Source organism: Ailuropoda melanoleuca, chromosome 7 (assembly GCF_002007445.2).
Source record: "Ailuropoda melanoleuca isolate Jingjing chromosome 7, ASM200744v2, whole genome shotgun sequence".
NCBI lineage: Eukaryota > Metazoa > Chordata > Mammalia > Carnivora > Ursidae > Ailuropoda > Ailuropoda melanoleuca.
The window spans coordinates 125,473,865-125,545,953 of NC_048224.1; the positions used below are offsets into that span (position 1 = coordinate 125,473,865).

At 38.6% G+C, this 72,089-nt stretch overlaps 2 protein-coding genes across 6 annotated transcripts; one reads left to right on the top strand and one right to left on the bottom strand.

The window, feature by feature from the left end:
- Positions 1-8,724: 8,724 nt before the first annotated feature.
- Positions 8,725-23,335, bottom strand: TGDS (TDP-glucose 4,6-dehydratase). 4 transcript variants are annotated; one of them, XM_034665373.1, is made up of 12 exons: positions 23,106-23,335; positions 20,841-20,907; positions 19,769-19,837; positions 18,534-18,624; positions 17,012-17,154; positions 15,788-15,886; positions 14,889-14,948; positions 13,637-13,680; positions 12,839-13,004; positions 11,180-11,238; positions 10,437-10,534; positions 8,725-9,268 (listed from the first exon to the last, which is right to left on the bottom strand). In XM_034665373.1, exons 1-12 carry the CDS (start codon positions 23,189-23,191, stop codon positions 9,165-9,167), a joined length of 1,086 nt encoding a protein of 361 aa, XP_034521264.1. In that variant the 5' UTR covers positions 23,192-23,335; the 3' UTR covers positions 8,725-9,164. The 4 variants fall into 4 exon arrangements, with proteins under 4 accessions (XP_034521264.1, XP_034521266.1, XP_034521267.1 ...); XM_019799051.2 differs by having other exon boundaries at positions 8,728-9,253; XM_034665375.1 differs by lacking the exon at positions 15,788-15,886.
- A 3,081-nt stretch (positions 23,336-26,416) lies between these two features.
- GPR180 (G protein-coupled receptor 180) lies at positions 26,417-55,786 on the top strand. Of its 2 annotated transcripts, XM_002918643.4 has the most exons (9): positions 26,417-26,650; positions 29,207-29,365; positions 36,975-37,175; positions 43,950-44,130; positions 44,272-44,321; positions 46,950-47,107; positions 49,902-50,093; positions 52,213-52,290; positions 53,492-55,786. In XM_002918643.4, exons 1-9 carry the CDS (start codon positions 26,506-26,508, stop codon positions 53,648-53,650), a joined length of 1,323 nt encoding a protein of 440 aa, XP_002918689.1. In that variant the 5' UTR covers positions 26,417-26,505; the 3' UTR covers positions 53,651-55,786. The 2 variants fall into 2 exon arrangements, with proteins under 2 accessions (XP_002918689.1, XP_034521268.1); XM_034665377.1 differs by lacking the exons at positions 43,950-44,130; positions 44,272-44,321.
- The last annotated feature ends 16,303 nt before the right edge of the window (positions 55,787-72,089 follow it).

Below are 72,089 nucleotides of genomic sequence, written 5' to 3' on the forward strand. Positions count from 1 at the left end.
TTTTATTATCCAGATGCTCTCTTCTCCCCCACATGCCACCAAAATGATTAGAAAGTTTGCTGACACATTGCCAAAACAGACACTTTTTAGTCTTTGCCTTACTGAACTTCAGCTGGTCCCCTGCTTGTCATTGAATGTTGACCCCTTTGCTTTCTCTTCCACTCCTCTTCTTTTTTTTTTTTAATCAATCCTTCTAAGTGTTCTCCTTGTCCCCTTTGCCTACAACTTAGACCTTGGTGTTTCTCATGGCTTGTCTGTGAATCAGTGTTGCCCACCTGGCCATTCTGTGTGCCCTCCTTGGGAAGATTTAATCCACTCTCAGGGTTTTAATGGCCATTTAACTCCTAAGTATGTATCTGTAGATCTTGAACCCTGTCCCCCAATTTGAGCTCTAGATTCATCTGTTGGCCTGTTTGTTAGGTATCTCCTCTTGGGCGCCCCTTGGATCTCTACAGCTCAATGTCTCCCCCAAATATAATTTACCAATCTCTTACCAATTCAACATCCAAAACCTTAACATACCACCCAAGTCAAGAAAGTGCACCTTCCCTGCATAATCAATCACATTTTTTTTTGATCTAAAGAGTTGTCCCGTCTGTCTCGATGCCACCTGTTCGCAGCGCTGTGCTTTCAGCCGTATCATCACCAGCCTGATTTATTGCAACAGTTTCATCACTCGGATCCCTGCAGGAGCTCAATCTTGCCAGAATCTCAAATTCATCTTCCATACTGTTGCCAGAATAAGCTATCAAAAACGTAATTCTGCAGTCAATAAAAATGGCAAAAGATCTCATAACATGTAAAAACATTCATGATATATTGCTTAGTGGGGGAAAAAAAGCAGACTCCAAAACAGTATGTCTCCATTATGATCCCATATTGGTTTTTTTTAAAAATGTGTATATATGCTCCAAGAAATGGAGAATATACATCTAAATATTAGCAGGGTTTATCTGCCAGTGGTAGATCAAGGGTAATTTTCTTTTTTTCTTGATTTAGTTTTCCAAGCTTTCTGCAATGAGCACACATTATTTTTCAAATCAGGAAAAAGTTTAGTCCCACAAATCTAACAATGTCAATTTCTTCCTTAAAATCTTGAGTGAGCTTTCTGCCGGCAGGGTGAGGTCCAAGCACTTTTTCGGGGCACACAAGGCCGTCAAGGACCTGGCCCTGGCCCCTGCATTCCCCTCTAGCTTTACTTCCCCTCTCACGTTGGAAAGCAGTGGTTCTCAAACATGGGGGTGCCCCAGCCAGAGTTTCTGATTCTGTAAGTCTGGGGTGGGGCCCAGGAACTGGCATTTCTAACAAGTGCTAGAGATGCTGCTGGTCTGGGGGATACATTATCAAACAATTATTATTGTGGCAAAATACACAAGATAAAGTTTACTTAATGACTTTTAAGTGTATAATCAATGGCATGAAATGCATTCACAAGGTTGAGTAGCCATTTCGCCATGACTATCATACACTGTCCGAACTTCTTCACCTTCCAGACAGAAACTCCGAGGAATCAAACAATTACATCCTCATCTCCCCTTCCCCTAGCTCCTTGTAAACCTCTATTTTACTTTCTGTGTCTGTGAATTTGTCTATTTGTAGGTAGGTCGTATTAAGTGGAATTCAACCATTCCTTCGTTTGTGTATACCGCACTTTACTCACCCACTCATCTGGAGATGTCCGTTTGGGTTGTTTCCACCTTCTGGCTACTGTGAATAACGCTATGAATGTTGGTGTGCAAGGATCTGTTTGAGCCCTTGCTTTCCGCTCTTTCAGGCATATACCTGATGAGGTTTGGGGAATATAGGTGGGGTTCAGCGGGGTGGAGTCCGGAGCCAACGACCAAGAAAGAATTCTTGAGGCGTCTTTGGTGCAAAATTGGTGGTTTATTAAAGCACGGGGACAGGACCCGTGGGCAGAAAGAGCTGCTGCCCTGGGTTGTGAGGGGTGGCTGGTTATATACCATGGGGTTGGTGGAGGTAAGGAGAAAGGGAGGTTGAGAAAATACTTTCATATGTTAAAGAAGATTCACAAGATACTGGAGGCCTTGTCATTGTCAAGTTAAGGTTGTTTTTCCCTCTAGCAAGGCGTTAACATTAAGATGGTTGGGAACTTCCTGGAGGCTGCGGATTATAAGGACATTTAATTGTATCTACATTCCCTTCTGGAAGCTAGGTTATTGGTAGAAATGCTTCGTTCTTGTAAACTGCTAAGACATTTGCAAACTGAGGGAGACTTAAGCCTTGCAAGATTGTGGTATCTATAGGTTAACTATTTCTTTGTCCTTTAGGGCAGCCAGGAGTGCCTGAGGAATGTCACATACATCCCATGGTGGGGGGGGGGTTGCGGGGTGTCAGTTTCTGCTTTGTCCTCAGTTTGCCTTCTGTTCCCTCATCGATACCTAGAAGTGGAATTGCTGGGTCTTATGGTAACTCTATGTCTAACATTTTGAGGACGAGGACTTGCCAGACTGTTTTCCACAGCGGCTGCCCCCTGTTACATTCCCACCAGCAACACACCAGGGTTCCCATTTCTCTGCATCCACACCAACATTTATTTATTTATTTATTTATAACATTTATTATTTATTTATTATTGTCTGATTTTTACAATTATAGCCATCCTAAAAGGTATGAAGTGGTATCGCGTTACAGTTTTGATGTCCCTAATGGACCGGAGACATGTCTCGAGAAAGTCCTCGCTAGAGTACGCCTGATGACCTCTGTTCCAGGCACACACAATACCGATCATCGTTTGGTGCTTCCATGGGGCTGGTCCTTCTGCCTGGGATCCTCCTCCGTTTGCTCTACTGACTGGCTCATCCTTTAAGACACAACACAACTCCAATGCCATCTGCAGGAAGTTTTCTCAGAACCTCTAGGTTGGGCTGGCGGGCCTCACCAAAGGCCCCCGCGCACCAGGGGCCATGGAAGGTGGGCACAGGGGATGGGAGGGGGTAAGGCACTGGCCTAAAAGCAAGCGGTTTGGTGGGAAGTCTGTGCAGGGAGCTGATAAGCCCCAAGCCCCCTTCCCCCTGGCAGACAGCCCAGCAGGGGCTATGGCCATCCCACCCCTGAATTTCCCTTCAGGATGGAGTTTGCCCTCCAGCGGCCAAGAGTGCGGTCAGCGGACAGCCTCTGTGTGCAGAGCCGCCAGGATCCTCCTCACTTCTCTCAGAGCCGCCGCCAGCCCACGACGGAGCACAGCGGGGCACCTGGCATTTCTGCCTTGTTCGAGACTTCTCTGCCAAGCCGTCTTTGCTCTGGAGCTCCCTGTGGAGTTGGCTGGCTTTGGGGCAGATCTGCCTCGCGGGCTGAGGCTCTCCCTGCCCACCCTTCCCCTCCCCTTCTTTTCCCAGCTGTCTGACCCGCACTGCAGCCCGAGGATCCCTCCCGCCCAGAAAAGCAGCCTCCCTGGCGCATCTTTCATAAGCATTACCCTTCCTCACAATAAACCGTGTGCATCCCTACCTCTGTCTCAGTCACCACTCCCCAGAGGATCCAACTGACTCAGACGGTCCGAGAGTTGGTGCAACAAAGCAGGTGGTAAGTTAGGCTTGGGGACAGATCACTCTGCCTGGCTGGTGAGGAGAATGCCATCCTGCGTGGGGCACGGGGCGCACGTCGTCCCTCGCACAAGGTGGCAACCCAAATGTCAAAACTTGCAATCATTCAGGCATTTGAAAAGTTCAGGGAACAGGTCATATGAGGACAATGGAATTTCCTGGTAACATTGTTACTGAGTCACAGGGATGCCCCACAGCGGGTAAAGAAAAGCCGAGGGCAGTTAACGAACAAGGGACAATGAAGTGTGGGGGGCCTTATTTCTTAAAATAGGAGAACAGAAGAAAACCTAAGACCGAACTCAGAACTTAGTAGTTAAAAAACCTCAAAGAGTCAAAATCTTTACGGGTATGCACCCAGATATCCCTATCCCAACTGTCAGGGGCCCAGGCTTTTCCAAACAGCCTGCCCCCCTCCTCTAGCAGAGATAGTCGATCAAACACAAAATCACAGGGCCCCTGAGCCCACAGGGCTCAGCCGGTTGAGCGTCCAACTCTTGATTTTGGCCCAGGGTTGTGGGATGGGAGCCCCACATCTGGCTCTGGGCTCAGCTCGGAGTCTGCTTGTCCCTCTCCCTCCTCCTGCTTGCTCTCTCTTTCTCCCAAATAAACACAGTCCTTAAAAAAAAATCACAACTTGGAGGAGCCTGGGAAGATGAGTGCCACCCTGAAAGTTTGCAAGGACGTGGGGCTGGGGCCCCATCGAGTCTCCCATTTAATTCAGTTCACCCAGCTGGCTGGATTCCGGAGAGCGGCTGCGGGCAGCTGCCCACTCAGTCAAGCAGTGGCTCCCGTGGTAGCTGCCGTGCCCATGTGGCATCTCTGTTGCTAGAGCAGATTACAAAGTCCCTGGAACATGGCATCCGGCCATGGGTCTGCTGAATGTGCTCTTTTCTATCTCAATCAAAAAAGAAAATCAGAAACCGGGTGAGTTTCCGGTTTTGCCCTGGGGGCTATGTTACTGGTTGTGCTCTCTGGAGAGACTTGGGTCTTCCCAGCATCCTGCAGGATGTCCCATTGATCTATTCAACTGAGGGCATCGTTTGGATCAGGCAGAATTAGCAGGGGGATTAGCACACAGCTGGCTTTGGTAATTCACATGCAGCCTAGAAGGTGGAAGAGAAACCTCATGAAGATTCAGGACTTGCCCTTTCAGTAAGTTCTTAGGAGTCCCACGGTGAAAATCCAATTGCTGCCCCTTGCACCGCCTTCCACAGAGAAGGAAGCGCAGAGGCTGGTGGGTCTCTTTGGATTCTGGAGGCAACACCTTACCCATGTAGGAATAATGCTCCAGCCCATAAACTGAGTGACACAGAGGCTGTCTGGAGCAGGGAAAGGGCCCTACAGCAGGGCAAAGCTGGAGGGCAAGCCTCCCTGCCCCTCAGGCCCTGTGCTCTGGTGGGCCCTGTGGTAGTGGGGATGTCAGTCGTAGACAGAGATGCAGCCTAGATTGCACAGGGAGCCCCAGCGGGAGAATCACAATGCAAGTACCTAGGGTTCTGGGGGGGAATCTTTCCAATGACAGTGGAGAATTTTATGATTTTAGAAAACAGCTCCCGGGGCGCCTGGGTGGCTCAGTCGTTAAGCCTCTGCCTTTGGCTCAGGGTGTGATCCAGGCGTTCTGGGATCAGGCCCCACATCAGGCTCCCACTGGGAGCCCTGCTTCTTCCTCTCCCACTCCCCCAGCTTGTGTTCCCTCTCTTGCTGGCTGTCTCTCTCTGTCAAATAAATAAACAAAATCTTTAAAAAAAAAAAAGAAAGAAAGAAAGAAAAGAAAAGAAAACAGCTCCTGGCAGGTTACTGGGCCCTTGTGGAGACAGAATGCTTGACTAGAGGACACCAAGTAACCATGTTTCTAGAACCGTCCATGACTTGCTGGGTTCTTTTGGACTCACTGTTATGGACTGAATTGATTCCCCCCCCCCCATTCATGTATTGGAGTCCTAACCTCTATACCTCAGAATGTGACGGCATTTGGAATAGGTTTTTAAAGAGAAAATTAAATTAAAATGAGGTCTGGAGGGAGGAGGGTTGGGGCTAATCCAATCCAACCCTAATCACACTGGGGTGAGCAGTGTCCTTCTAAGAAGAGTGAATTTAGACACAGACATGAGCATCACAGAGAGATGACCACATGAAGACAGGGAGACGGCAGCTATCAGTAAGCCAAGGACAGAGGCTCCAAAAGGAACCAACCCTGCCAACAACTTGATCTCAGACACCCAGCCTCCAGAAGTATGAGGAAAAAAAATTTCTGTTGTTTAATCCCTCTGTGGTATTTTGTTTCGGCAGCCCTGAGAAACTCATGAACCCAACTAGCCATGAAGTCAGGTGGGCCCAGTAGCAATCCATGGTAAGATGAAAATGGAGCACCAGGATTCAGACTGAGTGGAATCAGAGGGCCCCAGTGAGCTGCAGGAACAGGTAGGCTAGACTCGCATGTCACCACCTTGGTTCTACCTCTCTCAGCTTATACCTGTGGCCGTGTGGAAGGGCCTGTACAACCTACTGAAAGGGGAGAAAAAACCCAATGTTATAGACTAGTTGGCTTGTAGCCTTTAAAAAAATGGGCAAAGGAGAAATCTGTCAAAGGATGGAGCTTTGAGCAGTGCCCCTGCTCCTGCACTTCGTATAGAAGTGACCGGAGGTGAGAAATACATGAACACATAGACAGCGGTGAATGGCCCGGTTAGCCACTTTGGGGACTTGGAAGGAGAAGGACTGGAGATAAGGAGCAGGCTTGGAGGTGTGTGAGGGCCGCATGGGGGTTGCTGGGGAGTATGAAGATCCACGCATCACGTGGTCATGCCCACTAGAAAGCAACCACTGTGGAAGAGGCACTGAACTATCCGGTAGACAAAACGTGCTGGTTACTTGACTTTAACTAGCCTTCACTATCAACTACCCGGGAACTGGCCCAGTGGGCATCTGAATGGACTCACCATTGATGTAGAGATGGGGCCCCCAGCACGGACTCTCACCAAGGCCAATCCAGCTGCTGCCTCTTCCGCACACCCAACGTGCTGGCAACAGACAAAGCTGAGCCCCCAATATGACCAGTTATTTGGTGGCAAGTTCACTCCATCGAGCCCTTTCCAGCTGGAAAGGGCCAGTGGCTTATTCTCAAGATACGTTTTCCATATGGATTTGCCCTTTCTGCCTGCAGAGCCTTAGCCAGCCCCATCATCCAGCCCAATCTTGCTTCTTCTTTTATCATCATAGGTGTTCACTTTGAGCATCTGTTTCCTGCGTATTCCCTTCAGATTGGCTCATTCACTTAGTAATAGGCAGTTAAGCTTCCTCTGGGTCCTTTCCCGGCTTGACAGTTCATATAGTTTGGATGCACCAATTTATTTACCCATTCACCTGCTGAAGGACATCTTGGCTGCTCCCAAGTTTGGACAACTATGAATAAAGTTAATATCTGCAGGTTTTTGTGTGGACATAAGTTTCAAATCCTTTGGGTAAATGCCAAGGGGTACAATTGCTGGATCACATGGTAAGGGTATGTTTAGTTTTATAAGAAAACTGCCAAACTGCCTTCCAAAGTGGCTGTACCCTTTTGCATTCCCACCAGCAATGGATGAGAGTTCCCGTTGCTCCACATTCTGAGCATCTGGTGTTGTCAGTGTTCCAGATTCTGGCCATTTTAATAGGTATCTAAGTTTTGTTTTAATTTGTACTTCTCTGATGACATATGATGTATAACATTCATTTTTTTTTTACACTTTTGGCATAAAGTTTTTTTTTTAACTGATTTTTCATTATATGTTCCTAATGCTTGTCAAAGTCATCTCCTGAGACTAGATAAATGATAAAGGTTAAGCTATACTCAGTACATCGAAGTTGGAAATAAAAGTGTACACAAAAGTATGTGCAAAAACAAATGACACAGAAAAAGTGTTTTTGTCATCCACCCTCAATGACCAAACTTCACCAAAGACCATTTGCTCTCAGTTGGTCCCATTTTCTGCCTATAACTTCCTAGCCTCTCCAAGCTCTCACCTTCACGCCCTTGTGCCCGTCCCCTTCTCCATTTCCTCTAGCTACCGGCCACCCCCAAGAAGCACTTTCTCTCCTACACAGCTAGGGCCAGTGGGCATCACTTCGCTCGCTCTCACTTTCAGCCCTCCGCTCCCTCTGCCCCTCCTGACCCCGACTATCCCCACCTATGGATCAATCTATTTTTACCTATCTCAGAATTCTGAACTACAATGTTCAACTTCGGTTTGTGTTCACTCCTGTTTGGCAAATCCTCTTAACTGACTTTGGATCTGCTTATTCTTTTCTCTATCTCCACCTCCTCAAGGCCCTGACTCCACTCTTATCCCCTTCCTTTGACCACTTCCGAGTTAATGGCCTTGCTACCCACTCCACAGAGGAAACAAGCCATCACTCATGCACTGAAGCCAGAAAGCTGGGCATAGTCTTGGACTCCTTTCCCTTTCTCAATGCAATATCCGGTCAGTTGCTTTTTCGAGTCATCTTAAAGTCCTTAAGAGACAGAGGAATTAAAAATATTTAATCAAGTAGTATAAAATTTTTTCTACAGCAAAATAAAAACATATCTTACTAAAAATAAAGCCACATTCTACATTAAATACATTGATACTTTTATAAATAAAATCATTTTAAACAGTAAATACATGATAAAATTTCTCCTATGCAGTTACTTATGTATAAGTTCAACAACTGATTTTGAAAATATAAAAACTACATCCTTTTAAAAAACATTTAACTTAATTTTACAAAATTATCAAAAGTTAAGAAGTGCTAAATATGCTTCCATTGTTCCCATTTTAAAATAATTATAGCACATCAGATCTTTAAAAAAAGATGAATGACAGTATACGGCTCATACTATATTGCCTAAAAATGAAAACTTGAGACTTTCTGGGCAGGAGGAGAGGCTGGGAAGCTGAGTTCAGTGCCAGCCAAGGCTGTCATCTGTGCAGGGCTGTTCCCCATCCTGGTTCTCAGAACCATGAGAATCCTCCTTCCTGGCCCCCTCCCATGGAGAGGTCTTTCTAGGCCTACTGGTTCCTAATGAATCTTAATATTTATTTATTTATTTATTTATTTATTTTTTTAAAGAATTTATTTATTTATTTATTTGACAGAGATAGAGACAGCCAGCGAGAGAGGGAACANAGTCTTTCTAGGCCTACTGGTTCCTAACTTGAATCTTAATATTTATTTATTTATTTATTATTTTTTTTTTTTAAAGAATTTATTTATTTATTTATTTGACAGAGATAGAGACAGCCAGCGAGAGAGGGAACACAAGCAGGGGGAGTGGGAGAGGAAGAAGCAGGCTCATAGCAGAGGAGCCTGATGTGGGGCTCGGATCCCGTAACGCCGGGATCACGCCCTGAGCCGAAGGCAGACGCTTAACCGCTGTGCCACCCAGGCGCCCCTGAATCTTAATATTTAAATCCTATGGCAATACTGAAACTATTCTAAAGATTGAGGCATTCTGCATTTGAATTTTATGCAAAAAGTCACAAATCTAATTCCATCTGAAGAGGACACTTCATCTGGTCACTTGATTTCATATCGCTTGTCGAGGTAGGATAATTTTCTTCTTTTCTCTGAAAATTGTCCTTATTGTACAAATGGTGGTTGTATTGGAAAGGGTTCTAATGCCTTTTCTGCATTCTTCCAGTTGTGAAAATTCTCTCTGTACCAGTCAACTGACAGGAAAAAACCAAAAGACAAAAATAAAAAAATAAAACACTGAACACCAGTGTACCAACATTTACTGAGTTCCTGCTAAGTAAGAAAAATCCTGCCCATCAGCTGCTCAGCTGATTTTACTTAGATTTTTAATTTAAGTAAGAATCACTCTTGCCAAAGGGATGCCTCATGAAGAAAACAATTTGATTCTGAACTAACCAATGTTATTAATCACAAGATGTTTCGATACCTGAACACTTAGATTTAAAAAAAACCATTCTTGTTTTCTTCTTAACTTCAGAAGTCCTTCAATACTGAATTTGCCAGTATTAAGTGTTTAAGACACTCTGATTTTAAGAAATCCGGGGAGAGAGATAAGTCATTTGCACTGGTTTTAAAGTTACAGGAAAAAATGCAATGTTTTGTTCATGTAAATGCAACAACACTGCATTACAGGCATAATGAGGTGGTGTGGTCTTCCTTCTGGTCATATGTAAAATTAGTTTATGAGCCTATACTATCAGCAAAGTTTTTTTAGTTAAAGAATGATAAATTACCTTTAAAATTTGCTATTAAAAATTCAACACAAGGACTCTGTGTCAAGCTCTAAATGAACACTTCTTTTCTACATGTGAGTTCATCTTTTCTCATGAATACATTTTTACACTGAACTTTAACATATATATACATAGATTTTGTACGCACTCATTTTAATGGCTATTTCTCCACATACTAAATTTTGTTTGTTTCAATATAAAAAGACTTAAGACACTCAAAGACTGCAACTGTCAATAGCTCATCAAATCCAAGATGCCACTGACCTTAAAACAGACCGTTATTTTACATATTACCAACGGAGTAAGAAAGATGCAATAATAAGACACTTGTGACGTTAAAACTCACACCTGTAAAGGATGTGAAAAAAGTGAAAAGTCTGCATCTGAGAATCAATGAACTAGGTTTCTGACAAACGCTGATAAGACACAGGAAGCCTAAGCAGAAGTCAGTGTGTGAAATTCAAGATGCTTAGGAGATGTGTTACTGTCGCTAGAAATAGATGAAATGTAACAATTTGTAAAGTGAAAATGCTTCATCACGACATTCTACTGAATTTATAGTGTTCTAAAAGTAAATTATGTTCCCTTTCAATTTTTCTGAATCTCCTCCCCCCGGCCCTGAAAAGATCAATGCATAACATACTTGTTTTCTTTATTCCTTCTTTCCAAGGCACTTTGGGTCTCCATCCTAAACCATGTATTTTTTCTGACTTCATTGGATATCTCATGTCATTAGTAGGTCTTGGAAAACAAAACAGATTTCAAATGACATTGTGGATATATATATATATATATACACAAATTAAATACTAAGAGATCTCATGTGTGTCCATGAATCTTTACCATAATTCAAATTTTTTCTTAAAAAATTCTCCGATGACACAATTATAGAAAATTTGTAAAATAAAGTACACATTTAAAAACATATCATCTGTAATCCCAGATGCCTAACCCTCTCCGTGGCTCATCCTTTTCTGCTTTCAGCCACGACCTGGGTATGAATGCAGTGCCTCATACCTAACCGTCTGATGAATGAATAAATAAATTCACATAAATGTATTAGGGATCTTGTGTTCCACATCCTGGGTTAGGCACTTAATATACATTATGATAAAATCTTAAAATACCTCTGTTAATGAGACATTAGTATCCCTACTTCTCACTGGAGAAAACCTCAGACTTGGAAAAGGTCAGGAACTTTCTTTAAGTGACACAGCTAGTAAGCAATAATGTTACACTTTATTCTTTCGACACATGATTAGGAAAAAATATTTTAGCGAAAAACTCAAGAGCAATAATAGTTTCTGGTTAAGTCCACATATTTTAGAATTATAAAAGTATCTGAGATTTCACAACCTTTCCCCAACCTTTTAACTTGTTACTCACCTATCATTAACATAATCCACCCAGTTTTCCATTTCGGACTCTGAACTGGTCTCTTTGATCTGTCAAAATGGAGGAGGCTTTTGAGTCAAAATGATAGAATAAGACCAGAAAATAACAAAGGTATTCAATAGCTGAGTAAAAAGACAAGAAAAACAACTCCTTCAGGGAGCCTGGGTGATGCACTCGATTAACTCTTGATTTCAGCTCAGGTCATGATCTTAGGGTCATGAGATTGAGTCCCACGGAGTCTGCTTGAAGATTCTCTCCCCACTCCCTTTACCCCTCCTCTCGTTTGTGCGCACACTCTCTTTCTTTAAAATAAATAAATAAATCTTTAAAAAAGAAGAAAAAAAGAAAACTAACCCCTTCAAAGTGGGGGGAGACAGCTAAAACGAAGAGCATTTTATTAACTTTCCGTACTTTATAACCCACATTCTATCGGAAGCTCACGAAGAATGCACATGGCATAAACGAAGGGAGAAAATGAATTTTTTTCACTCTTGGTTACTATTCAGTGTGATGCTGTATTTATAATAAGTAGTATATATTTGGTCTTTATCCATGTTCCTAAAACCCTTGGAATTTCCTAAGTGATGAGAGATAAGAGTGTCTTTTGCTACTCAAAACAAGCCCCTTTCAAGCACACCAGAGTTTGCGTTAATGAGAGAATTTTGGAATGCCCCTAAGGAAGGGGGCTGGTTGCCAAGGGAACCAACCCTGTCCTTAGAGGGCTGGAGGTTGAATTCATAGCCAGTGGTCAATGATTTAACCAATCATGCCTACTTAATGAAGTCTCCATAAAAAAACAAAACAACAGGGTTTAGAGAACATCTGAGGTGCTAAAAACATGGCGGTGCTGGGAGGGTGGTGGGCCCAGAGAGTACGTGGTCAATCCACGCCCCTTTCTCATACCTTGCCCCAGGCATCTCCGCCATCTGGCTGTTCCTGAGTTCTATCCTTTGCAATGAGCCAGTCATCTAGAAAATAAAACTGTTTTTCTGACTTCTGTGAGTCGCTCCGGCTAAGTACCTCTGCTGTATTGCAAGTTGGTCAGAAGCACAGGGGACAACCGGGTTTGTGGCTGGCACGTGAAGCAGGCGACAGTCTTATAGGACTGAGCCCTTAGCCTATGGGGTCTGAACCCATCTCCAGGCAGATAATGTCAGAATTGAGTTAAATGATAGGCCACCCAACTCGCCTCTCAGAATTTCTTGGTATGGAAAACCCACATGTTTGGAATACAGAGTATTCTGAGAGCTGTGCAAAGGAAAAATATTTCCCTACACCAAGTCTCCCTTTCTACTGAATCCTGAGACAGAGAACTGATGTTCACTAATACATATATACACTCCTAACTATAATTACTTACATATCATCAATCCCTAAGACTAGCACACACAGTTTTGTATTTCTGACATTGAAGTATTTATTATACTAAATATCTACATTTAATGTGTTAGGATTTTTATTTTCCTGAAAAGCTGTTATAAATGAGTGATAAAACACCCAATGACATATCTTTGTGTACTTTTCATTTTTCTACTCATTCACTTTCCAATTGAGTAAATTGTAAATTGCTGATTTTGACTGAATGAATGATTACTGCCACTAATTTAGTGACAATTTTGAAAACACTATCCTTTTGCAATATATACATACCAGCTGTATTAGTTCTTTGGCAAGCTGGAGAACTGACATTTCAAAATTGGTTCCGATGTTATAAATTTCACCTGGTTTCCCCTTCTTGAGGACAGTGAGAAATGCTTCAACGACATCAGTAGCATAAAGGAAATTTCTTGTTTGAAGCCCTGATCCATGAATGCAGCTAAAAAGGTTAAATGAAAGGGAATCATAAAGTATTAAATGTAAGCTCTCCCAAACCAGAGTAACACAATGACTGGGTACAATTCCAGAGAAGCCAATTCCCATGGAGAGCCTAGAAATCTTTTACTGAAAACACAAATTCTCATGACTTTTCTAAATTTTATCCATAATTTTTAAATGACCACCGAACCTCCTACAGCACTCAGTAGGGAGTAACAAGCATATAAATGACCCCTGAGAAATAAGTTATTCATCAATTTTTTACTTTAAGTGCATTTTGAAGAAATAGGTATAGCTCTGTGAGTTAAATAAATCCTTTGGAAAAGTAAAATTACATAAAGATAGATGTTAGTTAGACCTTAATGCTATAATTCAAAGTTCTAGGATACATTATTTAAGAACTGAATTATAAAAAAAATTCAAATTATCTAAGTAAAGTACAAAGATGAGTAACAGGTTGTAATTATTTAAAGAACCGTCACATTGATTGTAGAGGGAATTCATAAATTTGTTGAACTATTCAATTCTATGGACTTCAACTCTTAAGACTTTATGATTTTCAAGACATGCTGTCATCAAATACTATCCACATACAAGAAAAACATAGGGGAACAAAGGTAAATAATAACATACCATTTCCTGTTGTGTTGTAGTAAAGATATAAATTTTGGAATAACCTAAAAGAATATTTAAATATCATTTCAGACATTGGAAATTCACTCATTAATATGAATCTAACTCATCATAAGATTAAAAGATTATGATTATTAAGAAATATGTATATAAATTCTAATTCTTATCAGTTCAAGAAAAAAGTCACTATAATTTTGGTAAGTGAAAGAACTCTAAGATAGCTTCCTACTTCACGAAAACAAGCTATCTGCTGGACAAACATAAAGACAAAATGATAAAAATGGTGCAAAATTCAGGAACAGTCCTCATGGACAGTTTGGTCTCATCATAAAGGCTCACCTTTGATTTCCTAAGGGCAGGAATCATATCCTACTTATTGCTTTGCATATAGCACCTACTCGATCAGTGCTTGTGAAATTAATGAAAAGTAAATTCCAGTGCCATTGAATTAAAAGAAAAGTTATGTTAAACAGGGTGAGATATATTATTAAACTTATAATGCACCTCTGAAAGACACTCCCCAAATTAAGCAGAGTAGCTATTAAGACCAGCAGATCATGACATGGCCCCTTTCTTCGGGCAAATAGATCAATGCAACAGCTGGAAGAAGAAAAACCCTGTCTCCACATTTTTAGGCAGAGAAGGCAACGGTTACTTAAAATTAGGCTTAATGATCAGACCCAACTGCACAGTTGGTTCAGCCTTTTAACTACATTTCTTTATTCACTTACTTGTACTACTTTCTGGAAGACGTTCCAGCCAGCAACAATAAAGAGGAGCTGGGGAACAGTGAGCCAGCTGACAGGAAGACAAATTTCTGTACAAGCTTCCCGCAGGACTCTCTAACTAGCTCTCAAATTTCTAGACTGCAAACCAGGAAGGAGTCTTCAGCAACATGACAGGAGCGATGGGAATGCTCTACAGGACTTCAGAATCATGAACAGCACCAGGCATTTCCACATTAGCATCTCACTGGATCCTTCAAAATCCCTTCTGAGTATTTTCATTATCCCCCAATTTAAAGATGATGCTCCAAGGGCCTAAGGTCCAACCAGCTGGTGTCAGGTTGAGACTTGAACTCAGGTCTTCAGACTCTAAACCTGATGAGATTTGCATGTGGCCTATACAGTGCTTATAATTATGTATAATTATAGCAGAAATTATTCCAGACAAATAACTGAAGAGAGATTATCTTAAATAATGAGAAGCTACAATCACTGAAACACACCATGGATTCACAAGTAAAATGTACCTTTTCTGGATACTGATGTGGTCCGTAAACATTACTGCTTCGTGTGATGACAGCTGGAAACTTAAAAGAGTAGTCAGTGTTAACATAATAAGAGGTCCAATTGCAATGATTTTCTAAAGATAAGCAGTCCTAAAAGATGGGCACTTGCAGTTAAATACCTCCACACGCCTTAAGCACAGAAGTGAAGGGATTTTTTTTCTAATGTAAGGTTCCTGAAAATATGGAAGAGGATAGGATTCGGAGAAAGGCAGAGGCTCCTAAAAAGAAGAGGAATATTTTCTTTCCTAGGACAAGAGCAGGATGAATACAGATGGGGGCAGGTTAGTTAAGGGAAATTAAGGGAATTTCCACCTGATGATTTCAGAGACTGTGTCTCAGACCTTAGGTTTGGTTAGGTGTGAAACTTCACGTTGTCCTTCTCTGATGCACCAACCCTTACAAATAAAAAGAGCTACCACGAAAGGGAAAAGGCTCGATGCTATGAAACACAAAAGGCAAGAAAATGTCAACTCCCATTCATGAGGAGCCAAGAGGGGAATCATGCAGAGAGGACCATGTGGCAGGCCACGCAATCTGCCCCCCTCCGTCTTCTTCCACCCGGAGGATTCTGAGAATCAGGATATTCCAAAAGGGCTTTTCCCTAAAGCTAAAATACTCTATGTACCACTGAAGTAGGAAAACATATATACAAATTATTCCTTTAAGTGGTGAACTGAACAAGAAGTAGGTCCTATTTTGTCCACACAATATAGGAAATAAGTATTTTAAACTCCTTAATATATAAACTCCTCAATCTATGTCTTTGACTCTAAAAATGGAATGCGGCTAATGCGAACTTGGAGTTTTATCACCTAAGTCAAAAGAAAAATGATTCAAGAGTTTCTGAAATTGGTTCTTACTTTATATCGTTCCCAGTATGACTGTACAAAACACTCAGCAGCTGCTTTAGATGATGCATAAGGATTTGTAGGTTGTTTGGGTGAAGATTCGTCAAATTCCTTATTTTAAAAAGATGCATTAAAAAATACATATTATGCATAATTTCTAAGTAGAAAAATCAGAAAACATATTACAAACTTGAAATGTTAATTACTACACGTTAAAAGACATTTATTGAACTCCAACTATGTCCCTGGCATTTTTCTAAGCATTTTTTATATAGTAGCATTCACAACAACCCTATAAGGCAGGCAGAGAGAACAGCAAGTACAAAGGTCCTGGGACAGAATTGTGTCCAAAGGAACTGCAGGGAGGTTGGTGTGAGAGAAGAGAAATGGGAGATGAGGCCAGAGAGCCAGAGGGAGGCCAGGATATGTAGAACCCTGAAGGCCAGTGTAACAATATGAATAGGTTTTGAGCACAGTAATGCCATGATCTGACTTATATTTTAAAAATCATTCTAGCTACTGTGTCAGATCTGATGTAGGGTGACAAAGGTACAGGAAGAAAGAAGTTCACCTCATACACACTGCAATGAGAATTGAGAATAACTGCTTCTCACAGGTGGGACCGGATATTAAGGAGATGTGGTCAGGGTCTGTTTTTTTTCATTATAAGCTTTTTCAAACTGCTTGATTTTTTTTCACCACGTGTATGTTTTGGTAAATATAAAACAGAATGTGGTCACTCGTTGAAAACAGTGATGATGAAAAATACAGATGAGAATGGAGACATCTTTTGCATAAAAAGTACAATAGGTACGAATGATTAAAAAAGAATAGCTTCCAGCTTCTACAATAACTTCACATTAACTCCTTGACATTCCAGTGTTTCTGAGTGGGAGAGAAAGGTGAGCAGGCAGTAGACTGCAGCCTATTTACCTATACCCAGCCCACGGGAGTGACATTTGTCAAGTATGTACTGGGACAGAAAGGCGGGAGGTGCTGCTCTCTTGCAAAATATTGTCAGTCAAATTACATATAAATCTGTACCGAGACTAGGTGGTTGTTGCCATTTGGGGTGGCATTCTTTGATTTGAACAGAAGACACAAAGGAAAAACATTTTGGAGAGTCCCACAGTGTGTATAATGAGGGGGTGAAAAAAGCCCACAAGAGGTTTTAGTAAGACAGATTTGCATTGTGGTCCATGGTCAGCAGGTGAAACATACCATTTCGAAGCTTACCTTATCTAGACTGCCTCCGTACACTTCATCTGTGCTCACGTAAATGAACTTCTCCACTCCGGCCTCATGAGCAGCACTTACCAAAACATGAGTGCCATAGACATTAACATATGTAAACTCAAAGGCACGTACAAATGAAAGATCTAAAAAAAAGAGAAAAAGCTAGAACAATTCCACCCGAGGGACGCAAATACCCAACAGCAGACTCAGGTTTAACGAAAGCTCTACTCACTTTTCTTCATTCACCACAACTTCAATAGTTTAAAAAAATAACAAAACACATTGCTATTTATGATTGCTTTAAGCCTAAATTATAAAGTACATGTAAATTCTTAACCTAGAAAACTATCAGCGCTAAATTTGCAGGAAACACTTTTTTTATTCTAAAAAGAAAAAAAAAGATACATCTAAATTTAAAATGTTCTTAAATTTAAAACTTGAAACTTCTAGATTCTACTAATAAATGGCAAGGCTTTTCAGATCAATCTGTTATTGCTGAAAACACAATAAATGCTGGATAAATTATTTTTAAAATAAATTTACTTTGAAGAATAGGTCCTCTACAATCTGGGAATGAGGAGAACTTTACTAAAAATAGCTCACAACCCAGAAGCAAAATGAAAAAAAAAAAACTGATCAGTTTGACTATGTAAAAGCTCTTGCATAGAAAAAACAAACAACCAGAAAATCTATAAACAAAGTAAGAAGATAAATGACAAACTTGGATGAATATCTGAACTTATCAGAAACAAAGGGCTAATATGTTCAATCTATAAAGAAGTTATAAAAAATAAAAAGGAACAACCCTTTTGGATAGGAGACATAAACTAATAGTTTAGACAAGAAACACAAAGGTCCTTAAGCTTATGATGCTCAGTCTCAATTACAATAAGGAAAAGGAATGAGGAATATCTCTATATTCTGTTATAGAATAATCTCCTAAATATACTGTGGAGAAGACCAAGAGAAATTATAATTTTAAAATCAGGTAAGAAGGCAGTAATAATACTAACTACTAATAAGGATTCAGCAATATTCTATCTTTTGTTTAGGTGATGGCTATACGGGTATTCACATCATCATTCATTTAGCTTTACTTCTAAATTCTTCTGAATGTACATATGGTATATTGCACAATATAAAATGGTAGACAAGTAAAAGACATCTCAGATGCACAAAACAGTATGGATAATAATATAATGTTCAACTGTGTATCCACCACCCAGCTTTAAAAAAAAAAAATTAAAAATACAGTTGAAGGCCCATCTCCCCAGAAGTAATCACTATACTGAATTTAGTTAAACTCAAAGTTTTAAGATAGCATTCAAGGTTATATTTCAACCTATGTTAATAAAAGTGACTGGCAAAGCACCCAGTATTCCTGGTAGAGCATGGCATGTGCTCTTTCAAAGACATATTAAGTCCCTACTTGTTTGATTTCAATACTGGCCTTTGATTTAGGCTAATTAGTCACTGGGAAAAAAATTTGCCCATCATAACTGTAACATAAAACAATGCTTACCTACATGTGTTTGTGCAGCAAAATGTAGTACTATATCTATTTTTTCTGTTTCAAAAAGCAGTTTCACAAAGTGAGAGTTACATATGTCACCCTATATGAAAAAGCAAACAGGAAAAAGCGAAGTTTCATTCAGCACTCCCATGGGTAATAACCATTTCACTACATGAACCAAAAAAGTGATAAGAAAAAATTAATCCCCCCCACTGCCACCATGCTTTAATAGAAAATATCTTGAAAGTCCAACCAAGGAGTGAAGTAAGTATAGCAATGATGTATTTCTCCAGCATCCTAGGATATAAGATATTCAATTCAAAATACTTTTTTGCAAATATGTGTCTAAAACAGTATTTTATCAAACACCAACTACGACTAAGAACCATGCTAACTTTTTCCCATAACATTCTTGCCAACCTTGTTAACAGGAAACTTTTAAAACATATTTTTAAAGTTTGAGGTAACAATTACTGCAATACATTTAAAGTAAGTGTAACAATTACAATGACATTTTAAAAATGTGTTTCACCACAACTAGTGAACTTATGAGTACTTTTGATGTTATATGCACATTTAATTCTTCTAAAAATATGTATTCTCAACAATTCTTTGCTGACTGGAAGAAACACTTTCATATAGGAGAGTAGAATTACAAAATGTTTGCTCAGTATATTCTTTATAATCTGTGGTGAAAAGAGAGTTTATAGATAATCTTAAAAAAAAACATAAATCATGAGTTAAATAGTTTCATTTGACATTAAAATTTCCCTTTGCAAATTAAGGACCTGGCTCTCTGGTTTATAGTTTGGACTCTTGGTTCTAAGAGTACCTAGTACGAATCAGCCTTCCAGAGCAAATCAATCCACCTTCACAGAAGAAGATTATCCCATGGGCTGTATGGTGGGCTTTTTGGCTGTTGCCTGCCCCTTTATACCAGTCTCTTTAAATCCCAGCAAGGCCTCATTAAGGCCAGTGAGGACCTAAAAATCATAAATCATGTAAGTTCAATCACCTACCCATAGATCTGCCAAGGCACCAAAAGTCGCAGGCAGCTTTAGAGTGGTATTAATCTAAAAGCAGTATTTTCTATAGCACATGGTACTTCTGGAAATTAAGAGGCCTTTAATAAGCATGCTTTCCGAGACCACATTACACAAGCATGCAAAGTAGAAAGATAGAATGTCTGAATGGCTAAAGAGGCACAGCATAATAATTACATAAGTATAAGAAAATTTTCATACCTGTATAAATTTGTAGTTTTGTTTGTTAGAAATGGTTTCAAGATTCTTCAAGCTTGCACAGTAATCCAGCTTAAAATAAGTAAGTGAGGGGGAGGGAGAGAAACAACACAAAAAGTGATAATAGTTTCTCCTGTAAAATATCAACTTATTGTAAAGACTGTAGATGTTCTGATCATAATACGAAAACGTCTTCTTAAAGTGTTTGCTCTTTGCTTTTAGAAGAAGTCTCTGATATCTTAAAAAATAAAAAACAAAACCATGTAATTTTGTTATCTTTTCAAAATACAAAAAAACTACTTTTTAGAAACCACACCTTTAAAAATTTTTCCTGCCCAGATTTGCCTCCAGCCACCAGAAGAGATTACCATTTCTTCCTGCAAAATAATTAGTACTTGAAAACAATCACACCTGTGTTATGCATATTATAACTCACTACACTGTTTCCTGAATTGTTTGTAAATCACTGTACAAAGGGGGAAAAATTACTGTCCCTAATAGTAAGGCAGGCAAAAATTGATAAGACCTACAGATTATTCTGTCCATAGACTTTTACTATTATGTTTTATGAGATTAAGCTAACCAATTCCATCTTGTGTTTAAAGTAAAAAATCCAGTGATTACCAATCATGGCTTTCAGACTCTCCAGGGAGACCTCAATTATTACAGAAAAATCCTCAAAACTAAATGAGTTTAATTTAAAAAATAAATACGTAATTTTCCAAGGGGTGGCAGTTATAAAATCAAATAATCAAATAATCAAATCAAATAATCAGAGTATCCCAACTCCAAAAAAGGTTAATAATCAAAAGATTACACTAAATATTGAACTTAGGGTTGAAGATTTTCTTTTGGCAAAAATACTGCACTTAAAACCTTTACTTTATGGGCTATCATAATGAAAAACTTTAAAAAGACTAAGATTAATTACAGCATGATCACATGACAATGCAGTCCCCTAAGTTACTAAAATGACTAAATAAAAAACTAAAATATCAACATGATAAGATTCTAATAACTTTAAAAAAATGTACGTTAAGTGTCAGTGCACGAAGCTCATTTTTATAAAACTCACCTTGTCTAGATTTATGATCATATAGTTTGGATAATCTTCTACTAAAGAGACAATCACATGTGATGCGCTTTAAGAAAAAAGTATATTTTGTTAGTAAAAAATGTAACATTTCCCCTAATTTCTTTTTTTAATTATTATTATGATATGTTAGTGACCATACAGTACATCATTAGATTTCCCTAAATTCTTAGCATTTCCTAAATGTTACCTTAACCCATCAAGTATTAGGAAACTATTCAAAGATACCTTTAAGTTTCTGCAAACTAACAGAAATAACCTAACTACACTGAATTCACCCCCCCCAACTTTTCACTAACTTTCTCAACAGTATCAATAATTGGTATTGATGTATCGATATCCCTTTGCACTGTGGAGAGAAGAGAATTTACTGGTCCTGGGTATAAGGAAAAAATAGTTTAACCAAATGATTTTGTCCATGTGCTTTGAGTGCGGGAATGAAGCACGATGATCAATACGATGGGTGATGGTCAGTACAAATAGACTGAAACTAAAAAATACCTTTTAAGACACTGTAGGTAGAACCATGCAAAACTTAAGTTAGTATGAGCATAGGAGTTGTCTGTGTTCGCAGTAACCCTACTGCAATTGCTGTCTCTTGGTACAAGAATTTGGTGGTGTAAACTAGAATCCTCAGGGAGGTTCTAGATTAAACCTAGGTTTCCAAGGCTTATAATGGCTGAGGCCATGCTGAGTTAGAAGGCCATAGTGGCTCCTGGGTTTCCGAGGACCCTTAAGTGGAACCAGAGACATCTCTCAGTGCGATGATCCACCAGATTTTCTCATAGATGCCAAAACATTGGGCTCCCAGAAACAAGGGCGGCCCTTGATGAAATTACGAACTCAGAATTTGTACTTGATGGCCCTTTCACAGCATTTTCTAGAACTTGCCCTTCTGGGACCAGCACTCTCACACAAGTACCACCCTTTTATGCTCATGCCCCTCTTCTTATTAAATAAATCCTGCCTGCCTGGTACCGTCCTCCAAGTCACTGTCAGATCTGAAGAGGTGATTTAACGTGCTAATGGGGGAGGTGATACCCATGTTCCTCCTTCCACTAGACACTGGGAGCTTCCTGTTGGTACCTGTGCATTCAGCCATTCAAGAACTACTGAAGACCTCTGTAAAATAAGCCACGCATTCTTACAGATGCTGAGTGAACAACAGTCTCTGCCCTCATCCAGTTTACATTCTAGGGTGGGGATGCAGGCAGTAAGCAAGTAAACTCTAATACACAATATAACTTCAGGTAGTGATTAGTGTGTTAGTTGGGAAAGGGGCTATGTTAGATAGGATGGCCAGGGAATGCCTGTCCCAGGAGGTGATAAATAGCTAAGTAACCATCTGAATTGAGTGATGCAAGTGCTCTAACCAAAGGGGAAGCAAGTGCATGGGCCTCATGTGTTCCAGGAACTCCAAAAAGGTTAAGTGTGGCAGGTACAGAAAAGCAAAGAGGCAGAATGGCAGATCAGGTTGGAAAAGTAGGGCCTGGACCCCTGAGTCTTCTAGATATGCTAAAGAGTTTGGATTTTATTCTAAGTTTGACAGGAACCACTGGGGTTAAACTTATTTACTTAAACACTGACTTCTGTGTGAAGAACAGACTTTTAGGGAACAAGAGGGGAAACAGTATGATCAATTAGGAAGCTACACTAGTAATCTAGGCAGAAGACAGTAACGTGGACTAGGATACGAGGTGGGAGGGGCGAGAAGTGTTAGCTTTGGAAGCCCTGGAAGAGGACTCACTGCGTGTGGGTGTGAAAGGGAAAGAGGCATCACACATCTCGTCCAGGTCAAAGCCTCAAAAGAGGGTGTTTTTTTTAAAGGCCGTTAAATAGATGAATGCTCTACTGTAATTCAAAAATCGTTTCTTGGCGCTTATATGTACAAGGCCTGTGTACGGAGGGGGAGGGCTGGAGGCTGGGGCTGTTGGTGAGAAGTCTACTGCAATGTGGGGGCACTCAGAAGAGTGTCGGGTGCATCCCGGCCAGGTAAGAGGGCAAATAGCACCACAGTACTTTGGCTTTGGTTGGGAGGCATCTTAAATAAAATCGCAGTTTCAAAGGAACCAAGTCTTCGCAGGCGGGGAGAGGGGGAAGAAGGTAGGCTGATCCTGTTCGTGCGTTAAGACCCTCCCCATATCAGAACCCCCAAGCTGGTTCCAAGATGCCAAGAGCAAGCAGAGGCGCAGGAAAAGGTTGGGGGTTTTGGGGAGCCACTACTCGGCCAGCGTCGCCGTTACCTACATGAAACCAGCACCCCCGGTCACCAGAAGCCGCTTCGCAAAGCTGCTGGGAGGACCCAAGGGCTCCGTCCGGCCTGCAGCCGACATCTCCCAGCTCAGCAGTGTCTGGCAGCATAAAGCGCCAGATCTATACCCGCAGTTAAGTTCCACCGCGACTTTTCGCGACGCGTCTCGCGGCCCCGACACGTCAGTGGGGCAGGCTGCGGCCGCTTCCGGAGCCCGGCCGCCTTATCCCCGCCCACTTGCAGGCTGGGCGGGGCCCTTGGGTGGGCAGGCGGTGCTGCGCTATTGCGCAGGCGCAGCTCCTCTCTTTCCCAAACCTGACTGGTTAGGCGTAACTGGGCTATCTGAGAAGTAGGGTCTGGAACGTTTTGTGTCAAGTGACACCACTATAGATCAGGTTTTACTTGGATACACAGATAGTCGGAATTATGAGTGATTACTTTTTTTTCATTCTTGTACTGCTAAAGGATCTCCAGAGATTACTCACCAGTTGAGCTGAGAACTCCGGGAGTTCTCTCTTGCAAAGTGTGGAAATGGGAGGTTGCAATCAGAAAATGCCTTTTGCAATCAGAAGGGGGAATGAAACATGAGAGACTATGGACTATGAGAAACAAATTGAGGGCCTCAGAGGGGAGGGGGCGGGGGATTGGGATAGACCGGTGATGGGTAGTAAGGAGGGCACATACTGCATGGTGCACTGGGTGTTATATGCAGCTAATGAAGCATCGAACTTTACATCGGAATCCGGGGATGTACTGTATGGTGACTAACATAATATAATAAAAAATCATTAAAAAAAAATGCCTTTTGCTTTGTTGTTAGTATTATTACCGACAACGCAGGTTGCTGGCAAACGTGGTAAAGATATTCCCTAGATCCCACCCTTACTATTCTTGCTCATGCTCACTCTGCCTCAGCCTGCCTGCCCTCCTTGCTTCTCCTTGAATTTGCCAGGCGCGCTACTTCCCTTAGGCCTNAAAGAAAATGCCTTTTGCTTTGTTGTTAGTATTATTACCGACAACGCAGGTTGCTGGCAATCGTGGTAAAGATATTCCCTAGATCCCACCCTTACTATTCTTGCTCATGCTCGCTCTGCCTCAGCCTGCCTGCCCTCCTTGCTTCTCCTTGAATTTGCCAGGCGCGCTACTTCCCTTAGGCCTGGATGCCCCTTCCCCAGATGTCTGCCTGGTTCTTACCCTTACTTCGTCGGTTCTCATATTGAAGGTCACCCTTGACCACCCCAATTAAAATAGCAAGCTCTACCCTAGCCCTGCTGAACCACTTATCCTTCTTTCTTTTTTCTCTAAAATAGTCATCAGCATTTATGTTGAACTACTCATTGGTACGGGCCAGGGAGGGCAGGGGCTTTGTTTTGTTTCCTGCTATAATCCCAAGGTCGTGGGACCAGACCTGGCACAGAATAAAGGATCAGTTAATGTTGAATGGATAAATATCTTGTTTTTTTTTCTTTTTTCATATAATGTGTTGGCAAAGTATAAAAAGAAAGAGAATACCCAGTATATGTGTTAATGTCATTTATTACAACCTTTTTCGGAGCAAAATGGTAACATACAGGGGCGCCTGGGTGGCACAGCGGTTAAGTCTGCCTTAGGCTCAGGGCGTGATCCCGGCGTTATGGGATTGAGCCCCACATCAGGCTCTTCTGCTATGAGCCTGCTTTTCCTCTCCCACTCCCCCTGCTTGTGTTCCCTCTCTCTCTGGCTGTCTCTATCTCTGTCAAATAAATAAATAAATAAATAAATAAATAAATAAATAACATCTTTAAAAAAAAATGGTAACATACAGGAAAATTTCAAATGCACATACCCTATGATCCCCAAATCCCATGATGTATAANCATCTTTAAAAAAAATGGTAACATACAGGAAAATTTCAAATGCACATACCCTATGATCCCCAAATCCCATGATGTATAATATAATTGCAGAAAAACACAAATATGTTCACTGATATATTGCTTATACGTAATAATGAAAAGCTGCATACAATTTAATATTATCTCACTTTTTATTTTTTTTTTTTTAAGATTTTATTTATTTATTTGACAGAGATAGAGATAGCCAGCGAGAGAGGGAACACAGNCTAATAATATTATCTCACTTTTTATTTTTATTTTTTTTTAAGATTTTATTTATTTATTTGACAGAGATAGAGATAGCCAGCGAGAGAGGGAACACAGGGGGAGTGGGAGAGGAAGAAGCAGGCTCATAGTGGAGGAGCCTGATGTGGGGCTCGATCCCATAACGCCAGGATCACGCCCTGAGCCGAAGGCAGACGCTTAACTGCTGTGCCACCCAGGCGCCCCTATCTCACTTTTTAAATACAATGGATCTGCAAGTGCTACAGGCTCAGAGAGGAGAACTTGGAGCGTTCAGCGAACTGACAGTGGTTCGGTAAGGATGGAGCCAAAAAGTCAAGATGGAAATGTGAGAAACTCAAAAGCTATATTCTAAAGAGTTTGGCTTGTGTGCTACAGGCGATCCAAAGCCTTTGAAGGAAGTGATGCAGTCAGATTTCGTTTCCCAAAGCTTTCTGTGGCTTTAGGATAGAGATGGGCTGTGCGTGGCCAACTGAAGAAAATTGAGACTGGTGGCAGGTTACTTCCACAGGCCAAGTAAGATAATACCATGATGGCCCTGGATGTGAAGAGTGGCAGCTGCTTCCTACCATCGCCGCCCAGAAGAGGCGCTAATAGACGTGTTTCATTGAGATGATTGGATGTACGGGTGTAAGCTATACTTCCCAGCTGTCTGACGATATAATTCAAGAAGACAGGGAACCTAAGAGGTTAAAATAGGTTAGACGCGCCAAGAGCATTCATGCGTTAAACTTGGACATGTAGTTACGTGTCTTTGAGACAGTAAAGCGGAAACGTCCAGTAGGTTGCATAGGCACCTCTGGCTTTGAGGGAGTCTTCCTTTCTTCACCAGAACCGGCGCCGTCCTGCGCTGCTTCTCAGTTCTTCCAGAATCCCACATCCCACCACTCCCCCCGCGCCCCGCCCCGGGAAAGCCCTCCGGAGCCGGGCTGGCGACCCCACGCATGCGCAGTGGCACACACACGGAAACGACGGAGGGCAAAGCTTTTTGCGTAACCTGAAGCGACGCCCTTCTGAGTCTCCATAAAAAAGGCGGGAACTAGCCAGCAGGCTGGGGAGTGATGGGACGCGCGCCTCCGCACGTCCCGCCCATTTCAGCCTCTGATTGGTGGGTGTACTTGGCTCGTGGCGGAGGGGCCTGCCACATAGGTTGTCAGTCTCCCGGGGGCGGGTCCGGGACGCCGGTCCCGCTCCCTCCTCCCTCTCCCGCGGCTGCCGACGTGGGGAAGGCGGCCGCAGGCGGTTAGGGCCGGGGTGTGGGTGCCGAGAGGGAAGGGGGATGGGAGCCCTGCGGCTGCTGGCGGTGGCCCTCACCTGCTGCTGGTGGCCGCCGGGCAGCCAGGGTAAGACCCTGCGGGGCAGCTTCAGCAGCTCCATGGCCCGAGACGCTCAGGGCCAGAGCATCGGCCACTTCGAGTTCCACGGTAGGTGCGGGGGCGGGGAGCGGGATGCAGGCGCGTGGGCCCATCCCGCGGGGCGCGCCTCCCCACCTCGCTTGCAGAGGCCTGGAGCCGGCGGCGGCGACGCGGGGGACTGCCCCCAGCCCCACCTGGACTTCCCGCGTCGCCGGCAGCCCACCCCCGACTGCAGCTGCCGGAATCGTGGGATGCATTAACGCCAGCCCTGCTGTTCCTGCTCCCCGCTCCCCGGTCAGCACCCTCCCCCACTGGTGGTTGTATTCTGCACTTGAAACACCGTTTCCCCCGCCCTCCCCGCACGAACGAAAGTACGGAGGACTTCCTATGCTGCATCTTTCCAGATCCTTCCCTCAAGGGAGCATCGTTTGCTCACTCTTGTCTCAGCCTGATTATATGCACTAAGGCACTGTACTTAAGTCTGCATTTAAGCTCCAGAACTTAGATTTACTGAGATTAGTCTTTGTTTTTAAGATAATTTGCTAAAGCCCACTTGAAGCAGAGAGGTTTTGGAAACCAAATAAAATACCTGTTACTCTAGTGGTAACAATTGCTAGGACAGTTTGGTTACTCCACTACGAAAGGAGTAGATTTACCATGGACCAGGAGGTCTAGAATTCACTTGACAGAAATGCATTTAAGTGCGTCCTGGAAGCTTCATCATTTGTATCCTGTCTGGCTCTTTTAAAACGAGAACTGCATTTGATTCTTCCTCCCTGGTCTCCCTCAAAAATCAATAAATCTTCAATGAATGAATTTGCAGTTCATTCTAATTTTTGCTTTATTTCCACTCTCAAAATTTAAGTGATTTTCTTGGTACATACTTTTGGTACTCTATTTGACTAGTATTGTATTTTAAATAATGATTTGCCTCGACGAGGTTGGTATCCTTGATTAATACAGTTTTTAGCATTAAAAGACGCAACGTCAGACTGTTGCCCCAGAGAGGATTCTTAAGAAGATAATAGAAACAAAAGCTATTTTGGTGTAGGAAAGGAATTTAAACTGTTGCAAAATTACAGAATTGGTGGTGTAAAGGGAGGGGAACCTGAATTTTTTTTTTCAATCAAAGTGTTTAAAATAGTTGAGAAAAGGAATGCAACCCAGTTTTCCAAAATCCAGTATGGCACAGACCTTGGGTGAAGAAGAAACTTTAGAAACACTTTATTATTATTTTTTAGGTTACATTTTTAGTTTTTTTTAATCAGCTGGCTATAACTGTACTTTGAATATTTACAGTGACAGCAAAGACATTAGAATAAATGGCACAACCTGGACAGTGCTGGAAAATCTGGGGTATATAGAAGCTATGACATGGGTTATCACTAGCAGAGGGACTTAGACAACCCAGATATTTCATGATTACTTGGTAAACAGGAGAGACATAGGTAGGAAATCCAGATATCTCAAGGAAGACTGAGGAATTGAGTGTTCCAAGTATATTAAGACACATACACGCTCTTTCTATGTGTGTGTATATATTTTTTATTGTCAGTCTTAATGAATTTGAATTCAGTAAAATAATACTAAATTATACTGAAATAATTAACTCAGTGCAATTTAAGATGTTAAACCTTCAAGTCACTTCTAAAATTTTGGATAATTTATCATGTAATCAGTTTATGTAGGAGACTTGGACATTCCTTGATACATACTGTACATTAAAATTTATTTAAAATGTTTAATCAGAGTGATTATTATGATAACAAATGTGACAACATCACAGGAAAAGAGATCTTAAAATGAAAAATGAAAACAGTCTCCTGCTTTACTTCTCCTCACCCAGAGTTCCTTTGCCTAGAGGCAACTGCTTTTTTTGCCATTTCTGTTTAAGGCCTTAAACGTACTCAGGGTGTGCAACCAGGCTCATTCTAAGTCTCACAACATCTCTTGTTCTGCAAGTACCTTTGTAAAAGTCACAGATGTCAAATTTTTTATCAGGTGCAAAATGTCTACCCCCAAACTAATTTGTTTAAGCTTTCTTGCTGTTAGCTATGCCTATTTTTTCCATTAAAAGTATAATATTAACACACATGTTATATTAGAAAACAAGAGAAACTTTGGTGGGAAACTTCTGTAGTTTATGAACAAGTAATAAAGATGTGGAGTGGTTGTAAAATGAGGCAAAAGTCCTGTTGTAGTGAATGTTCAGATATAGCAGATGTTGTTATTTTTTCAGTGAAATGGCATCACTCTTCATTGGAAGTGTAAGGAGACACCACACATTAATTTGGATAACTAATATGAATAGTCTCTTGACTTGCACCTGTATGGAATGTTCATTCCAATGTGATCTACCTAGTTAAGTGAGATTTAAGAAAAACTGTGTTCTTGGGTATTCTGTAAGACTGATGAGTCGCTGAACTCTGTGTCTGAAGCTAATAATACACTCTATGTTAATTAATTGAATTTAAATTTAAAAAATTAAAAAATAAAACCAAAAAAGAAGAAAGAAAAACTATGCTCTTTAAATTCCTATTTTGATAAATAGAGGTGTTGAATTGTCTTATCATGTCAGTTCCAAACAAGACCAAACTATTTAATAATTTTTGTTTTAATGTCAAGGTGACCATGCTCTTCTGTGTGTGAGAATCAACAACATAGCAGTAGCTGTTGGAAAAGAAGCTAAACTCTACTTGTTCCAAGCCCAGGAATGGCTAAAGCTACAGGAAAGCAGTCCTGGTTATAGTTGTGGTGAAAAATTATCCAAAGCTCAGTTGACAAGTGAGTATATCTTTTTTTCTTTGATCATTAGATATGTTTTTTTTCCTTCTGAATGTTGAAATCTTTGTTTTCATACCAAGATGTTTCATGACACATCACACTGTGGTGACATTTTCTCTAGTACATTTTAAACTGAAGTTTTCCTTGATCAAAGGATAGAATGCCTTTCCCCTCCCCTTATTGTTAAAGATTTTTGAAAAATACCCAGATAATGTATAAAGGCATGCTTTGTTCATTTGTACTTCTTAAAAGTCATCTGATTAAGACCAATATGGCGGATATATTTTGGCCCAGTGGCAGCGTGGAGTGAATAATAGCATTTATTGAATGCTTATTATCTGTTAGCACTGAGCTAATCACTAAATATGTATTATCTCAGTTAATTGTATGATTTAGCCCAAGTGACGCAGTTTTGCAACATGTTATTGGAACATGGGACCTAGTCATATGGTGACAAAGTACATCATTTTAGGATGTACCAGCACCACATCATTTGTAAAATTATAGATTTGCCCCTGGAGAAGCTCTACTTCTATTATCTTAGTTGCCTGTATCCTTGAACCCTTCCATTCTCATCAACACTATCCCAAATATTAGGGTCCACTATCCAGAATTAGTGAAACTTTTTAATTTCTGTAGAAATGAAGGGCATATACCATGCTACCCATTTTACGCCTTGGAAGTTAATTGGTTGTAGGAGATACTAGGAATGTGAAGCATCCATGAGAAAAAGTAGGAATTATCCCTCTCCTCTCTTCCCCCCCTATATTTCCCCTACTGTGTTCTGCATATCAGTGAGTCTGAATCTTCTTTTAATCTAGTAAAATAAAACATTGCCATTTTCTGAGCTTTTAATCTCCCTAGTTGCAGCAGCTCTCTGGGTCCCTTATAAGGCAGCTAGCTAGAATAGGGATAAGAATAGAAGCCCCCAGGGGTGCCTAGGTGCTCAGTTGGTTGAGCATCAGACTCTTAATTTCAGCTCAGGTCATGATCTCAGTGTTGCAAGAGCAAGCCTCATGTTGGGCTCTGCATTCAGCACGGAGTCTGCTTGAGATTCTCTCTCCCTCTCCCGCCCCGCCCCCGCTGCCTCATGGTCTCTTTCTCTCTCTCAAATAAATAAATACATCATTTAAAAAAAGAGTAGAAGCCCCCCCAATCCTTGCCACTTCTTGTGGGGATCTCTTATCTAGATTAATGAGATGACATTGACAGTGTGCTGAAGAAGTCTTGAATAACTAGATTCAGATATCAAAGAGACAGTTACATAAATTTATTTTACCTCTCCCCTGATTTTCAGAACTTACCTGGGAAATTTGTGCAAATGCTCATTATCAGTTTTTTTCTTCCTATACCAATTTGGTCATCTGAATGTTCCACATATGGACAAAAGTTCTAGCCTTCCATTCCCACTTCTTATAATTTCCAAAACCAGTTCATCATCTTACCCATTCAGACCTGGTCCTCTTCTTCTTCTGGTGTTCCCTGTTTCAGGAGTTGGCACCACCTGTCCAGTTAAACAAGCTAGAACCCAGGGAGTCTTCCGACACGCCTTCTTTGACCTCTCTATCCCCTTCCAATCTGTCAGTAAGTGACTTCTAAATATCTCTGGAATTCATCTATTTTTCTGCGTCTCTGCCTCCACCAGGCTGTCGTAATCTTCTGCCTGTTGCAGCAGTCTCTTCTCTGGCTGCTGCAGCTGTGCTGGTGCCCCCGTAACCAGAGTGATCTTTCTGAACAGCAGATTTGATCATGTCATATTCACTTCCTCACCACACCCAGAAATACTCCAGTCATTTTCTTCTGCTCTTAGGACAAAGACAGGTCTTCTTAACCTGATCAGCAAAGCCATCATGGTCTAGCAGTTGTTTTCTCCCCAGTTCCATCTCACAGCATTGTCCCCTTTTGCCTCATTTTATTCGTAGGCTTGTTCTATTTCAGCGCTATCCTGGGCCTTTGCACAGACTTTTTCTCTGTTTGTTCTTCCGTCCCTCTTTGGCCCCTCCCTACGCTAAGTTGACACTTGAGTTTTTATAGCTTGTTTTCTTCCATAGCACATATTAGAGTTACCACTTACATCTTACATATTTATTCTAAAATCAGTCAGAGCAGCAGGGCTCTTTTGGTCTACTCTTTCACTCATTCACTTCCATTGTTTCATGTACTAAGCAAGGCACTTGTAATAAATCAGGGACCAAAATATACTCTGTTGGTCCTTAAGGTTAGTGGGGGTGACAGAAATGAATCTCATCAACGTGAATAAATGTGAAATTGCAATTGCGGTAAGTACTATGAATGTTAGTTACATGGTAGTATGAAAATGAAAATTTATAATACCCAAGTGCTTGGTTAAGCTTTTACTAAGTGTTTGTAGGATGAATTGTCATAAAGCTTAGGGCTTGAAGGGTTTTTTGTTTTTGTTTTTAATTAATTCCAGTATGGTTAATACAGTGTTATATTAGTTTCAGGCATATAATATAGTTATTAAACAACTCTGTACATTGCTCATCATGATAAATGTTCTCTTAATCCCCTTCATTTTTTTCCACCCATCCCTCCATCCATCTACCCTCTGGTAAACATCAGTTCATTCTCTATAGTTAACAGTTTTTGTTTTTGTTTTTGTTTTGGTCTCTTTTTTCTTTGTTTGTTTTGTTTCTAAAATTCCACATACTAATGAAATCATATGGTATTTGTCTTTCTCTGACTTATTTCACTTAGCAGTATACTTTCTAGATACATCCATGTTTTTGCAAATGGAAGATTTCATTTTTTTTATGACTATTATTCCATAGTGTATGTGTGTGTGTATCTTTATCCATTCATCTATCAGTGGACACTTGGGCCGCTTCCATGTTTTGGCTATTGTAAACAATGCTTCAATAAACATAGGGGTGTGTATATCTTTTCGAATTAATGTTTTTGTATTCTTTGGGTAAATACACAGTAGTGGAATTACTGGATCATATGGTATTTCTATTTTTAATTTTTTGAGGAACCTGCATACTGGTTTGCACAGTGGCTGCACCAGTTTGCATTCCCACCAACAGTGCATGAGGGTTCCTTTTACTCCACATCCTCACCAGTAGTTGTTATTTCTTGTGTTTTTGATTTTAACCATTCTGACAGGTGTGAGGTGGTATCTCATTGTGGTTCTGATTTGCATTCCCCTGATGATACGTAATGTTGAGCATCTTTTGATGTGTCTGTTGGCCATCTGTATGTCTTCTTTGGAGAAATGTCTGTTCATGTCTTCTGCCCATTTTTTAATGGATTATTTGTGGTTTTTTGGTGTTCAGTTGTATAAGTTCTTTGTATATTTTGAATACTAACCCTCATTTGTAAGTATCTTCTCCCATGTTGTCTTTTTGTTTTGTTGATTGCTTCCTTCACTGTGCAGAAACTTTTTATTTTAATGTAGTCTCAATAATTTATTTTTGATTTTATTTCCCTTGACTCAGGAGACATATCTAGAAAAATGTTGCTACAGCTGAGGTCAGAAAAATTAGTGCCTGTGCTCTCTTCAAGGATTTTTATGGTTTTGGGTCTCACATTTAGGTCTTTAATCCATTTTGAGTTTATTTTTGTGTATGGCGTAAGAGAGTGGTCCAGTTTCATTCTTTTGGATGTAGCTGTCCAGTTTTCCCAACATCATTTGTGGAAGAGATTGAGGGGTTTTTTTGGTTGCTAGGTTGATTGCTTTGTATTCGGCACCTTTCGTATTTGGTTGGTAGGTTGATCACTTTGTATTTGGTCTTTTTCTTCCAGTAAAAACTTAGCAGGCAATTTAAAGCTTTGAGGTATAGGAATTGATTTAGTTTTTTATATTACCTGGTTAATGTTATACCATACACTATATACACTTGCAGAAACAATTTTTGTATCAGTCATATACTTTCAGTCACAGACCTTATATGTGCAGCGAGATATGGTACAGTGGATAGACTGCTAAACTGAGAATCACTGCCTGTTTTCTTCACTTTACGTATTTGTACAACCAGAAAGTTGGGTAAGTTTTCATTAAGGTTCCTGAAAGTCCTAAACTGCTACGATTTTAATTATAACTCTTGAGGATGGAGATCCATATATATAGGTCTATAACTTCCAAAATCTCTTGCAGTTGTTTCTTAGACTATTTTTCCTTCTCTGTTCTTCTGTTGAGTGCAAAGGTATTCTTTGGAATTATTGGAATGGAAGATCTCTGGAAATAGAAATTTGTGAGGAATGAAGATTGTTTTGTTAAATTATGGGACCTGAAATAAATTAGATACTAGTGAGATATATATATATACATATATGTATATATATATATATATATTTATATATTGCTTTCTGCAAATTTCATCAACTCTTTTCCCAGCAACAAAAGCCAAGTCTTAATAAAAGCTATATTCTCTAACTTTTACACATTAGTTGTCATATTTATAGTATGTTATTATTCAGGAGCTTTGGTGCATTGAAACAAAAAGCATATCCTTAAATTCATGACAATGTAGTAGTACCACATATTTTTAAATAATTTCTTGTAGAAATAATTCTCATTTCCTGGCCATTAATGAGACTTTTAAGAATTAATTGCCTTTCACCTACTTGATAATGAGTTCATTAACTATGCCAAACTCCTATGTAAAACCTTACTGCTGCCGTGAACTATGAAAGACTAGCAGATTTGGAAAATTCTGTAGTATCAAATGTTGCTTGTGAGTATACATTCCCCCAAATTAATGTTTGAGAAATTATTTTTCATTCTTCCTCTTTCCTCTTTCAGTAAAGTCATAAAACATCAGATTTTTAAAAAAATGATAAAAACTATTTTGTAGGTTTTTAAAGCAAGCAAATGAGACATTTTAAAAGCACTGAAAATTATGGCTTTATGTAAAAGAATTGACAGGGAGGTTCAGGTTACAAGAGCTAAATATTTTGCTTACGAAACATTTTCAGTATTGTCTTTTTATGTCATTTGCACAATATTTCCTTTTTTACATTTGGTGTATTTTATGAATTATTTAAAGGTGTTAGCATTTTATTATTCTGTGCATTTTCTTTTATAACATGATGGGGCAGCTAGCCATGTGACACCATTCTGTGCAATTCAAGTTTTGTTAATATGTGAAATACTAATTACATCAGCATGGAATATGCATGCTGTGTGGTAACTCTTTTGTCTCAAAAACAATGAACATACAGTTTTGTCAAGATGCTTGTTTCCCAGGCTTGCTAAAAAAAGGCCACAAGACAAAAACTGAAGGCAAATATCACTTTTTGAAGCACACTTTTGTTTTTATTTTATGTAAATCTGCATAATTGAAAATGAAACATTGAAAAGTATATTGGTAAAAAATATAATGGTTAATTTTTATGTTGTTTTATCTAAGAAAAAAGTGCAAGTGATAAAATGGCAACATATCAGAACCTTTATATTATAAGGTCCAGATTATGTAATTGTAAGCTGCACATTTCAAAAGCCTAATTTCTGAGCCACTATTGATCATATATTGAATTTTTATTAAAGGTCTTCAAATATTTAACAAAAACTAGAGTCTTTGCTACATTTTTCAAGAAGCTATGTACAGTAAAAAAGTAAACAAACCAAAAACAATAGTATAAATGTCAGCTAAATTAATACAGCCCAAAAAAACAGTGCTGTGGCATGGTTAATAAAATCATCTTGTCTGCTTTAACCACTGTTAATTAAATTCCCAGTTGTAAAGTCTAAGTCCTCAAAATTTGAATCCCGACTAGATAAATCTGTATCTCATTTATAAAGGCAACTTGTAAATAGCATTTTTTAACATTTTATTTGGAAAGTTTTCAATCATACAGATAAGTCGAACGTGGTAGTACAACTAACATCGGTATATCCTTTGCTTAGATTAAATAATTGTTAATATTTTGTTACATTTGCTTTATATTTGTATGTGTGTGATTTTTGTTTTTAATCAAGGCATATGAAAATAGGCTGTGGGTGTCATGAGCACTTCTCCATAACAACAAAATACCATCATGACACCTAAGAAAATGAGTAAGTTCATAATGCCCCCGTGTAAATCCCCATGTTTATCTCAGGAAGTGTCTTTTAGTTTATTAGAAAGCATTTTTTCTTCAATTGAGAAAAAGATCAAGACTAGCTGGCATGCTGTGGGGGCAATCTAGAGTTGGGAATTGGGCCCATCATAATCTTATATTTTAAGAATACTCTACTTTGTATAGAATCAGCCTCTTTACGTAGAATTTTCATATGCTGTCTCATTTGCTCCTCACAAGAGCTCTGAGTTAGGTCAGGTATCTTAATTTGACTGCCGAGGAAACACATTCTGAGAGGTTAAGCAATTTATTTGCTGAGTCGCAAGGTTATTACGTGACAGCACCCAGACTTACTCTTCTAACTCTTCTACTCTTTTTATTATACGTAGCGTTTGAGGCACTACTGTCCTACAGCTTCATGGTATTGTTAGTGAGTGCCTCTTAAGTCAGAATCATACTTTCAGGTTTGGAAGGCATCTTAGATACATCATTAAGTGTTTCTCAAAGGAGGTGCTATTGGCATTTTGGGCAGAACAGGTCTTTATTGTATGAAACTTTACCTTGGATTGCATGAAGCTTAGCACAGCCTCCCTCCGAGGACCTTCTCAACTATTGTGACACCAGAGCTTGTCCCTATACATTGCAAATGCACTGGACGGGAGCCAGGATTACCCTGGATTGAGAAACATTTATTAGTGTAACTGCCTGTTTTAAAGAAAGGAAAAAGAGAATTAACCTTTATTCAGCAATTACTGTAGGACAGGTATCATGGTAAGTGACTCATATAACTTAGTCCTTCCATCAGCTCTTTGCTGTATTAGCTTCATTTTATAGATGAAGAAAGTGTCGTTACTTATATAACTTGCCCAAGGTCACACAGAAGGTAAGGAAGTATTGGAGTCAGGATTCAAACACAGACCTGTGTGATGCCAGCATTCATGAGCCTCCCCATTCCCCCACCATAAAGACCTGACCCTGGAGAACAACTCATATATTCCAGTAATTTCTACTTTTCCCCTTTCAGTACCTTTTGAAAGAATAATCAACGAGAAAAAGATTTTGGAAAATCTTTTGAAGGTATTTGTGGGTCATAGTTTTTAGATGTAATGAGTCTGTGAGTTGAGTGCTCCATTTTAAATTTAACTCAAATATAATTTTCAAAAATGTCACTGCAGTTGTTACACAGTGTTGTGAATGTACTTAATGCCACTGAACTGTACACTTCAAAATGGTTAAAATGGTAACTTTTGTGTTTATGTATATTTTACCACAATAAAAAATTCTTAGTGTTACTGTAAATCCACTTGAAAACTTTGAAATATTGGAAATTCAGAGTGAAAATATCATTGAAACCATTCTACTCATCTGTGGTGTTTCACAGTACTTTTATAGGGACTCCTTTGGTGAGGATACATTATTTTATCTGCCTTATGATTTGCAGACCTTATTCTGGTACTACACCAGGGCTTCGATTTTCAAGGTAGTAAGAACAAAACAAAAGAATTCTAACTGAGTTCATTAGATAATTGAAACAATGAATACATTTGAGAGCTCTGCTTTGAAAGTGCTATTTTCTTTCTCTTTAAAGTGACCATGAATCAGACTGAACATAATCTGACCGTGTCCCAGATTCCATATCCACAAACATGGCACGTGTTTTATGCAGACAAGTATACATGCAAAGATGACAATGAGAATTCTCAAGCAGAAGATATCCCATTTGAAATGATGTTACTAAACCCGGATGCCGAAGGGAATCCATTTGATCATTTTAGTGCTGGAGAATCTGGTAAGAATATATACTTAAGTATATGTCCTAAATATAGAAAAAAACTTATGGACAAATACCTTCATGTTATGTTTTTTGAATATTAAAAATTTAAAACAACTTAAGTGTCCAACTGTAGGCAGATGATAAGTGAACCCTCTTATAGCATTTTAATAGCCATACTGTTAACTTAGAAGAGGAGAACACTAAATTTTTTATTTTATGATTTCAAGTATGTCAAAAAATACAGAGAATTAAGCTGAAAGAAGTAAAAAAATATTAGTAGATTGTTTTTATATTTTGGATAGTAGAATTTTGGATTTTTAGTTTTCTCTATGCTTTCTAAACCCTTTTGTTGTTTTTATGATAACCTAGCATTATTTTTATAAACAGAAAAATGCTAATGAATTGAGCAATCTAAATTAGAAAATCAATTTTTAAATGAGATGGAAGTTGCACTATTTTATATGGCTGTCCTTTCACCAAATTGTTTAAAGAGATTAGGGACTGTCTTCTTGGGAGCTTGCAGCCATTTTAGGAATGATCAAAGTTTATAATGTCTTCCAAAATCCGATTTACTACCATGAAATATTTCATCAAAATTGTATGTTGACTGTGTATTGCCCTACAGAGGTAAGATTCCTAGCCCAGACAGAAATGAACGACTTCTTATGATTAATGATAAACATGCTATACAGTATTATAGCAGATTTGTAAATTAACATGTCAGAATGAAGACTAATATTGTAGGATGTCTATCAAAGAAGAGGATTAGGGGGCGCCTGGGTGGCACAGCGGTTAAGCGTCTGCCTTCGGCTCAGGGCGTGATCCCGGCGTTGTGGGATCGAGCCCCACATCAGGCTCCTCCGCTATGAGCCTGCTTCTTCCTCTCCCACTCCCCCTGCTTGTGTTCCCTCTCTCACTGGCTGTCTCTATCTCTGTCAAATAAATAAATAAAAATCTTTAAAAATAAAAAAAAGAAAAAAAAAAAAGAGGATTAGGAGTTTACTCTTAATGAGTTCATTATCCATTTGGAAGAATCAGTCTGCTTAGAGAGAAATTCAATCCCATTAAATCTCATTGGCCATCAGGGTGAGTGGGTGCAGGTAGAAAGCAATTAAGGCTACATTAGATGAAACTGATTGTTTAGTTCAAAGTGTAAATTGCCACAGCTGGAAATGTAACTCAAGGAACATGTGTTGTAGACAGTAGGTCACCAGTGACTTAACATATGAAGAGATAAATTTTTTAAATATCTTTTAGTGTGAAAAAAATATTTACATAGTGACAGAATGGAGAGCCAAACGTTTTTAAATAGTTAAATTTAAAAGTTCTTCCTGTGAAGGAAATGACAGAAGGGTTGGCTACTCAAGTTATTTTTGAATGCAAATGAACTTAAAGGTTAAATTTTACTTAATAGTAATTTGGATCAGTATGGATCATTATTGGAAGTCAATTCCGTCCTACTATTTCTTTTATCTTTATTTATTTATTATTATTATTACTTTTTAGAGAAGGGTGGGAGAGGGAGGGAGAGAGAGAGACAGAGGGAGAATCCCAAGCAGGCCCCAAGCCCCCAGCACAGAGCCCTGCTCAAGGCTCGATCTCATGACTCTGCAATCATGACCTGAGCTAAATCAAGAGTCAGATGCTTAACCAACTGAGCCACCCAGGTGCCCTATTTTTTTTATCTTTATAAAAGATGTTGACATTTATTTTCTGTATTTTGGAAAGGCATTGATGAAAACCAGGTCTACTGATAGCATTGGATGGACAGGTGGACTAAATTGCTTGTAAAGTCCCTTTTAACCCGAAGTCTTTAATATTTCATATGACCGTTATTTTTAGGACTAGTAAAGGCTCAGCAGGAAGTAACAGTCTGCTGCATTCACTGTATGTGCAAACACTACAGCCTGTAGTGTAGTCGATCCAAAAGCCCTTTCCCCTCTGTCCTTCCTGGCAATTTGCCTGTAGCTTAAGAGGTCGTTTTATTTATTGTGTGGATCCACGAGACTCTACTAGATCCTTATCCAGGCTCCCATTTTTGGTCTCTTTCCTCATTCTCGATTAGACATCTGAACATTGACTGTAGGCCATAGAGTGATCAGATTTGTGGCCCCTGCCCCCTTTGGGCCACTGAATGTCAGCCATACTCGCCCAGGCTCACCCTGAACCTTGCCCACATCTTCCAGTGTTTTTCCGGCATTCTGAATTATGGCCAGCTTTTTCTTTAGGGTTCACACGAACCATTCTAATTCAGCTCCCCGGACTCTTTCTGACGTACCTTCTCCAAGACTGATTTTGATTTGATGCTTATGTTTATGTTTAAAATCTCTTATACTAGAATGGAGAGTGTTACGTTGGTCATGTCATCAACAATATTTAAATGAGGGGCAAAAACCTCACTACAGTATGTATTTTCATTAAGCATGATTCTGTGCAAGGCTAATCTGTGGGGTTTGATCATTAACAAGTACCAGACATTCTCAGAAGTATTCAAAGTTGTTATAGGGCTGGCTTAATTCCTAGGGATCACATGATTTTATTGATTAAGGTGCCTAAAACCCTTAAAATATGATTAGCTCTACATCAAAGTCTAAATCAGTGGTCCTCAGCCCATCACTGTGCATCTGGAGAGCTTAAAAAGAATACAAATGTCCATCCCCTGAGACTCAGATAGATTTGCTTTTGGAGTGAAAGCCAGGCATCTGTGGTTTGTCAAAGCTCCAAGTTGATTCTAATGTGCAGAACCGGTGATCTAAAAGTCCATATCCCAGGTGCGTGGGTGGCTCAGTTGGTTGAGCGTCTGCCTTTGGCTAAGGTCGTGATCTCAGGATTCTGGGATCAAGTCCCACATCGGGCTCCCTGCTCAGCAGGGAGTCTGCTTCTCCTCCCTCTGCCCTTTCCCCTCTCTTGTGCTCCCTCTCACTCTCTCTCAAAATAAATGAATAAAATCTTTTTAAAAAGTTAAAAAAAATAGAAGTCCATATCCCACATTGTTTTGGTATTGTATTGGTTTTACAGCAGAGCCTTGAGAGGGATTCTTCCTATTCTGTAGCCTCAGGTATGGAATTTCTTTCCAGGGGATAATCCCCAGTTAGTTCATTTTAGAAACTTTTGCTCGTTTGTCTAATTTTCTGCCCTGAGTAGGGAAGATTGATTTGCTGTGGTTTTTACTGAGAATTGACTATTAAGCCGTATGTCTAAGGAGTTTGAATTAGAATGACCTGGTGCGGATAGCTGCAATTAATGTTACATGTTATTCCAGTTAGACTTTATAATTTGTTTTCTTTATTTTGTATCCATCAGGCTTTTGGTTAATCTCCTGTTTTACAGATTGGCCTATGTTTAAAAGAAAAACACTAAGGCAAGGATAATGCCACTTAACAAGATATACTACATAGGAATATTACGTTTTAAGGTAGAATAAAGTAAAACTGCATCTTAAAAAAATGAGAATCTTCATTGACAATATTTGTGCTCTTGTTAGAGACCAGAAGAAGTACTCAGATCCCAAGAGTTAAAGCTTTATCGTCTAAAGTAGGCTGGTTTTCATCAGAATAATATTGTGATATTATTCTCTGTCACATCTGCTGTCTCACTGTTTCTAAGATTCCAGATATTAGCTCTGGTAACATGTTGGAATGCTTTTGATTTCAAGTAATGGAAAACTCTCATGCAAGTGGGATAGACATTAAGGAGATTATCTTACATAACAAGAATTTCTGAGGCTTCTTCACAGGGGTTAATTCAGCGTCTCTGTACCCTCCCATATTCAGACCGTCAGCTTTGTCCTTAGGCTAGCGCCCCTGTGTTCTAAGGTAACTGCAGTTCACTTTGTGGGCATCACATCTAGGTAATGACAAAATGCAGTATCTCTTTTTTGAGAGCAAGGAAACCTTTCTCAGAAGCTCCCTCATCAGATTTCACTGGCCAGAGCTGGGTCATGTGTCCTTGCTCTGCAACATCTTAAGAGAAATGGAAGCGAAGGTGTCAGAAGAAGGATAAGGGTAGACTAACATGTCAAAGTAAAAGGTTAGGCTCACCTTTTACTGGCAGGGGTGTTGGAATTTCTGTGATCAGTGGAGGCTAATCAGGATATATCTTGAAACCCTTGCAGGTGGTGTGGACCTTGGGGTAGGCAGGAGTGTTCCAGCGCTGCAGTCACCCAGTGACTCTCCCCTTTTCTTACCCCCTTTCCTCCCATCTCCCATCACGTAGCTGGAGCTGAGTTTTTTGAAGCGTTCTGTAAGTTTTCTTCCTGCTGAATTTTGCCAGTGCTTCGTCCCATTAAGCTGTCCTTAAAATCTACACATTTCCTTAACATACATGTTTGCCACATGTTGCTTGCTCATTTGACAGTATTTTTCTTTAGTGTAGATGAGATTTAATACTTTGTACCCGCCTGTCTTAAAATTAGAATTTAATTTCATAGTGAACAAATATAGATTGCTCTCTTGCGAAGGATGGTGACAGAATAAAGGTAAAGTTGATCACTGAAGAGAAAAAAAACAGACTTCTTTTTTCTAGAAGGGATTTATTTAAGAGAACAGTGCATGCAAAATCAGCATTTGATATTTAGACTGTCTTGTGGACAGGGCCAAGGTACGAGTCATGAAAGAATATGGTCCTGCCACTAGTTCAAGTTATTCAGTATATCATCTGAATGAAATAATTCCTTGCTTATAATGTTAGCTTTTCTGGAAGGTACATTTAATATTGAATAATCCTATTTTGTGCTACTGACATATGTCTTCTTTTCACATGTACCTTCCTCCCCTGTTATTCTGATTACTCAGTAAATAGTCTGAGGATTTTCTTTTTGTCGTGGATTTGTAACCTGGTGGAGTCTGAAACTTTATCTGGTAATGGATACTCTGTAAAGTATTATAAGTAAGTAAAACAAAAGAACACCATATTTAATTCTTTATACTAAGAAGGAAAAACAAAAACCGAGATTCAAAAGACAGGACAACATAAAGAATTTTACTGACCCACAGTGATAATACGGTTAGCATATTTTCTGTCTTGTTCCATTACTATAACAATCCCGGGCTTATTGTCCCATTATTTCTAAAGCTGGAATACTTTCTATGTAAGGAGTTTAAAAAGAAATTATGCCTTTTCAGTTATTTGATCTTCTCTTCCTGAAGTACTAAACATGCTTTTTTACCTGAATGAGAGGAGTACCTAGCAACATTTATATACGCAGAGCAGGAGAGACACCCAGTGGCTGAAATACTACACACACACTCTCTCTCTCTCTCTTTTTCCTCCTAACCATTCCAAAAACATGATTTGAGATTGAATAGTTTATTGACTGTTTTTCCTACTATATGCGTTTTCTGGATTGCTTTTTCAAAATTAATACCCCCTTCTCTGCCTGTTGATTGGAGTTTACCTCAAAAGGGAAGCTGGAGCGGATTCAGCGCTCATGATAGGATGGAAGTGATCGCTGTTCAGACTGCTCACCCACAGCCGCCCACGCTGTTCTCCGGAGTTACTTAGATACAGTATAAAATCTTAGTATTAGGGACTAGCTCTCTATGTAACCAAGTCAATGTGAGTAAGCTGTTCAACTCAAAGCTAGCCCTCTAGTTTATGATAAAAATTTTCAGAAATTTCTGAAAAATGAAGACACAGTCAAAAGATTCCAGGTAATGCAGAAAAAGGGGGTGTTTATCTTGTGGGTGCATGAAGACTGTACTGGCAAGCTGTTAGTAGAAACTAGAGGCTGCTTAACGACTGGCACTGTTTTTAGTATAAAGTCTGCTCGTTTACTTTGTTCTTGTCTTTATCAGCCAGCTCCCTTTGCTTATTCAAAATTTCGGCTTACTCAAAATATTTATGTCACTGTGGCCTGATCTGCTGTCTTTGGTCTGTCTCAGCATCAGCTCCTTTCAACTTCAGTTTCTGTTGCCTGATTCTTTCCATGTTTTGTGGTTTCATTTCCTGAGAGAATATGATTAGCCTGACTTACTTTTGAGAACTACATTAGTCTGGTGGCCAGCGGCTAGTCTTCAGATTGGTGGCCATTTGGTCAGGTATTACAGTCGTAGTCAGCTGCGGAGTGGAGTCTCATGGTCTCCATAGGATTTCCTCTTTGAAAGAGCTGAAGACAGTTTACTTCAGAAGGGGACTCTCGTCATAACAGGTATTTGGAAACTTTGTCCAACTGGAAATGTCATGGTACATTCCAGAGCTGTGTTTTTGCATCAGTCACCTGATGGGCTTATTAAAACATAGCTTACTGCTCCCCTCTCCCAGAATTTTTGATATAGTAGAGCTGTGATAAGGCCCAAAAATGTGCATTTCTATTTCTAACAAGTTCCCAACTGATGCTGCTGGCCCAGGGATCATACTTTGAGAACCATTGTCAGAGTGTATTAAACTATTGTTGATGAAATCTGTTCCTAAATTTCATGCTAAAGTAATCCACTTTGGGGGTAAAAAGTATGTCTAACTGAATGCCAAAATCCTTGTTTTAATTTACTGTTTTCTAACAAAACTGTGCTCTTATGGTTAGTCTTCGGGCTTATCCCCTGACCACGATGCTTTTTTATAGATTGATTTTACCTACTTTAGTTTAATCTGCCGTCTTACATTTAAATCTTTATCCCAAAGTAGGAAATTATTTACATTTTAACAATTTCCCTTTTTTTCCATGCAAAAGTGAATGCTCTGACTCCAATTAAAAAAGCAAGTTCTAGAAATATATTGAAGGATGATTTGAAAGCAAACCCACACTACGACTGGCTTTGTTGTACTGAAGGAAACTCCTTTCTCTCTTCACAGGGTTACATGAGTTCTTTTTCCTCTTAGTCCTGGTGTACTTTGTGCTTGCTTGCATTTATGCTCAGTCATTATGGCAGGCTATCAAGAAAGGAGGGCCCATGCACGTGATCCTAAAGGTTCTGACAACGGCGCTGCTGCTACAAGCCAGCTCAGCTTTAGCCAATTATATTCATTTCTCCAGGTAACTCGAAACCGCTAAAGCTGTGTTCACCATTACATCTAATTAATCCTAATTAGTTTGCCAAAATTATGCTTGCTTTGATTATGAGCCATCTTTGCGCATTTGTAATTTACACTAATACTCTTCTCTTCAATTCCTCAGTTACTCCAAAGATGGAATAGGGATACCTTTTATGGGAAGTTTGGCAGAATGTGAGTATCTTTCTGAGATGTGTTTTTTGAAACCTAAACTTCCTATCTGCTTCTGGCTTGTTTTCCTTTTTTGTAAATTATTTTTGTCCTGATACAATTTTTCTATCCAGGGTTGGTTAGAATTCAGCCCAACTGAAAAGAGGATTACAGTTTTCGTTCCCATCTGTCCCATTTAGTTCCTTCTTGCTAATAGGTAATGTGTGTAGTTCTTCATTGGTTTTGGAGCATACTTATATGCCTTTTCTCAGTTTATCTCAGTGAAAACTCAGTGAAGTAGAGATGTTTATCCCTATTTTGCACATAAAGAATCTGGGCTCATTGACAGGAAGCACATTTCCAAATGTCAGCAGCTGTTGAGCAGTAGAGACCGAACTCAGACCCAGGTTTTCTGATCCCAAAGCTGAGGTGGTTTTCCTATTTTCATCCCTTTTTTAACTCTTTTTCTATTTCTGACGCAGCCAGAGAGTAGACTAAACCTATAATCGAATTGACCTCACAGCTTCATTCTTTTATTTATATGAAGAACTTTGATGAAGTAATTTTTCAACTAAGCATGATGGGGAAAATATTTAAAAGTTCCCATAATCTGTAATGCCATTCTCAGTCCCAGAAGAATACTCAAGATTTGTTCTAAAAAAAGCAGATTCTGAATATGAAACCATTCTAGGATTTACTTTTTAAAATATTTCCGTAATTCTCTGTAATGTAATCTCTGTAATGATTTCAGGACCCATTTATCCTCATCGTGTTAAGACTTTAAACCTTCTAGAATCTTTGTTTTCCTACTGAAGAGGATGTGTACTGGTCATTTCTTGGACATGAGCGAGAGTTGCTTCTCCTGTTGAACAGCATTGAGAGCTCTGGCTTCTCCTGCCCTTGTCTCTTAGGTGACTCAGAATATTTAATAGAACTATAGAATTTTAAAGCTGAACAGAACCTGAGAAATAATTTAGCTGCTGCATTTTGAGAGGCAAAGCAAACAAAAGCCCAGCAGTGGAAGCTACTACTAAAATCAAGGACTTTTGAATTTCTGTGAGTGTCTGCTGTATACAAAATAGTGTTTTAGGCTGTCTGGCATCTTCACTGTAGGTTAAAAAGCAAAAGTTTTTTTTTTTTTTTTTTTAAACTACAATAAATGTTGCTAGATTTTGGTGTTCTGACAATAGGTTTAATCAGTTAAATGATTAAAATGTCAAGATTTTTAATAAAATCACACAGACTGGGATTTTTTTGTGACCTCTGTATTTTATGTACAATTAGTTATTTTTCAGTGACAGATAGGCAGTTTTCTACCTGTGCTTACAGTTATAGTGTTCTGTCAATATGTGTCTTAGTATACAAAGAAATGTTTTTCCCCCAGGTATTTGTTTTTGCTAACTAGCAACTTATGCAGGACTATTCCTTTGGCTGACTTCTTTAAGTAACTGAGTATGTATTGTGAGGGGTTTAGTAAAAATAATTGGCATCACAGTCACTTACAATCTGTGATATAAGAAAATCATGCTAGGTCTGAAAGGCCATGACATTTTGTACCATTCAAATGTAGTAACAGTTTATTATCAGATTTCACTATTACAAATAGATGACCACAAATGTGGAGAATCCAGTTTTAATTTGGATGGCAGGTTTAGAGGGAAAATAGTCAAAATATATCTGGAAAGGTGTATCGTTAATAGGTTTTCAGCTTGTAACTATTTAATATATTGTAGTACAGCTAGTTTTACCTGTTTCTGCAAGAATATCTTTATATAAAAGAAGTAAAAATTGTAGACGTCAAAGGTATATACGCTGGCAATTTCAGGAAAGTTTCACTTTGTTAAATTCTGATCACGTTTATTCCAAAATCCACATCAAAATACCCTATGATGAGATAAGAAAGTGATCATCTTCTTTAAGTCAATAAATACTAGTTTCCAAAATAAAAATGCGTGGAACTTGGAGTATTTATAGATTGTTGTTTGCTCCAAGCAGAACTGGATGGGTGGTCTTGTTGCCTCCTTTTTTAAAGTAGCGGCCTTTCCCTGCAGTGTCAGTGATGGCCACCTGGTGGCGCGTCACACTAACGCAGGGGGAGTTTCATTTGTCTTCCGGACTCTCAACACTAAAGCCAACATCTTTTGAGTGTTACTGCAGCCGTGTGTTTTATTGTCATGCTACTTATTGTTAATTTTAGAAAATAAGTTCACATTATATAATTCAACCACCAAAAAATAATTAACAACCTGGAAATGAAGACACTGGTCTTCTCCACATTGCAGATATTATATTTAAAGTGTGTTTATTTTAATAAGCAGTTATAGAGAACAGTATTATGTAGTTAGAAAAGCTAAGAAAAATGGGAGACACAAAGAGATTTAAAGTTGGTCTTAATAAAGGTATATATATAGAGAGAGAGAGAGAGAATTGCCATTGTTCTGTTTTCAGAAATGTTTACAAACTTAATGGCAAAATTTGAATTTTTAGAGTTGTACTTGAATATCTCTTATTATTGAATTACTATTGAATTTTATCAACTTCTTTGAAAATGCCTTTTTGTGCTTAAAAAAATAATTACATTCTCAATGCAAAAAAGACCAAATCCTTTATATTATGAAAACTTGGTTGACTTTGGTTTTCATTTCCCATTAGTTTTTGACATTGCTTCCCAAATTCAAATGTTATACCTGCTTCTGAGTCTATGCATGGGTTGGACAATAGTCAGAATGAAGAAATCTCAAAGCAGACCTCTCCAGTGGGATTCTACTCCTGCATCCACTGGCATCGCTGTATTCATTGTCATAACACAGGTGAGCATTGATACTCAGGGTTTGTACTTTGCAATATGCAAAAATGCAAACTTGAACACACCTCATTTCAAAAGTGAAATTTGGGACCCATGAGAAGTTTTTCATTTTAAAGTATGAATTTAAAGAGTGATAGATCAAATAACCTGTAATGTTCTGAGCGCTAGTATATGTAGATTGCAGAATTTAGTTATAATTTACTTGAATTTGAGCTTTCAGTCAGCTTATTTAAAAATGTGCAGAATGCTTCATATTAGGATAGATTCTCATTTCTTACTTAATAGCTTTCTTTCATATTTTCTAACACATAGTAAGAACTCAACATTTTAAATGTGTGAATCAGTGAATTTGAGATTCATCCATGCGCAAGGATTTTTAGCTCCAGTTCTGTTACTTTATACATGAAAGAATTCAAATGAATATCTGAGATTAGTGAAAAAGCAAAATACAGAACAAGAAAGAATGGGATCTAGTTTTTGAAAACAAATCCAAAAACAAATTTAGTCTTTTAGAAGATTTAGTTCCCTTAGCTCTTTGTTTGTTTTCTTCTATTCTAGGATTTCCATAAGGCTATGTGCAATGGATTTTATAAATATTATTAAGGAAAGTGTAAACAAAAATTTATCCTAAGTTTGTGACCATCATTAGTTGTAGATGAAAGTGAAACCTACACCTAGGCTCTATCAAGGACATTATAATATAAGTTTTAATGCATTAAGTAAAGTGAAAAATTCATTAATGAAGGATAAGTCTTGTGCTTTATTCATCTTTCTACTCAGTATTTATTTAGTATAGTAGGTGCTAAGTGAAATAGGTGTATTGACTTTCATGACTGAGTTAGAAAGAGACCTGTCACAGGTGGTGATATTTAGTTAGGAAATAATGCCTTTCTAAGGCATTAGAACGAAGGGCTAATGACAACTGAATTAGAAGTGATTAAAATAAGGGCAAGATTCTACCAACTTAATGTTTTAATCCAGGGCTTATGGAGAGTACTGTTAATATTGGGTTAAATTCTCATTTCTCAAAGAGCTTTTTTAAAAGTTGAATTTTCATTATTTCATTGTCATTTTAATCCATTATCATAGACAAATATAAATTGAGACCTGAGATTATGACACTACTCTTGAGTTCATGTAAGCACCTGTGAAGAATAGTGTGACACAGCCCTGGTCCTCAACAATCACCGGACGCGGTGAACGTGACTACATAAATACATGCGGTTACTCCACAGGTCACGTGTTACTACGCACATCTGAGAACGTGGAGTTGGAATATGTAAAAATGTGAATCATGGGAAGTGATAGGGTTTTTATTGGCTTGATTAGGGTATGAGTAACAAATAGAAATTGTACATATTAAGATATACAACTTGATGTTTTGATATACACACACACACACACACACACACATTTGTGAAATGATCACCAAAATCAGGCTAGGTAACATATCCATCACCTCACACAGATAGCAGGAGGTGGTAGTTATACGGTAGCACTTCTTTATTGCAAAAGTTAAGTTTAGAAATAGAAGTTAAGCAATCACATGAGTATAATAATTTGGGAGAGTGAAGAAGTAACACTTCAGTAATGGAGAGCAAATAGTCAGCCTACCAAGGAAATGCACATGTGCAGGATGACAGAGGTTCAGCTGTCAAACATGATAGTAGGAGTAAGACCAGGATAGAAGATTTGAGAGTGAGAAGAGGAAGGGTTGCTGACAAACCCCATAAAGTCTAAGAATTGGATTTAATGACTGAGTTTTCGTCTGAATTCTTTGGAAGCCACTGAAGACAATTCTGAGGGCTGAGTTGGCAAACGAAGGAAACACAGGGCTACTGACATGTGCGATGGCAAAAGACATTATAGTAATTTGTGATTGACATTTGCAAAAGATGGAAGGAAAGTTGCTACTGAATAGCCATAAACAGAACAGCTAATGAGGAATTGCTGAGCTTTTTACTGTAATGGTAACAATATGGGAAAAGAAGTCAACAAACAAAAGGATGAGTAACTGTTGGCTATTCATGAATAACCTGAGTGCTTATAGTGAATATTAAAAATGCACTGTCCTTTAGGGTACCTGGGTGGCACAGTCAGTTAAGGGTGTGACTCGATTTTGGCTCAGGTCATGATCTCAGGGTCCTGGGTTTGAGCCCCCCCATCGGGCTGCACATTGGGTGTGGAACCTGCTTGGGGTTTCTCTCCCTCTCCCTCTGCCCCTCCCCACTGCTTATGCATGCACACGTACTCGTTCTCACTCAAAAATATATATATATATATATATATGTACACACACACACACACTTTCTCTCTCTCCTTTACCCTGGGGAGTGACATCTGAAATCAACAATTCTGACTTGTTTGCTTCTGGATTACAGAAGATAGTGAGATATTTCAGTTATCCTGAGATAATGAGCTTGAATACAGGGCAGTTTGATTCCTAATATGGTGCTGAAGGCAGAGAGGTGTAGAAGAGAGTTTAGGTTTGTTCTCTTAATGTTTTCAACTTATTTTCATCCTTAGAGATGTCTTGCTTGAATTGTGGCAGCTGCATTTTTTATGTTTTGTATGTGGTCTTATTTGATAAAAACCCCTCTTCTTAGCTTAGGGTATCAGGGAGGAAAAATCTTTACCTGATGCCTGCTTTATTAGTCAACAGCCTGTGTAGTCTGGTAAATCTTAGAACCTCTTGGGAATGTTCATATACTCTTTAAGGGGATGTTTGAAAAGAGTTGACAAAGTATTTATGAGTAGACAGGATTTTTTTCCTCTAAATGTAATATTGTATCTTGCAGAGTATTTTGCTACTTTGGGAACAGTTTGAAGATACCAGTCCTCACAGCTACCATTCACATCACAACTTAGCAGGGATTTTGCTGATCATTTTAAGGGTTTGCCTGGCATTGTCGTTAGGCTGTGGACTCTACCAGATCATCACAGTGGAGAGAAGCACGCTTAAAAGGGAGTTCTACATCACGTTTGCCAAAGTATGGGTTTGGGTAGAAAATGGCTTCTTCTGATTATCCGCTTTGTTCTGCTTTTTTTGGGAGGTTAAGCAACCCCGTGCTAATGTTGGTTCAGTTTTTATGATGTGCCAGCGCACTAAGATATGCCCTTGATGTGCTTTAATGCATTTAATCTTTACAGCCTATGAGATGTAGGTATTATTATTCCCATTTTACAGAACCTGTGAAATAGTAGTTTCTTGTAATCTTAGGTAGGTCGGTTTTGCCTGGGTCATAATTTATCAATAGGAATTTCACTTTTATTTTCCTGTAGTATCGGAGTTTTTAAAAAATTAAATTAGAAAACAGTTTACATTTCTCAAAAACCACTTATTAATTATGAGCTGTTACTGTCAGAGTTATGCAGTGTTTTCTGACCATGAGGAGCTCTCGTCAGCATAAGCAGGTGAAGCAGGAGGCTGAGCACATACTATGTTTCAGCCATTTCACTCCCTTCCTGTGAGGTCACATTGACTTTATTCCTCCTTTTTATGTCCTCCTTACGCAAGTGGGGTCTAAAAGCAAATTTGATATTTTTTCTCTACCCATTAAATGAAGGAAAAGATGAGGAGAGAGGTCAGGGCAGTAACACTGCAGGAGCCTACCTCGCTAGAAGGTTGTATTTTCCTGTCAGACTGAGAATATCTGTACGCCTTCATCCTGGCACCTCAGAACAGCATTCAGATAAGCTGTTCGTCAGCATCCCCCCACCCCGAGTGCACAGTGCTCGGCATTCGAGGGCGGCTGTGGAAGGAGGGCCAGATTGCTTATTCCCAGCGTTCATCGTTTTAAAGCTGCTCCTGCAGCCCCAGAACCCACTTCAGCTTTCTGAGTACCAGACAGGCAAGAAAACGCCATTTTGCTTTTGAATTTTTCACAGAAACAGGAATGCTTTTTGTTTGGAATGGTAATATATATTTAAGCTGTTTTAGAATGAAATTTCCTCTTTTGGTCTGTGTTTAAAACTGGTCCAGACTTTTTTCTTGAACTTAAAAAAATTATTTTTATATGTTTTAATTTAATTTTTTAAATGGGTTCAAACATCTGAAAGTATTAGAAGAGAAGCAAATATTTTTCCCTCTCTCCCATCTACTCAGTTATTATGTCCTCATATAATCACTGCTGTTAATTCCCAATTTATCTTCCTAGAGAATTTCAAATATTCCTGTGTATTTCCTTCCAGATTTACACAAGCAGTAACATGCTAAACAAATTTTACATCTTGTTTTTTCCCTTATCTTCAAAGTCCTGAGCATCTCAGCAGCTACTATTTATTAACTTACTCTTTTACTTCAAATTTAATTTTGGAAAAGAAAATACATGGCCGTTCTTGGAAAAATAGGAAAGAGATGCTTGAAGAGTATAATGTTAAAAAGTTTCCCGTTCTTGGGGCGCCTGGGTGGCACAGCGGTTAAATGCCTGCCTTCGGCTCAGGGCGTGATCCCGGCGTTGTGGGATCGAGCCCCACATCAGGCTCTTCTGCTATGAGCCTGCTTCTTCCTCTCCCACTCCCCCTGCTTGTGTTCCCTCTCTCGCTGGCTGTCTCTATCTCTGTCAAATAAATAAATAAATAAATNGGAAAGAGATGCTTGAAGAGTATAATGTTAAAAAGTTTCCCGTTCTTGACCAGTGCCACTCTCTTACGTACTAATCAGCAAACGGGCCACCACTATTAAGTCAGTGTTTTGGATATTCTTACAGAATTTCTTTGTGTATCTCTACATGCAAATACGAATGTGTTTTTTATACATTCTTTTTTTATAGGAATATCACACATTTGAACTTTGCTTTTCTCAACTTTTGATGTTACTTATATTAATGTATTTTCATGTTTAAGTACGTAATATATACAATGCAGTATGTTAAAATGTGTTCATATAAAAGAATTACAAATATAAAATTTAAAATATGCATTTGATTAGAAAGAAAATATTATCACAGCAATAGCAAATTTATTTTTACATTTTATTAGATTGAACTTCTAAAGACCAATTGAGGTCAATCAGGACCTCCTAAATAGGTTAGTAGTTTTTTTTATCTGGCACATTCTGGAATTAAACATCCAGATGTACTCATTTGACCTATCTGTCATTTGTTTCAGGGCTGCATCTTGTGGTTTTTATGCCATCCAGGTCTTGCATGTATTTCTGTCATTTTTAGTGACTACCAAAGAGATAAGGTAGGTAATATACATGATCACAGTAGTTTTTTGTTGTCTTTATTGAGAAATTATTAAAGTAGAAAAGCCCTATTTATCCACTTATCAGGTTTTCTGAATTCTTTAAAACAAAACGTTGAAACAAAATAATTGAACTGGTGAGTATATAAATAAGAACTTTATAATATAAAAGAAAAATGTTTCATTCTAGTTAATTAAAAAATGATGAAAATCGCTTTTATTTCAGCCTATTTCATAATACTGTTTTATTAATTAGACAATTCATGATCCATCTTTTTAAGAACAACGGATTAAAATTTTTTAAGACACAGTAGTTAAAAATTAAAATAGATTGATGAAAAATCAGTCTAGTTGCTTTACCAGACTGCAGATGGGGGTGCCACGCGCAAGGGGGCCACACTTGATTGTGCAGATACCTGGCTGCGTGGGTAGACCGCTCCAACATTGCATTGTGCTCTGCTAGGTACCGCTTACAAGCAAGGCAGTGTGGGCTGGAACACACAGATGGTTCTGGAACCTGAAGTGTTCGCCAAGGGTAAATAGATAGGACAGTAGTCTACAAAAATAAAGAAGCAACTTGAGAATTTTTGAAAGGGCTTTTAGAATGCTCTTCGGGATTCAGGTGGGGCATGCTTTACTCCTCTTAACCAGATTTGCCACGAACCTGATTTTTCTTACCACTTTCTGTAGTGTGTGCACCCTGAGGAGAGCATGGTTTAGCAAATTGAATGTGTCTTATTTTGGAGTCTGTAAACTTAACTGTTCAATAAATTTTGCCTTTGAATGATTACAGTTCTGAACATTAGTCGTATTTTCCTCTTGAAAATTTCTTTGATAAAATGTACCCATGTTAGGGGCGCCTGGGTGGCACAGCGGTTAAGCGTCTGCCTTCGGCTCAGGGCGTGATCCCGGCATTATGGGATCAAGCCCCACATCAGGCTCTTCAGCTATGATCCTGCTTCTTCCTCTCCCACTCCCCCTGCTTGTGTTCCCTCTCTCTCTGGCTGTCTCTATCTCTGTCGAATAAATAAATAAAAAATCTAAAAAAAAAAAATGTACCCATGTTAGAGATAGAAGATATAGCAGGATATGTATATGTGTATTTTGTATGTAAACGGAAAGTATATAGGTTCACGATAAATTGAACATAATTTGTCTTTTTTTGCGTGCAGTAAAAGCATTCCCTTTCTTTTCTTTTCAGGTTATTACCATAGGTGTTATCCTTTGCCAGTCTGTTTCCATGGTTATTCTCTACAGACTCTTTCTGTCCCACAGTCTATACTGGGAAGTTTCTTCACTCTCTTCAGTAACACTACCACTGACCATATCATCTGGACACAAAAGTCGGCCTCACTTCTGATACTTGATTTTCTTTAAAGGAAAAGTGAATCGATTTAAGAGTGCAATAAGGATCCAAATACAGTGACTCTTTTTTCATACTTTTGGTGTGAAAAATTGAACAAAGAAGGCAGAGCATGTTATTTATACGACTGCATTTAAGCAGTATCAAACTGAAAAAAAGGTAATAAATGAAATGTTTTGAAATATGCTTAATAAACTTTCAAGGAAGTGTTGTTATAACGTGACTTATGCAATTTCTCTGTGGAAATTAAGATGAAAAAATTATATGATATTTTGGTAAGAGATTCACCACTTGTAATGCCTCATATCAATAGTTAACTCAGGTTTGATAGTCTTATAAAAAGTAATCAGTTAAATGATTACTTACTTATACATATCTAAACTAACTTCAGTTACAGAATCAGTGTAATACACTGATTAAAAACTTCTTTTTATGCTTTAAGGAAAACGCATTTCAAATTGGGAGTTTAAAGGAATTGAAATTACTTCAGAATGTGAATATAAAATATATTTACAGCTAAATGAGTAAGCTTTTCTTTATTTGTGTGTGTGGGGTTCTTCTCCATTTTCTTCTATCACTTTTGGCCCTAGTTCAGGTTATGGCTTGATTAGCAAAGGGTTTTTGACAGATAGTTTATGAAAAATAAAGCTCAGATACATTACATTGGTTGTTCCTTACAAAGTTTCAAAATCTGAGCACTTAAGTGAAGGGACAAGCAGGGTTACATGTTTACAAAGAGAAGAAAAACGTACTATGTGATATGGTACTAAAATTTTAATCCTGATATAATTCATTTCTCTTACATTGACTCCCCAATCATAATTAAGCCGTATACACGGATTAAATTAACAGAAGCATTTCACATAAATGTTGGTTTCAGTCATCAACTACTCATGAATTCCTGCCCAAGGATACTTAATCAGGATTAAATTTTCTATGAATAATTGAAAAACAAAATACTCACTGGATTTGTTATAATCCGTGTTGGCACTGGATTCTAAGTAGTTGCCATCTTGAATCCTTTGTAATAAAGCCATATTTTTTTGTGTACATGTTGCCCCAGTATTGAGTATGCTAGCTACAAAATACTCTATCAAGTGCCTGTTTAAAGAATTGCTAACTGGTTGTCAATCCCTGCTGTATAAAATGAGTATTCCCGTTAGTAGTCACTGATTGGAAATTATTCTGTTTCTGTGTGTCATACTGTTCAGGCCTTTTCATTTTTACATCTGGCTTATTTTTTTTATATATATTTTTTATCTGCTTTCAAAGGTATTACATTTTTAAGCAAGAAATGGTGCACTGATCTGGTAATTAAAGTTTTTAAATAGTTAACACAGTGTAACTTGAAAGTAGCTATGGCTTCGTCTTTGTTCTTACCTTACACCTAGTGTCATTGGAAATGAACAGTATTTTCTGTTTCATTTTAAAGGCAAAATATATATGTTTATGAGTAGCAAACTGACAGAGTGACAGAGGTCAGCCTGCTCATTAAATCATCCTTCTAATGGTTCTTTGTAAATTATTTGATAAATGAGGGCTACAGGTTACCTCTAGGAAGTCTGAGGTATATTTTAGGTTTACATGATCTGCTGTGTGATCACGACCTTTCCTTTTACCATATCCCACTCATAACCCCAGGTACTGTCTGTTGTGTTCAACTGAGGTGCAGTGAATTAAGCAGAATAAAAAAGGGGAAGCCTTTTCATAAATTTTGTGAACTTGGAACCAGTAGAAATAGGGAAGAAGTTTTCCGTTACCTTACACAAAGAACATAGAAACGGTAATCCAAATATATGAAATGTGTTACTGCGCTTGTGTATATGAAACTCTAACAGGTCTTTTTATTTTTATTTTATTATTTTTTAATTTATGGTTGAATTTGTTGATAATTTATTTTGTTATTCAAGAGCCGTTGTTCAATGAAGGAAAACAGTTGTTAATAATTAACGTATAACGCATAAAACATTGTTAATAAATTTAGTAATCAGAGCTGAAAATTTATAGTCCGTAAGTCATGGCACAGCATCCACTCTTCTGCTGAATGTTTACGTGGAGCTCTGTCGGCACAGAGCATGGAAGGATAAGTATGTACTGCAGACTCTCATTAAAGATCGAAACTTTTCTACCTTTCTTTCTGTCAGATCATGCTTTTTTAAAATCTATTTTTACATTTTTTTCTTAAAGAAGATGAATGGTTGTGTCCAGAGCTCTTTTTTTCTTTTTTTCAGAAGCATTTTGTTTCTTGTCTTGGGAAAGTATAGAAGATATTTACTTTTATTGACACACATAATAATATTAGCTCCTACTTAACTGAATGTGTGCTGTGTGTCAAGCACTTCTCGTCACTGAGCCCTACTGTGCTAGCAAATCTCCCCTTGAACTGCGTGTAAGAAATGACTTCTCTAAAGGCACGAGACTTCTTTGGTTTTTCTACTTTTTACCCTCATGATTTAATGACCACCTATTAGGTGTGTATGTTTTTAGTGAAAATGCATGGCTATCCATAGTAAATTTTAGCTCTTGATTCTAACGTTAAACCAAAATTGTACCAAAGTCAGAAATGAGCTTGCATATCTATCAGTAAGTGTGCACCATTCAGTATTTGAACCTTGGCTTTCAGCTAGAGGGAGAGAGAATCTAGGCAGAAGAGCTTTTTAAGGAAGGTTTTCTATGGTCTCAACTTGTAAGCCAAGTCTGTTGAAGTAACAAGATCTGTAAGTCTAAGGCCGACTGTAATGTAGAGACTAGAACGTATACATCCACATGAACAGTGGCCTGGCCCTTCCTCCTGTTTCCCTTAGGAGGATGTGCCTATTCTCTGGAAAAGCTTAGGAAATCTGGAATTATTTGTGTAACATTCTCTTAAAATAGCTTCAGTGGTGTCAAATCTGTGAGGCTTTCTGTTTCATTTTGAGAAGTAATGCAGTAACCAGTCAATTTGAGACCAGATCTAAGAGATAATACTGGTTTTTGTACGAACATGAATTCGAGAATTGAGAAAAATAACAAGATTGGTTTTCCTGTGAAATCTGAAAACTGTGAAAGCACAGTAGCCTGAACTCCTTTCAGTAGTTCTCAAAGGAATATTCCTGCATCCTCACTTGGGCAGCCCTTTCTGCACAACTCCCAGGGCATCATGCACATTGTCCTCTAGGAGTGTCGTTCACATAGGATGCCAGGAGACCTGGAAGAGTCCTAGAAAGGAGTGGTCCTGTCCACCAAAGCCCATTCTCTGCAAAGTGAAGGGAAATCAGTTGAATAATGGAATTCTTTGTGCTAATCTTATGCCTCTTTTTAAGTTTGAAATTATTTTAAAGTTTAAAAAAATATAAATCAGATCAAACTACTACTGGGTTGTTAAAAACTCTCCATTTGCTTCCCATTGCACTTAGAAAAAAGTGATCCATGCTCATTACCATGTTCCACAAGGTCCCACATGATCTGGTCCCTGCCTGTATCTCTGATCTTATTTCATACTACTCTCCCTCTCACCATACTCTGGCCTCATCATTAAAAAAAATACCTCATATCACTGCCTAAGGGCTTTGCAGTAGCTACTTCTGTCTGGAATACTCTCTTCCAAATCTTGGCATGGTTGTGTGGCTGAATCCTCACCCTCCAGGTTCTCAGCTCAGGTATCTTTCAGAGACTTCTGACCATCTGTAGTGGCTTTATATGGTGCCAATGTGGCTAAGCTGGAGATGCGTTCCTCTGAATTCTCCCTGCATGATTTTAGGATCGTGTGGGTCACAAGAGTTGTGTGGTGTGAGATTTAGAAGGCAGAAGTTAAGTAGCCAGATCCAGATTCTTTTTATAATTTTAAGTTCCAAGCAGGCCACGCATTGTTACAGCTCACCCACATTATTGCTTATCTGCTGGCTTATCTTTTTGGTCTGTGGGCCAAAAACCAGGCACACAGGAATGGCAGCTCCTACTGGATCACCTCGTTTATTTTCTTCTGGGCCAGGTGTGTATTTCACTCTGTGACAAAGGGTGCCAGGTTCTGTGGCACAGCCCCATGATTGAGCTTGGAGGCTGTGAGAGACTGGCATGAATCCCCATGGGTTCCACTCATCCTGGCAGTTCCCCCACTTCACACCCATCTTCCCTTCCCACCTTCCTAACACAAAAAAAGAACAGCCTCCAATAGTCCCTTATTTTCTATATTAAAATGGCGTGTGTGTATGATATCCTAGTGGTTCTTCTCTGATCAGGTGCTGATTGATAGGTATCCTGTCTATGCTGCTACCCTGTCCTAACTGCTCCATCACATTTCCCCTTTTCTTGTTATAGTACTTAGGCTTTTTCTCTGCTTGCTGCCTCTCTCCCCAGTTAGAATGTAAATTCTGAGGGAGTTTGGCCATTGTCTCTGTTGTTCGTTGCTGTATCCCTAGTACCTTGAACATTCCCTGGTGCACACTAGATACTCAAAAATATTTTTTGAATTAATGAATGAAAGCAATTTTGAAAAAGTTTCAGACATATACTTAGCAATATAGCATTAATTAAATCATAGGACTTCCCATAATGACTTAATGCCTTGTCTGTTCTTTATTCAGTTACATGGAACCAAGAATGTGTAAAAATCTTGAGCAGTCAGGTAGTTGTTATGAAGTTTAATCTCTCAAACTCACCAATTATGAGAGGCTTCCTCAAGTTGTCAAAGGGAGTTTTCCTCTATATAGTATTAGGACCATGTGCCTTGTTTCTTAGTCCACAAGAATTAAAAGCACCAATTTAAAAGAAGTTTGAGTCAGCTAGAGGAAGAAGGCTGATGGTAGTGAGAAGTAGCTGGGAGAAGTCAGAAAAATTAAAAATCACAATAACTCATATCACAGGAGCCTGTGATTTAGTGAGCCATCATTTAGTGTGGATGAAAACAGCCGTGTGTGCCTGAATAGACTCTTAGAGCTTTATTGTTCAATGTAACTTGCAACCATGGCTCTTAGTAATCAAAGATTAAGTTATACATTATGTTCAGTATCCTCAGAGAAGTGTGCAAATACATTGTAATGTTTTATTCTTAAACAGGTAATGAATGCATGTCATGCAAAAATCAGGTTGAAAGGGTAAAAAAATTAAGTTCTTTCAGCTGTCCATTCCCTTCCTTGGATCCAATCTTTGCTATCAGTTTCTTGTTTATTCTCCTGGATGGCCATATTATAGTATACCATACACAATGTCACATGCATTCGGCAGTTTATTCTGTATCCCAGTCTACAGACTTGCCCTCATTTTTTTCATTGGTTGCATAGAATCCCATTAAATGGGTATATTTTAATTTTTTTAAATAAATTCTCTGTCACTGGACAGTGTTGGTTTCCACTCTTCTGCTATTACAGGTAGCTTCTAAACACTTGGAATAAAATAAAATGAATAAAAAATTTGCCTGGCCCTCTTCCCCTCTTCCCAGCACTACAGCCCTCCCCCCCCCACCTTCCCAGGATGTAAATTCTTGGAGTTTCCTGAGTGCAAGAAGTGTCTTTGTTATTCATGGTGGAACCTGAAAGTTTGTGCTAATGAGATGACTCAGAATGAAGACTGACCACACCAGAAAGACCGACCAACCCTGTGATTAAAGAGTTGGGGCTTTGAGTCACAGTGATAGCGGCCTGACCTCTAGGGAGGAAAGAGGGATTCAAGATTAAGTTCAGCCTTATGGCCAATGATTCGATTGGTCTTTTATATGTTTAAAGTTTTTGATCCATCTAGAATTTATTTTGCTATAAAAATATGAACTAGGAATCCAACTTAATATTTTTCAGATGGTTTCCCACCTTTACAATGTAATGGATTGTGTATTCTACCTTTTCCTTACGGATTTGTTGCTTAATCTGTTTCTGGATTTAAGGCTGTTCCAGTGAACTGTTTGATTCATGATCTAGAGGAGATCGGGCGCGTTCAGGGTGGTAGAACCACACTGTTTCAGTTATTGTAGCTTTAAAATATGCCATACTGTCTGGTAGGGAGAGTTACCTGTTAGTGCTCTTGCATCTACCAGTTTTTAATATGAACTTTAGAATCAACTTTTCTGATTTTCAAAAGAAAAATCTTGTTTGCTGTTTTTAGTTTGATGACTTAAATTTTGATATCAATCTAGGGAGATTTGACTGCCTTAACATGTTGGATATTAATCCTACAGATGGTTGCTCATCTTTTTGGCTCCTTAGCAAAGCATTTCATTAACTGTGAACCTGTGGTTGCTCTCATGGTGATCTAAGAAACTGGTATGAAATACCTTTCTATTTCTTTAATGTGAATATGTGTTTGTCAATCACTTTTTGAAGAATTCTTTATATAATAGACTTTGTACATTTCATGATACTCCCTGCATATTTTAGTGTTTTCTTTCATTGTATCTTGCAAATGGCTGTTATTTTACATATGAAGCCTGTTGATTTCTGTATTTTAATTTTGCTCCCAATCTAACTGAATTCTTCTAACAGTTGTAATAATCTTCTAGCTGGTTCTCTTGTATTTTCTAGACAAACGATTTTGTCACCTGCATATAGTGATCATATTTATTCTCTCCTTTCTCTTTTTTACCTCTCGTTTTTACCCTCTTATTGCTAGTATCTTCAAAACCATTTTAGTTTCGGTAACGTGGCAGTAAGATTTCTACATTCCCCATGATGAGATTCCAAGTAGACTTTGAAAAGTTAAAAATATATATTGTGGGGGCGCCTGGGTAGCGCAGTCATTAAGCGTCTGCCTTCGGCTCAGGGTGTGATCCCGGCGTTCCGGGATCGAGTCCCACATCAGGCTCCTCAGCTGGGAGACTGCTTCTTCCTCTCCCTCTCCCCTGCTGTGTTCCCTCTCTCGCTGGCTGTCTCTCTATCACATTAAAAAAAAAAATTAAAAAAATATATATATATTGTGATCCCTAGAGCAACAACTATACACACACACCAATGTTTTGTCAAAATTACAATATGAAGATTAAAATGGAATGCTAAAAAAATTGTTCAGATAACCCAAAAGAAGAGATGGGAAGCAGAGGAATTAAAAACAAAAATAAGCAGAAAACAAATAATAAAATGATAGGCCCAAATCCAAACATATCAACAATCACACTAAATGTAAATGTTCTAAATTTAGCAATCAAGAGACAGAGATGTCAGAATAGATTTTTTTTAAATATCCCAATTGTATGCTATCTACCAGAAACTCACTTAAATGTAAGTATAATGCTAAAATAAAATGACAGGAAAGATATACGCATGCAAACAATAATCAAATGAAAGCTGGAATAACTATATTAATACCAAAGTACACTTCAGAGTAATGAAAATTACCAGGGATAAACAAAGGATGGAAAGATAAAAGAATTGATTCACCAAGAAGAACTCACAATCTTAAGTGTATACACCAAACGGCAGATCTTCAAAATAAATTCAGCAAAAACTGACAAAACTGAAAGGAGAAATAGACAAACCCATATTTGTAGTTGGAGACTTCAACACTCATCTCTCAGTCATCAATAGAACTAGTAGAAAATCAGCTAGAATATAGAACTGAAAAACACCGTCAATGGGATCTGCTTGACATTTATAGAGCACTCTACCCAACAGCAGCAGAATATAGTCTTTTCAGGTACACATGGACCATTCATCAGGATAGACCATGACCTAGGTAATAAACCATAAAAAAGTCTAAAAAAAACTGAAGTTATGTCAATACACTCTCTGATCATAATCCATAACAGAAAGATAGCTAGAAAATCTACAAATACTTGAAAAACTACTTTTAAATTAACTGTGGCTTACTAAATATATTTTGGGCTGCCAAAATGAAAGTACACCACATCAAAATGTATGGAAGGAAGAATATTTCTTAGGAATAAATTTATAGCATTAAATGCTTATAAAGAGGTGCACCTGGCTGGCTTAGTCAGTAGAGCATACAACTCTTGATCTCAGGGTTGTAAGTGCAAGCCCCACATTGGGTGTAGAGATTACTTAAAAATAAAATCTTCGGGGTGCCTAGGTGGCTCAGTCAGTTAAGCATCTGATTTCGGCTCAGGTCATGATCTCAGGGTCCTGGGATTAAGCCCTGCATCAGGCTCCCCACTGAGCAGCAGGGAGTCTGCTTCTCCCTCTCCCTTTGCCCTTCCCCCGCTCATGCTCTCTCTCTCAAATAAATAAATAAATATTTTTTAAAATTTAAAAATTTAAAAAAATTTTTTAAAATAAAATAAAATCTTTAAAAAACAACAAAAATGCTTATAGAGAAAAGGAGAAAAGTCTTGAATCAATAATCTAAGCTTTTAATTTAAGAAAACAAAAAGGAAATAAAAGATAAACCCAAAGTAGCAGGAGAAAGAAAATAATAAAGATAAGAATAGATATCAATGAACCTGATCACAGAAATCCATGGAAAAAATCAATGACTGGTTCTTGGAAAAGATCAATAAAATTAATAAGCCTCTAGCAAAATTGACAAAGGGAAAAAAAGGGGTGACATGAATTACTAATATCAGTCACTAAAGAGGAGGTATCAGACTCGGCAGACATTAACAGAACAATAAGGAACTACTGCAAAAAAACCCCCAAAATCCTCTACATAAATATGACCATTTAGATTTAATAACTCATTCTCTGGAAAGTGTATGTCAAGAACTATGAAGAGTCCAATATTTTACTTTTCTTTACAAGCTAACTAGTTAACCTGTTACTGCTTCATAAAGGCTGCAGAGCACACGAGACTCCTAGGTCCGAGATGAAGGACTTTGTTATTCATAGTATAGCAAATATCATGAGCTTCCTGTTGGTTGGCTACACATAACTCCTAAATCCATCGGTGCAATAGGTATAGTTGGTGGTGGGACTAGATTGATATTACACATGCAGTGAGATTCATGTGGCCCTAAGGAACACCAAAGTTGGGAAATTTATCCCTTTTATAACCAGCACTATGGGGATGCCTGGGTGGCTCAGTGAGTTGAGCATCCAACTCTTGATTTCAGCTCAAGTCATGATCTCAGGGTCATAAGATCGAGCCTCAAGTTAGGCTCCACACTGGGCATGGAGCCTGCTTAAGTTGCTTTCTCTCTCTCTCTCTTTGTCCCCCTGCCCCCACTCTCTCTCTCTAAAAAAACAAAACAAACAAACAAAAAGTCCTGGCACTGTGTTGAGAGGAAAATATTACCTCATCCTACTCCCTGCAAACACAGCCCTGAGAACAGGCCCAGAGAAAGAGTGGTGAGAGCTTTGCATCTTGGCATACCCGATGAAGGCATACAGGGATGCCTAGGACCCATAGCATATTACTACAAACACCAAACTACAAAACCCACTCCTGATGAACTAAATGTCCAAAATAGTCCTGTAACTACAAGGACTTCTTGTTTAAAAGCCTTCAGAAACAGAAATCTCCAGGCCCAGATGGTTTCACTGATGAAGTCTATGAAACATATAAAGAAGAAATAGCACCAATTCTACACTCTCTCTTCCAAAAAATATAAGAGGAGGCAGAGAGAAAGTAAAGGCAATTCAGTGGAAAAGCGACTGCCTTTTCAACAAACAGTGCTGGAACTTCTGGACATCCATGTGCAAAATAATCTCAACGGCAACCTCACATCTTATACAAAAATTGATTCAGAATTAATCAAAATTTAAATGTAAAGCGTAACACTGTAAAACTTTTAGAATACATACAATGAAATCTTTGTGACTTAAGGTTAGGCAAAGAGTTCTTAGACACCAAAAGCCCAAACCCCAAGAGAAATATTGATAAATTCGACCTCATTAGAACTAAAAACTTTTGCTCACAAAAGACACTGTTAAGAGGATGAACAGACAAACTACAGTCTTGGAGAAAATATTTGGAAATCACATATCTAATAAAGGACTCTACATAAAGAATGTATAGAGAACTCTTAAAACCTTACAGTGAGATGATAACCCAGTTAAAAAAAATGGACCAAATTCTTCACCAGGCACTTCACCAAAGATAATATACAGATGACAAATTAGCACATGAAGAGGTAGGTGTCCAACATAATTAGCCATTAAGGAACTGTAAATTAGAATTGTGGTGAGATAGCCACTATGTACCTATTAGAATGACCAAAATAAAAAAACCGAAAATATCAAGTCCTGCCAAGGATGTGGAGCAACTAGAACTCTCCTACATTGCTGGTGGGAANTGTGGTGAGATAGCCACTATGTACCTATTAGAATGACCAAAATAAAAAAAACCGAAAATATCAAGTCCTGCCAAGGATGTGGAGCAACTAGAACTCTCCTACATTGCTGGTGGGAATGCAAAATGGTACAGCCACTTTGGAAAACAGTTTTGCAGTTGCTTATAAAGTTAAATAAATTACCATATGACCCAGCAACCCCACTTCTGGGTATTAACCCTAGAGAAGTGAAAAATTATATTCCTACAAAAATCTGTACACAAATGTTTATGGCAGCTCTATTCACAATCATGAATAACTGGAAACCCAAATGTCCTGAATTGGCAAAGTATAATATACCCATACAAAGGAATACTACCAGTAGTAAAACAAAGCAAAACAAAAACCCCAAGCTATTGGTTTGCACAACCTGAATGAGTCTTAAAAACACTATGGTGAGTAAAAAAAAAGCCCGTCTTGGGGCGCCTGCGTGGCTCAGTTGGTTAAGCGCCTGACTCTTGGTTTCAGCTCAGGTTGTGATCTCATGGATTGTGAGATTAATCCCCACATCAGGCTCCGCACTCAGTGGGGAGTCTGCTTGAGATTCTCTCTCTCCCTCTCTGCCCCTTCCCCCACTCTTTCTCTCTCTCTCTCAAATCTTTTTAAAGCTAATCTTAAAAGGTCATATATTGTATGATTCCATTTAGGTGGCATTTTCAAATAAAAGAAAACTGTAGTGATGGAAAAAAAGATCAGTAGTTGCCAGGTGGGAGGAAGGTANAAATCTTTTTAAAGCTAATCTTAAAAGGTCATATATTGTATGATTCCATTTAGATGGCATTTTCAAATAAAAGAAAACTGTAGTGATGGAAAAAAAGATCAGTAGTTGCCAGGTGGGAGGAAGGTATGACAACAAAGGGGTAACACCAAGGACTTTTTGAGGGGTAATGGAACTTTTCTCTATACTGATTGTGGTTGTGGTTTCATTGAATATATACATGTATTAACATTCAAAGAACTGCACACCAAGAAAGTCAATTTTACTGTGTCATAATTTAAATGAAATACATTTTTTAAAATGGATGTTGGTTGTGTTATCTAATCCTTTCTGCATCTAAGAATATGATAGTACGATTTTTCTTTTGTTATATTAATATGGCGAGTAGTGTTAACAAATTTCCTGATGTAGAATCATCATTCAATATATTTTTGGAAGTTTTACAGCCCCAATCTGATAAGATTTTTAAAAATCTGGGATCTCGGGGTGCCTGGGTTGCTCAGTCAGTTAAGCATCTACCTTTGGCTCAGGTCATGATCCCAGGGTCCTGGGATCAAGCCCCACATCCTGCTCCCTGCTCAGCAAGGAATCTGCTTCTCCGTCTCTCTTTGCCTCTCCTCCTGGCTCATGCTCTCTCCCTCTCTCTCTCTGTCAAATAAATAAATAAAATCTGTAAAAAAAAATTTATAAAATATGGGATCTCTAAAAGGGTAGAAACTTTAGGCAGTTTGGAGAATGAAAATATTCAGATCTCTCACTTCTTGAGGCTGTCTTGGAAAGACGCGACTCGTGTTTGTTCTGAAAAGTGCATTCAAAGTCAGTTGTATTATTTTGAATGTTTGCTTTATGTGTCACTTATATTTCAGGTTTGTTGCCAGTAGGTGCTTTACAGTGTAGCTGGTTAGGTATAAAAGGTGCTGAATTCTTTTATATTTAGGAGGTATTATGATCTACTGGAAAGAAAAGGGACTTTTTGGCACAACAGACTGATTTCAAATCCTGACTCTGCCATGTTTCGATGATTTTCTTATATGTAATCTGGTTTTGGAACAAATAGTGATTCTTTTAGCACAGAGAAGGGGTCCTCCTGAATAGAGTGAGGAATGGCCAGATGTGAGGGATGGGTTTTAATATTACCAACTCATGGGATTGTTGTAAAGATTATATACGGTGCTCGTGCCTACTCAGTACAATGTTCTTTATTTACAGACCTGAAGGTTGTGTGCAAAACTTTCAGTGAACCTGAGGTTCTTCCTAATCTATTCATTCATGGAGATAATATTTAAATGTCCATGAGATGAAAGTGTTTGCTTTAAATAATCATACATATGTGGTTAGAACAGAAAGTAGGCGTGATTGGAATACGTTCAAGATTCTATCTAATTTACACACGACTACATTCCAACTTACACCCACACAAAATAAACTTTTAAATCTCTTGCCTAGCCTGTGAGCCTTATAGATCTTTCAGAAGATAATTTTGAAGACTTACCCAGAAGTTAGAGTGTTTGTAAAAAGTTTATTGGTGGGGGGGGAGAAGGTGAATTTTTAAAGTGAGAAGTGGTTTTTCCTCAGATACAGAGATTGCTAGGACTGAAGTTCATCAAATAGTAAACTGTAATATTCTTTATTTCCTTTTGTAAAGACAACAGGTTTTGTAGAAATAAATGATAGTCGATAGTTGTTAACGTTTAGTATTTCCAAACTAACAATACTTTTAAACCCCTGGAGGACCTACCTTTGATTGTTCCTCCACGCGTATAAAATGGTTCGTAAACTTAACCTGAAAGCTCAAAGAGAAGGTGTTCCGACATAGGTCGGGTTTTACACACAATAGTAAAAATCACAAATTCCGGCTCCTGTCTGGATTTCAAGATCATAGATGTCTCCCCTCCTTAAATATCGAAATTCCCTTACAGAGAACAACACGTCACTGCCTGGTCTTCGGTTTCCAGGTCTCCGTCTCTCCCATGTGGTCAGCCTTCACTCGCTCCAGCAAGACCCCTTCACTGTGCTGAAAGGATCACTGTTCGCTCTGAACCAGATGTTTCCCCCCAGGGCTCTGCTTTAAGTTGGTAAGGCAATATTTCCTGCCCTTTGTCTTCTTCTTTTTCATACTTCTCTTTATCATAATGCTGTTTTGGCCTTTCTGGTGCTTGATGACACACCACTGTCAGCTTAAGCTTATGCTATGAGTTTCAACAGCTGTGACATGTCTAAACTGCATTATCTTGAAAGTGTTGGCACTAGTGAGAAATAGAAGGAGCCAAATTAATAAAACAAAACATCTCAAAGGGTTCCTATGGCTACATCCTGCAACCAGGAAGTCCCCATTGGGTTGAGTTGGCTCGTTCAGCCTATGGTAGTCTCTGCTGTGCTCCTGTATCATTTGTGTGCTCACTGGATAAATATGGGCTTGGGGGAGAATGGGAGCATCTGAGGATTGCAATCACATCACTCAAGGTGTGCCTTTTTGCCTATAAAACCCATTCTTAAATGGGTTATTGTGTTTGAAGTGATTTATTACAATCTTTAGAGATAAAATATGAATACTGTACAAGGGGTGTGGAAACCAAGGTACAAAATGGAATGTTTTATGGAGGGGAGTAATCAGAAAATAATGAGTATGCATTCTAATAAGGGTAAAGTCACTCCAGAAGATTGAAAAGACTTCCTTTTATTGCAAGTTGAACCTGTGCAGAGTTGGACTCAGGCAGTAATAAAGTGGTGCTACGTTCCTTTGCATCAGATTTTATGAGACCTTTATGTGTCAGTGTGACTTTCCTCTTTATGTATTCATATTTTAGTTTTAATATATTTGCTTAGAGTTTGATTTTTTTTTAATGAGGTAAAGCTTCAGGGTATGAATGTAAGTGCTACTGTAAGCCCCTGAGTTATGAGTGGCAGGGGAAGAGTCAGGAAAAGGGGAATACATTCTGAAGGGAAGATCAGCTTGTTTGTCATTTAAGAAGGAAATGCTTTTTATCTCCATATATGTAGGGACTTTTTTTTCCTAGGTGATTTACCTATACCTAACCTTTTCTGTTCTCTATCTTTTCCTTAAGAGCTTTGCCTATAATATATATTGGAAATACTTTTCCCACTTTGTGATTGGTTTTGTTTGTGATATTTTCGTCATTCAGAAATTTAAAGGTTTTTATGTAGCTAAATATATGAATATTTTCCTTTGATGTTTCTGCCTTTAGTGTTCTTTAGTACCCTAAGATTACATACACAGTTATATTTTTATTCACTATTTCCACAGGTTTTTTTTCCCATCATTTCTTAATCTATTTGAAATTTATCTTGATGTAAAGCAATAGTTCTCATTCAGGACTATGCCTTAGAATTACACGAGAAAAAAAGCCAAAAAAACAAAAACAAAACTCACGCTTAGATCCCATTCCAGAAAAACTCATTTAGAATCTCTGAGGATAGGATCTGGCCATCACATTGTTTTAAAATTTCTGCAAGTGTGATGTTCAACCAAGAGTCAAGAATCAATATGTAGTCAGGTATGCATCCAGTGTTTTGTTTTTCCAAATTGTTCCGATCCACCTCTAAAGGATGCTTTTGAAGAATATTTACTGTTATGAAAATGGTCATGATAAAATGAGCAAAAGTGAAAAATACTGATATAAACTTTGTATGTATGCACATATGCCAGTACTGATTCTAATTTTACACTAACGTATATAGTACTATGTAAAAGGCTAAAAAAATACATTCAAATTTTAATGGCAATCATCTCGAAGTGGTGAGATTTAAATTTTTTTATTTATCTTTTTCTGCATTTTCCAAATTCTCTATAAGCAGCATGTATTACCTTTTATAAGGAAAAAAAATTGGTTGCAAAAGAACTTTAATTTTTTTAAAAGATTAATTTTTAGGCATTATTTTTTAAACAGTGCGTAGACGAGTATAAGAAATGTTTTAACTGTGACAAAATCATAAGGCTATAGTTTGCAAAGGTGGGTTGTTTGATGAGGACATATGCACTGGTATACATAAGGTTTGCTGAGTTTGCTGCCTCTATTTTTATAAATAAATAGATATTTATCCATTTTATATACATATATTGATTTGAATTATAACTGATTTTGAGTTTATTAAATTTTTTATTTCACTTATCTCTGAGAATGAAGCATAATTTGGGGAAGATTGATAAAAAGAATCTATGTATTTCACTTTTTGATTGCTTTGGTCAATGAGAGAATCATAACAGTATAGTTTTATCTTGGCTTGTGTTAGCACATCTGCTCACTTTGCGTCGGGAAATCAATTTAATGATGAGATCTTACGTTCATCTGGGATTTCTAAAGACGTTAGGGACTAAGCACTTTAGACAATGGTCGGTCCATTCTCCTGTTTACAATTGAAAAGACTTTTTGGAGATCATTTATTTCATCAGAGCCTTACAAAAATCCCTGTATTAGGTTGGCAGGAATTTACTGTATTTAACTCAATCTAAGATTTCATTGCTTTTAAGACTCACCATTAATTTTACTAAGAAAGAAAAAGTGTTGCTAATCAAATTATGATACAATGTTTTCCAAACACGTTGACTATAGATGCATCCAATTTCAAGATCTTAACATTTGAAAAATAGACGCATCTTAGAATCTATGAAACATAGGCATTATTCATTCAAGTGAGAACACAGAAAGATGAGGAAACTTTCTCGTCCGATTCATCCAGGATTTAAACATTAATATCCAGACTGTTCTAGACACTGCCGTTAAGTTGTAGATGTTATAACCGAGATTAGTGAAGAAAGGTTTCATATGATAATTTGTTAGGAGACTTCTTTAGTCCAAGTGATGATAAAGGTATTATGGTGGGGGATGAACCTGAGACTTTTCAGAGGCCATGTCTTCCTGCCAATCCGAGTAACATTCGATGACCTGTTTGGAGACACTTGTTTTTGCCATACTAAATGTAACGTCTTACAGCTAGCAAGAGTTCTTCTGTCAAAGCATTGAGATTGGTTAAATGACTCTGGAGCCTACTTTGCCATAACTTTGCACCTTCCCCTAGTGCTAGAGTGGAGTGAGGATATGTGAGATATTTTATCCTAAATATTTGACTTGTCAGAGCTGAGCACAGTAGCAACCATATTGCTTAGCCAAATCTTAAAATCGTAGATTCGAAAAGGAGTCTTAGAGATTCTCTTAAAACAATCCCCTCATTTTATGGAAAAGGAACCTAGAGAGCCTCCGAGGTAAGTAATTTGCTGAAGATCACACGGTCACATAGAGGCAGAGCCCAGATAGAAGCCAGGCTGCTGGGTCCCATTCTAGTATGCCCTTTCTGCTATTTCATACTCCTGGCATTCAGGGACATGATGAACATTATGGTTATGAAGTAATTTTGAGAACGCTGAATTTATAAACTATGTGGTTATTTTGGCATATGTGTTTTTTTAAGTGTTTGTTTCACCTACTTTGGGAAAAATCTGGAAAAGAAGCTAGTATTGATGACTTGGGAGTCCAAGGCAGTGACCAAGGGCACATTATTTAATGTAATCCTCTCAACAACCTTGAGAGGAAATGCGTTCAAATAGATTAAGTAATTTCCCCAACATTACACAGTGAAATGACAGAATGGAGACCGTGTCAGGCTCGAAAGCTTATTAGCTGCTCCACTGTACTCCCTTCTCGTGATTAAAACAAACTTCCAGTGAGGTATTTTGTACTGCATAGAAGACGAACATTCTGGGCCCCTCGTGTTTGCACGTGATACTTTGATGGACTTGCCAGAATGTCCACAGCCCCTTTGGGAGAGAAGGAGGAGGGGAGACACTTGGTGGGGCGAGTGTGTCACTGCTTCTATTGTACTGGGCTTGAGGCAAGGGGAACAAAAAGCCATTCCATTTTCCAAGGTCACCATATGTCTGATTTTTATTGGTAGCATTTCCTCTTTCTCATCAACCAGATCATTTTTATTAAATATTATCCTTTCCTTGAGGTATGTGAAAGAAAATTAGATTCTGTTCTTACCTTTTGTTATCCTGTTTTTAAGTTGTCTATTCATTCATCCCATTATTAACAAGCATAGTTTTTCAGCATTCTTTAAATCTCTTTGCAAATATGTAACCTTGTATTCCATAAAGAGGTTGATCTTAGCCTCAAAAATAGGTGTGTCATTTGCCGAAGCTGTAAAATACTCGCGTCAGCAATAGCACGTCAGCATTGCCATGTGGCTCTCTCATCACAGTTGCTCTTTAAAATATTTTTTTTTAAAGATTTTATTTATTTATTTGACAGAGATAGAGACAGCCAGCGAGAGAGGGAACACAAGCAGGGGGAGTGGGAGAGGAAGAAGCAGGCTCACAGCAGAGGAGCCTGATGTGGGGCCTCGATCCCATAACGCTGGGATCACGCCCTGAGCCGAAGGCAGACACTTAACCGCTGTGCCACCCAGGCGCCCCTAAAATATTTTTAAGTGAAATTCTAAAATTTGACTCAGTGTCTGTTCTCTTCACACACATCCCTGAATGGTTTTATGTACAATATCAATGGGGAATATAAGGCTGCTAATGTATTTAAACAGACTAGGCAGGGCCCTCAGGACAAAGAGGGATCGTATTGGTTGTTGTTTTATTGGCTAAAAGAAGCATCTCGGAACTGTTCATTTATTAAAATTGACTTTTTTCAAGGATTATACTTTATTGTAGTAAACAGTATATAATTTTAAAGATGTGGAAAAAATAATCTTGACAAGGAAGAACAAAATTGGACTCAGATGACTTGATTTTAAGCTTACTATAAAGCATCTAGGTGGCTTCATGGGTAAAACATCTGCCTTCGGCTCAGGTCACGATCCCAGGGTCCTGGGATCGAGTCCTGCATGGGGCTCCCTGCTCAGCTGGGAGCCTACCTCTCCCTCTGCCTGCTGCTCCCCCTGCTTGTGCTGTCCCTTTCTCTGTCAAATAAATAAATGACATCTTTTTAAAAAAATTTTAAAAACACTTACTATAAAACTCCAGTAATCAAGATGATATGGCTTGATGTAAACACACAGATCAATGGAACAGAAGATAGAAACTGACCCACACTTACAGTCAGTTGCTCTACAACAAAATGCCAAGCCAGTTAAATGAGCAAAAAAAAATCTTTGCAACAGATTCTACTAAAAACAACTGCAGATGTGCAAAACAACCCAGGAACTCATGAACCTTGTCTCCTATCTCATGCCACACCCAAACAATTAATTTGAGAGGAATAATATGCCTAAAGTATAAAATCTAAAACTACAAAACTTCTAGAAGAAAACTTCATGAACTTTGGGAGGCAAAAAATGTCTTAAGACACAAAAACCACGAGGTATCAGAGAAAGTTGATGAAGCGGGCTTCATCAAAATCAAAATTTTGCTTTTCAAAAGACACCACGAAGAAAATGAATGGCAAGCCTCAGACTGAAACTATGCACAATACACATATCCATCAAAGGACTTTATCCAGAATAAATAAAGGAGCCCTACAAATAAATGACAAAAAACACAACCTAATTTATAAAAGCAGGCAAAATTC

Bases quoted from the DNA above. Each gene is read 5' to 3' on its own strand.
- TGDS (XM_034665373.1), bottom strand. From the start codon at position 23,191: ATGTCGGCTGCAGGCCGGACGGAGCCCTTGGGTCCTCCCAGCAGCTTT. The intron at 14,949-15,787 runs GTAAGAACCAAT...TACTCTTTTAAG, and splicing joins CATACTGGGAACGATATAAA to TTTCCAGCTGTCATCACACG. The intron at 13,005-13,636 runs GTATGTTATTAT...TAACCTTTTTAG, and splicing joins CTACAACACAACAGGAAATG to CTGCATTCATGGATCAGGGC.
- GPR180 (XM_002918643.4), top strand. From the start codon at position 26,506: ATGGGAGCCCTGCGGCTGCTGGCGGTGGCCCTCACCTGCTGCTGGTGG. The intron at 26,651-29,206 runs GTAGGTGCGGGG...TTTAATGTCAAG, and splicing joins CGGCCACTTCGAGTTCCACG to GTGACCATGCTCTTCTGTGT. The intron at 37,176-43,949 runs GTAAGAATATAT...CTCTCTTCACAG, and splicing joins TTTTAGTGCTGGAGAATCTG to GGTTACATGAGTTCTTTTTC.